The sequence below is a fragment of the Anabrus simplex genome, chromosome 14, assembly GCF_040414725.1.
Source record: "Anabrus simplex isolate iqAnaSimp1 chromosome 14, ASM4041472v1, whole genome shotgun sequence".
NCBI classification, from domain to species: domain Eukaryota; kingdom Metazoa; phylum Arthropoda; class Insecta; order Orthoptera; family Tettigoniidae; genus Anabrus; species Anabrus simplex.
The window spans coordinates 21,691,036-21,763,124 of record NC_090278.1 but is presented as its reverse complement, the minus strand read 5'-3'; the positions used below and the strand labels follow the sequence as shown (position 1 = coordinate 21,763,124).

Sequence of the window (72,089 nt, the reverse complement as noted above, 5' to 3'; positions counted from 1 at the left end):
TGTTTAACACTGTTGTAGGAATGGCATACTTCTCTGAACATTTTCTGTATGATAATCCTCTTTTAATATCCTCTAATGCAGCAGAAAGCGTTTCCGTTGGGTCTTTCCTGTGGATTTTGCCCCTCTGATCTGGTTTATATTGCCTTGGCATCTTTCTTCATCAACTGGAATACAGATAAAATAAGGGATAGAATTACCGAATAGTATTTATATGAAGACTGTATTCACATTTAATCTCATTTTACACATCATCTGTGTGTTCCCATTCACCCCATTTTTCAATGATTTTGTTCATTAATTGTGCATAGTGTTAACGTAGAAAAGTGTGCTTGTATGTCATGGTAAAATTATGTTTAATTGTATCAAAACATGGCATAGTTACTTATTCTAGACATTAAAAGCACTTACCTCCACGTGATTTTCTAATCCAGAAGAAGATTTTATGGTCTTTAATAGCTATAAAAAATTCAAGGTTTCCTTATTGAGCACTATTGTTGCTAAAAGTTATTTTTATCCTTTCAGAGCACATAGAAATGGCGGGAAATAAGGATAGGGAATATTTTAGGTGAAAAAATCCCACTGAACTGCTTTACATACGATGCAAACCTTCCATAAAATAAATTCCCTACTGTGTGTTCCCTTTCACCCCCATGTTCCTATTCACCCCATTTTACGGTATGGAGAAAATGACAGCACATCAGAGTTACACATAATTAATTTTGATAGAATATGAAGAAAGGGCATGAATAATGTGTCCATATGTGTATGTAACACTGTGTTTATCATAACTATTTAAAAAATGAATTTTTACAATTGGCTTTACATCGCACTGATATGAGGGATGGCAATGATGGAAGAGGAAAGGCCTAGGAGTGGGAAGGAAGCGACTGTGGCCTTAAATAAGGTACAGCCCCAGCATTTTCCTGGTGTGAAAATGGGAAACCATGGAAAACCATTTTTAAGGCTTCCGACAGTGGGGTTTGAACCCAATATCTCCCATATGCAAGCTGAAACCTGTGAGTCCCTAAACATATTTAGTTTTCCCATGTCCCCTATACAACAGAACATTTGCGGACTCCAAGTTTTCTGCATGTATATAAGTGCATATTTCAGCAATTCAGAGCACAGATTAAAGAGATTATTTAGGGATTTTTCATGCACATAGTTCTCAACACTAGTAATGACAGTTATGAAAGCAACAAAAAATCTATGAAGGAATGAAAATGAAGGTAATGCTGTATGCTAATGATATTGTAATCTAGGGAAAACGGTGAGGGTAAGGCATAAGAACAGATGACTAGGGGAAAGAGAAGAGGATGAGGAAGAATGCAAATTGGAGGCAGAGATCCAGACAATGTGGAACACTTTACGTACTTCAAAAGTGATCTAATGGGGAATGGTAAACTGGATATGGAAATCCGCAGGAGAATACGAAATGAGAAGTGTTCTCCACCACATCACAAGAAACCCACTGTGGAATAAAGATATACCAAAGAAGGCTAACAAAATAGTGTACTGGATATATAGTAGAGTCTTAATGAATAACAATGTTATTGGTTTTACATCTCACTAACTAATAATAGATGTAATAAGTCCATATTACAGGAAATCAACCCAGGCTGTTCACTGGAAGGTCAAAAACTCAGATAAAAACTAAAGTACTTTAGTCATGTTGTGATAAACCATAATAAATAATAATAATCGTATGGCCTCAGCTACCATGTGCAGACATTTCATTTTGACGCCATCTGGCTGTCTGCTCGTCAATTTCGACGTTCCGTTTTACTCTAGGCCCCCACTAGATGGCAGACCGAGTAAACCGAAACTCTCTTGGGCGTCTATGGCTGAGATTTAATGAATTTTGTCGGGTAAACACCATGTGTGTCACCAGAGATCTTTTACATGCCGACATCATACGACATGGAGTGTCGAATGGACTTTTTTCCGCCCTTCAAAAATCTGACTACCTCTGCCGGGTTTGAACCCGCTATCTTGGGATCCGGAGGCCGACACTCTACCGCTGATCCACAGATAAACCATGATTCATTGCAAAAGACCTTAATGCTGGGGAAGACTGATGGTAACAAGAGAAAAGGGCAACAACGAATGAGGTGGATTGATGGCATCAAGGAGGCCACGATTCTCAATTTAGAAAGTCTTCAGAAAATAGTACATGACAGAAAGGAATGGCACATTTTGGTCTATGGGGTCACGGAAAGTCGGAAGCGACCAAATTACCAACAACAACAAACTAATTTTACAGTTTTCGGAGAAGCCAAGGTGCCAGAGTTTTATCCCTCGGGAGTTCTTCTACATGCCTGTAAATCTACCTACATGAGGCTGGTATATTTGAGCACCTTACAATACAATCAGACTGAGCCAGGATCGAACCTGCCAAGTTACAGTCAGAAGGCCAGTGCTCTACCGTCTGAACTACTCAGCCCAAAAGAGTCTTGGTTGTTCAATTTAATATGGACCAAGACTACTTCAGACGAGCAGCAACTTTGGAATAATGGACTATTACTTATAAGCTGTGTTCTGATTAAAAATTGGACACGGTTTACTCATTGGACTAAAGAGAATGAACAAATCACGTTAATATGAACTCTCACATTGTCTTTTCCACCAAACTGACTGAGAGCAAAGATTGTACTTACATTACTGACAGTTCTAGCAGTAAAATAGCAACTGGCTGGTAGTCAGTGACAAGTGACTTGGGCTGCAAAACAACTGAGAAGTTGCCATTATCTGGCACCATTATTATATAATTACTTTTTCATCAAGCTCAGATAACATGGAACCTCGGAGACTTGGATAATCAAGACTTTATTGTACTCTATATCATCCTGATGACTTGGCAAATGACGAAGAAAAGATGAAAATTACATCCAAGCAACTGAAATTAATTTACTGACAAATATGGTCCAGAGGACAAAAAGGGACAGAGTTAAAACTGAAGAGACAGCAAAAGCAATCAAAACTCTGAGATTTGGTGATGGTATTCTAATATTATCTAAGTCGGTAGCAGAACCGGAACCGGGCGAGTTGGCCGTGCGCGTAGAGGCGCGCGGCTGTGAGCTTGCATCCGGGAGATAGTAGGTTCGAATCCCACTATCGGCAGCCCTGAAAATGGTTTTCCGTGGTTTCCCATTTTCACACGAGGCAAATGCTGGGGCTGTACCTTAATTAAGGCCACGGCCGCTTCCTTCCAACTCCTAGGCCTTTCCTATCCCATCGTCGCCATAAGACCTATCTGTGTCGGTGCGACGTAAAGCCCCTAGCAAAAAAAAAAAAAAAAAAAAAAAAAAAGAAGAACTGGAGATATTGCTGAATGATATGGACACAGTCTTGGAGAAGGAGTATAAGATGAAAATAAATAAATCTAAAACAAAAGGTATGGAGTGCAGATGAATACAGCCAGGTGGTACAGGAAATAATAGAATAAGAAATGAAGTATAAAAGGAGGTAGCTGAATATCATTACTTGGGTAGCAAAATAACTAACAATGGCAGATGTAAGGAGGACATAAAATGCAGACTAACACAAGAAAGGTAGGCCTTTCTTCACAAAATAAATTTACTCTCTTCAAACATATTTTGTTTTTAGAATTTGCATTACATCACACCAGCACAGATAGGTATTATGGCGATTATGGGATAGGAAAGGGCTAGGAGTGGGAAGAAAGCAGTCATGGCCTTAATTAAGGTACAGCCCCAGCATTTGCCTGTTGTAAAAATGAGAAACCGCAGAAAACCAGGGCTGCCGACAGTGGGGTTTGAACCCAACACCTCTTTAAACATTAACAAATAAATTAGATAAATAATTTGAAAGACTTCCATCTACAGTGTGACATTGTACGGATTTGAAATACAAATAATAACTAGTTCAGAAAGAAAGAGAATAGAAGCATTTGAAATGTGATTTTAGAAAAGGACACTGAAGGTGAGATGGACGGACCTAGTCATGAATGAAGAGAGAGTGAATTGAATTGGTGAGTGAAAAAAAAATTTGGTGTTAGTTGACCAGAAGAGATGAAATAATAGAACACAACTTAAGACAACCAGGAGTTGTTTAGTCAGTTTTTGAGGACGTGTGAGTGTAGGGCTAGACCAAAGCATGAACTAGAGAAGATGTAGGGTATAGTAGTTCTTTAGAAATGAAATGGTTAGTACAGCAAAAGGTATTAGCATGGGCTGCATCAAAGTAAATCAATTACAGTGGAGAAGTTGAATGATACAATTAAAAGGAACAGATGAGATGGTGTGGACACACCATATAAGCCCTGGAAGGTGACAGACAATTTTTGAAATGCAGCTGGAGGGAGGGGGTGGGGGGAAGGAGACAAAGAGCATGAAGGATGGATTTAGTGAAGAACTGTCTTTAAAAATGCAACGTGCACTGGACCTTCTTCTTCTTAAGATGCCGTCTCCGTATGGAGGTTGGTGATTCATATAGCCAGTTTTGATCTTGACAATGTAGCATGAAATGTTTCTTCTGATGTACATCTGTGCCATTTTCGAATGTCCTTGAATTTTATTATTATTTATAAATTTCATTTTCCGTATTGACAGATTCAAAGTATAGATAAGAAAAGTGTTTTTCCACCAATCAATACACAATTTATTTTAAATAGATTAAACTAGTACCGGTTTCGGCTCTTTAACAGCCATCATCAGCTAGTACATGATTTGTTTCCAGCCATTAGACAATTCACAAGTTGTTATTGTATTAGACATCCGGATGTCTAATGGGGATGGAAATGTATACAGTAGCATGTAATTAAAATATCAATAGTCAAGGTAAAAAGTTACAATAAGTTAGAACATGAGTATGTAGGACATATTAAAACATATGGGCCATAATATAAAACAGTTAAAAAGTTTTAACACATTAAAATTTGGTAAGTATAGGTAGACACTTGTTAAAAATTTTTAGTTCATGTTACATAGATTCTATTCTTCTATCTTCTGTGTAGTTCCTTTGCTTTTATGTTATGTTGATTTTAGCTGTGTGTGGTAATCTTTGAGAATGTTCTGAAGCTGGTATGCGTCATATTGATATGGACCTTTGTCATGAAGAAATTTTTTATATTGTGTTATATATTCCAACTTGTGATGTACTCTGGTAAGTTTTAATATAGTAAACAGCAGGTCTTGAGTTTGAATTTAGCAGTAGTTGGTGGCAACACCTCTCTCGTCTACATTTGTGGTTGTAGTGATAGTTGTTGTGGAAGTCTTGTGCCAATGTGTTTGAAGGCTTGTTGTGTCCTTGAAGTTTTCCATCTACCAAGGTCCGTTTCCCTTGTACCTTTCCTTCAATAATTAGCTGTAATAATTGATATTGCTCACCCCTTATAACAGGACCTAAGTACTGTGTTTTCCTCTGTCTTATAATAAGTAACAGTTCTTTTTGTTTTTCCGTTGGATGAAGGAGCGTGGCGCTTGAAATGTTTAATATCTGACGTAAGCGCACGAGGCGGCGATACAGATACATTTCAAAGGCGTCTATACATATTTAGTGCTTGGATTCAGGTTGCAGCTTTCACATCCATATAGGAGAACTAGCTGATGTACCCATGCTTCGCTACGGAATTCTATATTGTATACAGAATTCTAGGTTAGGTAGTGTACACGTTGGTAGTAAGATAGTATTAAATTGCATAGTTCTTAACTTAACCTACAAACACAATGGAGAAGCCACCAATCGTCTTTTCTCACATGAAGACTGGGTTAGGGGATTTTCATTGTAATGGTAGGTCCGATTGTCTACCATCAGTCACAATCAGGTTGGGCAGTTTTCATCATAATGGCAGACACTCTCCACCTGCCTTTGTATATCCTCAGAAAGACTGTCTTAGGCCCGGTTGTATAAAACTTTTGATCTGAGTTTAAAGAGGAAAAATGGCTGCCAGTCAAGTTGAACTTCGATTTTCCGTTGTATAAACGCTAATCTAAGATCATCTCGTCTTGATCTAAGTTCAGATTTGACTGCCGAATATTCGTCGGTTAATCTCCTTGAACTTAGATCATTATCATTCATATTAAACATTGAACTAGACCTGAAGACTTGAGAGTGTTTCCTTGTATCGTATCTGCGTAAGAATACCGTACCTTAATAATATCGAGGTGCGTTATAAATATATTGAATGCTAGTAGTTAAATAATATTGCTAAAGATCGCTCGATTTTTTTCAGAAGTGAGGTTATGTGAATATCATATAAACAATAGCCTACTGCTATACCAACATGTTGTTACTTAGTTTTCTATTATGTTTCAAGTTTACAAAACAAAGCATATATATTTTCTTTAGCAGGGATGTCAGATTATCCCGACTTTTCGTCTGATGAAGAGTTGATTTTACAACGAGCTCCTCGCGTCTTTCGGCACAGACGGAATCCGATTATTGAATTGTGTGAAATGTTCAAAATAAGATTTCGTTTATCGAAAGATGTTGTGGAACGACTGGAACTAAAGTTAAGGGACACACTACAAAAACCTAGTCAAATAAATGATCCCCTGTCACCCATGTATATGTTCCTAACAACTCTTAGGTTTTATGCTACAGTAAGTTTTCAAATGGTGGTTGGAGAGCTCTTTAACATTGACAAGTCAACGGCTTTCTCTTTCAACTTTGATGTCACCATATAGGTTATTTTATTTTCTATTATATGTTTGTACCATGACAGTACAATATCCACCAGATCGCCATTTTTTTCTGTGTGAAGTTCCTTCCATGTTTACTTCGCGAGATTACAATATTATCTTCTTCTCCTTCGACAGTCACGGCAATTTCGTACTTCATTTGTTGACAGTCACGGCCAGGTCAATCCCACTATTTAAGTATTATCCAACGGGCCGAGCTATTTCGTATTTCATTTGTTTTGCGGTGTTGCCACGTCCAATTTTTTGAACTCCGATTACATTTGAACTATACATGTGTAAATCGAGTTCAGTTTTATACAACGCGACGAGGTCGTAATCTCAGTTCATTTTCAGAACTAAGTTCTTAATTGATCTCCAGTCAGATGTCTTTATACAACCGGGCCTTAGTGGTTTTCCCAACTGAAATCAACATAGGTCATTACAATGATGTCAGTAGGAATCGTGCAATTAAAAGCAATGCTATCATATGAAATACTTGATCAAATGAAAAACCACACATTTTCTCACTTTTAAGGAACAATACTAAGCTACCGATCTAACAGTCCAAAGTTCAAGAGCTGGAATGACCAAGCCACAGACAGCCGTGATCCATGAACACTCTTCGTATTTTTCGGGGGGAATAGTGGAGAGTCCCAGGGCAAAAATGATGCCCTTTTACTAATCTGTTTCCTAGGAGTACCCGATGAATCGGAAAATCTCAGTTCACTACACTGGGGGGAGGAGGGTACAGGCGAGTTGACCGTGCAGTTAGGGGGGCGCAGCTGTGAGCTTGCATCCGGGAGATAGTGGGTTTGAACCCCACTGTCAGCAGCCCTGAAAATGGTTTTCCATGGTTTCCCATTTTCACACCAGGCAAATCCTGGGACAGTACCTTAATTAGGCCACAGCTGCTTCCTTCCCATTCCTAGGCCTTTCCTGTACCATTGTCGCCATAAGACCTATCTATGTCAGTGCGACGTAGAGCAAAAAAAAAAATTTTACACTGGGGGGTACTATCTGACGTGGAGACAAAGTTTTCCTCCAAGCCAGTGGAGAAACCCCTCTTCACAGCTAATTTGGAATAACATGAATGTAGAATTTAATAAAAATGAAGAGGAAGAAGCTTTTCTTAATAAATGGCTCTTTTCAGGGTTGAATTTTGAGTTATTTAGCAAATTGTGGTGCTATTATTTGGAATAGGCCGAACTTGTAATTCTGGACCAAGTTACCGAGGTCATACTACTACTACTAAATGAGCATCTGCCTTAAGTGTGCACACTGCTCATTCCAATCTGTGCGCCAGGGTAGGGATTGAATAGCTGGAATATTATGATGGACCAGTGTGTTACGTACAAGCAGTATCAGAAAATGTATGAACCAGAGGAATGGCATGCTAAAGAAGAATGTTATGCAATTCCCCAACTATTTCCCGCCAATACTTAGTCAGGCTGTTATACTTGCTATGTAGCAGTAATGCTATCTATTGGAGTTGAGCGGCAGCACATCACAACAAACAATGGTCAACATAATGTTAGTGTTGATCATTGTTATGCGCTTCCGATACTGTTGGCCTTCACATTTAGTTTTCTTCCGATTCTGAAATACCACTCTTATCATAGTTGATACGGTAAAACTGAATAAAACGTAAATGATTGGAAATTGCCTTCTCTATAACTTTTGTCATGTAGTACTTTTTGATAGGACCAATATCATAGGTATTTAAAAATTAAATTTTAGGCATCTTCCCCTAAACTACATATCATCCCGGGTGAATAAAATTGATTATAGCTTAGACTCTAGTTTCTTATTCCCCAGCTCTCTAAACCAGTTTCTTTAAATTCTGTTACCTTTTTTCTCATGGCTCGGCGTTGATATGGACTTAGCAACAAAAATACACATTCATGAATATCTGTGTTATCATACTCGGTACGGTAAAAATGTATAGAAATACAGCAAACTACCGAATACAGGGTGAACTTTAATAAAACCGACGAACTGCAGGGACTGATTCCTGACTGGAAATGGAGGAAAAAATGTCCTACAAACATGTACCTGAAAATGGACGGTTTGCGTGCAACGACAACAAATAGTCCCGGAACACAGTACATAGCTGAATCACATCCATGTCACAGCAGATGTTCATAGTGGCCTCCATGGGATGCAATGCACGCATTCAGACGTCGTATAATGGATTACCTCACTCTTTCGCAGGTTCCAACCTCTCGCCGAATATCGTCACAGGTGTCGTGAACACACTTTTGAAGGGTCTGCACATCAGGAACTGGTTCAGCATACACAATGCTTTTCAGATGTCCCTAGAGGTAAAAATCCAGGGGTTTAAGTCCAGTGATCTAGGAAGCCATGCATCAGGCCTTCGTGTCCTATCCAGCGCCTGGAGAAGATGTTGTTGAGGTGTTGGTGAACTTTAATGGAGAAGTGGGGTGGTGCTCCATCATGCAGAAACCACATAACCTGTCTTATTGCCAAAGGCACATTCTCAAGCAATCCAGGCAGAGTATTCCACAGAAATTCCAGGTACGTTCCTCCGTTGAGGCATTGTGGAATAATAACTGGTCCAAGTATGTGGTCACCAACAATCCCTGCCCAAACATTGATGCTGAACCGATGCTGGTGAGACGCTTCAACCATTCCCTGGGGATTTTCTGTAGCCCACACATGACAATTATGCAGATTGGCGATGTCATTTCTGGTAAAGATTGCTTCATCGGTAAAGACGGCTGACGACAAAAATCCAATAACTGTGATGGCCTGGTGCAAAACCATCGACAAAATCCTTCCCGTAGAGGGAAATCCGCTGCTGATAATCCTTACACTCGTTGGAGGTGATATGGATAATAGTGGTTGTCATGCAGAATACATATAATCGTAGTCTGGCTTACACCATGTTGGCAGGCCACTTGCCTGGAGCTTGTACTAGGGTTCATCTCAATGTCCTGTAGAACCTGTTCCTCCAAATCTGGTCTACGCACAGTCTGCCACCTCCCTGCATGTTCAGCTGTCTGAAAGGACCCATGATCACACAAACGCCTAAAAATGGCTTGAAATGTGTGTTGTGGTTGGTGTCTGTGAGGGTACTTGTTTTGGTATAGCCGTACTGCCTCTCGACTATTTCCACTGTCTTGGCTGTACACAAACACCATCTCGGCTTGTTCCCGACATGAATACCGGATCATTCTGCTTCCGACAGTACGCTGCTTCAGTCACACCATCTTCAACAGAAGAAACACATTGCAAATAGTCAGAGAAAATTTCATTCATCAGTGCCATCTATCATCACAACGATGCATTTCCAGACACATGTTCATAGGACACTTTTTCCTCCATTTCCAGTCAGGAATACGTCCCTGCAGTTTGTTGGTTTTATTAAAGTTCACCCTGTATATCAACAACTCTTTTGATGAAATAATTTTAAATCTTACATCTTCAAAGTAACCGAAAAATGCTCTAAAAGGAATGATTTAAGAATAAACATACATACATTCATTATCATTATAGACTGTTATGCCTTTCAGCGTTCAGTCTGCAAGCCTCTGTGAATTTACTATACGTCGCCACAATCCTCGATTTGCAACTAGTGTTGTGGCCTCATTTAGTTCTATACCTCTTATCTTTAAATTGTTAGAAACTGAGTCTAACCATCGTCGTCTTGGTCTCCCTCTACTTCTCTTAACCTCCAGAGCAGAGTCCATTATTCTCCTAGGTAACCTATCCTCCTCCATTCGCCTCACATGACCCCACCACCAAAGCCGGTTTATGCGTACGGCTTCATCCATCGAGTTCATTCCTGAATTAGCCTTTATCTCCTCATTCTGAGTACCCTCCTGCCATTGTTACCAGCTGTTTATACCAGCAATCATTCTTGCTACTTTCATGTCTGTTACTTCTAACTTATGAATAAGATATCCTGATTCCACCCAGCTTTCGCTCCCATAAAGCAAAGTTGGTTTGAAAACAGACCGACGTAAAGATAGTTTCGTCTGGGAGCTGACTTCCTTCTTACAGAATACTGCTGATCGCAACTGCGAGCTCACTGGATTGGCTTTACTACACCTTGATTCAATCTCACTTACTATATTACCATCCTGGGAGAACACACAACCTAAATACTTGAAATGATCGACCTGTTCTAGCTTTGTATCACCCATCTGACATTCAATTCTGTTGAATTTCTTACCTACTGACATCAATTTAGTCTTCGAGAGGCTAATTTTCATACCATACTCATTGCACCTATTTTCAAGTTCCAAGATATTAGACTGCAGGCTTTCGGCACGGTCTTTTAAGAATAAAAGCTGTGGAAATAAATGAGGCCACAGAACTAGTTTCAAATACAGGATGTGGATGCAGAGTCTTGCAAATTGAATTCTGTAAAGGGTATGCAACAACGTCTAATGAACATGTATGGATCAACAGCATAATCCTTCTGAGCAGGAGCATTTAAAAATCTAGCCTTCACTAGATGTGCGAGGAGCTTTCAGTGTATCAAACTGTTTTTTGATACCATATCCCTGTTAATTTCCATCCAATTTTGATTATATTGGAAATAGCTTTTTGGTCCATGATATATAATAATCTTTAGTCTCGTTGTTGTTGAAGTGAGGTAATTTACATATGGATTCAAGTTTGTCTAATGATATGAATCAAATAGGGGGCGTGACAATGGTACAATTTTTCGAGAAGTAAGACCTAAAATTTAGTTTCAGTACTATTCCCATCTACATGAAGAGGGCTAAGATAATATACTTCTCATTTTCATTGGCTGGAATCAACTTCTTTATCCTAGAACAAAATGGAAATAACATTCCTCGGGACTTCACGCACCGATAAGTGTAGAGATTTGTTTCCATTACACTTAGCTGGACGAGTTCAAGTGAAAAAGAAACATTTGGAAGATTTTACTGGTTGCATGACATTTAGAGTTAAACCTTGGGATGAAAAAACCTTACAAAATGTTTATTTCTCATGTAATTATCCATGTCATCCCAGTAAAATTTACATGCAGCACTACCAAATCTAGCACAAATAATGTCGGAAACAACATTCTCTTCTGTATCAATTCATCCTCATCACGGTCTAATTCTGCAATATCAACATCGCTGTCATCAGAATCATCGCTAAAATTATAACTACCGGTACTATCCTCATAATAACTAAGACATTCATTTAACATTTCTTGCATAGCATTGCTAGAAAAATGATTCTTATTTACCGATGCCATTGTGAGAAAAGTACGCGAGCGAATAGTTGATCAATTTTACACATCGATAACTTGGTGAAAAATATTTAAAATGGATCAATAGATATGTGAAACGAAAGAATGAAGCTTTATCTAGATGGCTGTGAATAGACCTCGGACATAGTTCGAAGCAAACTCACGAGATGGAACGATGACGCACATGCGGCAGAATGCATGTAAGACACGCCACTCCACTGCAGCAGACGGTATGCTACAAGTCGCTCCACGCTGTCGGGTTAAGGAAGTGTTAACATACAGGCCAAATTCTTCACTGTGCTGAACTAAGCGATTGACCATGCAATGAATGGTGGGCAAATCACCTGCAAACCTGATGTTGTTAATAACTTCCCCATTTATCTTGATCCCAACATATTCTGTCAACATTACCTTAAAACTTACCTGAGAATAAATGTTAAAAATAAAAGAGGTGACAATACACAACCCTGATGGACACCTTTTCTGGTAAAAGCTATTTCTGAAGTTCCTTGCTCGGTTTTGACATATGCGGTTTGATTCTAGTACAAGTTACTAATTTTGTGTAGATCATTATGGACTGAATGAGGACAAGGCAAAATCAGGGTGATAGGGCTTGCACTATAAATACAGCGAAGTACTGAATATATTGAAGACTTTTTTTTTTCTATTTGTTTTATATCGCACTGACACAGATGGGTCTTATGGTGACGATGGGACAGGAAAGACCTAGGAATGGGAAGGCAGCGGCCGTGGCCTTAATTAACGTACAGCCCCAGCATTTGCCTGGTGTGAAAATGGGAAACCACGGAAAACCATTTTCAGGGCTGCCTACAGTGGGCTTCGAACCCACTATCTTCCGGATGCGAGCTCACAGCCGCCCTCCTAATTCCATGGCCAACTCGCCCTGTGACGACTCTTTTGATGAAATAATTTGAAACCTGACATCAGCAAAATAACTGAGAAATGCTCCAAAAGGAATGAGTCAAGGATAAAAGCTGTGGAAATACATGAGGCCACGAGCTAGTTTCAAATACAGAATGTGGATGTATTTAGTTATTTACAGAGGCTTGCAAACTGAATGCTGTAAAGGACATGTAACAATGTCTCATGAAAATATAAGGAACAAGAACATAATCTAAAATATTCTCCTTACACTAATTCTTATAATTTCTGGACTGCGAATTATATTTTTAAAAGAGCTAAATTATTTGCCTAAAAGAAAGGAATAAAAATCATAAATAAAATATGCTTCTTTTTTTTCTCTTCTTCTTGGCTATTTTTCCAATATTTTAGGATCAGCATATGATGCGGATCTGTCCCCAGTCTTATGGCTGGGTGACCTTCCTGGGACCAAACCTATCTGGAGGGATGTATTCACCATTGCATGTGTCTGCAGTGGTTGGTAATGTTGTATGTTCTGTGCAGAGGAAGAGATGTAAACAAACACCCAGTCACCAAGCTGGAGGATTCAACCATACACAGTTAAAGTCTCCAATGTGGCCAGGATTAAAACCAAGGCCCTCAGAACTGAAGGCCACGGTGCTGGCCTGATGTCAGCTGTGTACACAAAATATCTTCAATAGTTCTTTAACCCTAGAACTGGCAATGTTAAATCTTGTGGTGGCAGCTTTTACTTATCTCAATAAAATATCCATGAGGTATGAAATAAATCTATGAAGTTTGTTGTATCTCCATAAGGCTAATACACTGAGGATTGTCATATTGACACAAAATTGCATAAATGTTTTGACTACAAAACTACAGTCTGTGTTCAACATGCGTAATTCCTAAATTCAAAATAATAATAATAATAATGATAATAATAATAATAATAATAATAATAATAATAATAATAATAATAATAATAATAATAATAATAATGATAATAAAATTCTGACTGTATGTATACAAAACAAAAATGTCACAAATAAACTGAGATATACAGATTCTCAATAATATACTTGTAATGCACTAGTAAAAGTTTCGTCACTCTGAGAGGTATATTATTAGACTTTAGACCACGTTGTTACGATAGGTTGCTGTATGACAGGCTCGTCACCACATTCACTTTTCGATATTTGATGCGAAGAAATAGCTGATACCCATTCCAAATTGGTTCATTCTCAATATCCTCAAAGTCGGATTCATCACTTTCATCCTCCAAGAAATTCTGCCATACTTCATCACCAATTTTCCAATAATGAAGATGCTCTATTTAGACACGCACTGTTATAAAAATGTATGCAATCAATAAAAGAAGAATATATACAGAAGTAAATAAACAATTCCAAACATAAAACTATGAATAAAATGAAACAGAAAAATAAAGCAGAGTCCGTGAAGGTTTATTTACAAACACTACAGCATTGGCGCTCAAACAGATGGTCAAAAAACTGCACTCATTTATTTCCGTGAAACTGAGGCAAAGAGTTTGTAGCTATGAATGAAACTGAACTCATGGCTGCTGCGGACATCTAGCGTAGACCATCGTGACATCTGTTGAAGAACTGACAAAATTATGTGATGAAATACGAACATGTCGAATATTCGACAGTGACACTACAGCAGGGACCAAAGTGTTGAATATTTGACAGTTGACAGTTACATTCATAGACAATTATAAAAATGTGTTTTGAAGTAGAGGTGAATCAATCTATTTTGATGAGAGTGAGTGTGAAAATGTGAAATTGTCTTTCTCTTATTTCTCTCCTCACACTGATCTGTGTTTGTCTTCCCATTTGTGTCCTTATCTTTCTACATATGACTTAATTTACACTCGTTTATATATTTTCTTCTAGATTTTTACTAGTGGTGTACTGTTGCAGTAACACATACAAGGTTTTTGATGATGAAATGATGGGGAAAGGATTAAAGTTGGGAAGCTAATTGCCTTAATTATGGTATTCTCCAGTACTGCCTGGTGTGAAAATGAGAAACCACAGAAAAAAATCTTTAGGGCTGTTAACAGTGGAATTCATACCCACCATTCTCAAACGCTAGCTTGCAGTTAATTGAGAGAAATGAATCAATGATTCCACCTAATTTATACTGTTTATTTGCCTTTGGCAAACAAAAAGCTATAGTACCGGTACATGGTTTGTCTGGTGGCTAGATATCATCAGTACTTCTTGTTTAGGTGTAATAATTACAAGAAATAATGAGATATTCATCTTGTCTTAAACTTAAAAAGACATTTGTGAACCTTAAAAATAAATTAACTTAGCTCAAAGTAAAGGAATGGCTATGTAGGGGGGGGGGGGGAGGGGGTGGAAGCGATGGGTGAGTACAACACCAGATAGAAGGCTGATGCAACAGCTAGAAGACCAGTCCCCAGAAATGTAAAAAAAAAAAAAAAAGAAAGAAAACACCGGGCGAGTTGGCCGTGCACATAGAGCTTGCATCTGGGAGATAGTAGGTTCAAATCCCACTGTTGGCAGCCCTGAAGATGGTTTTCCGTGGTTTCCCATTTTCACACCAGGCAAATGCTGGGGCTGTACCTTAATTAAGGCCACGGCCGATTACTTTCAACTCCTAGGCTTATCCTATCCCATCGTCGCCATAAGACCGATCTGTGTCGGTGCGACGTAAAGCCCCTAACAAAAAAATAATAATAATAATAACACACTGGATGCTGAGGGATCAAGTTGCAAACCACCAGCTGACTTATAAATGCATTCTAATGCCAACCAACCTTTAAGATTCTCCTATGGAATGCGAGCTCTAATGTGGTTAAAATTTTCACCAAAACATGCCTAATATAAGTAAAAATTTTAAAAAATTTTCTCAAACAACATCCAGTGTCATAAGAAGATAACAACTCATCACATTCCCAGAATATCTGAGACTCAAGCTATCATAAGGACTAGTTAACTTTTAAACTATATTGAATATTAGCTGATGTACCTGAGCTTTGCTATGAATTCTACATTGTATACAGAATTCTAGGTTAGGTAGTGTACACCTTGTGAGCAAGATTGTATTAAATTGCATAGCTCTTAGCGTTACCCTAGAAACGCGACTGGGAAGTCACCAAACGTCTTTTCTCATGTGAAGACTGGGTTAGGGAATTTTCATTGTAATGGCAGGCCAGCTTGCCTACCACCAGTCACAACCAGGCTGGGGAGTTTTTATTATAAAGGCAAACACCCACTCTCCACCTGCATTTTTACATCCACAGAAAGACTGTCTTAGTGGTTTTCCCAAGTGAAATGAACATAGGTCATTACAATGACATCAGTAGGAATGGCGCGATTAAAAGCAATATGAAATACTCGATCAAATGAAAAACCAAACATTTTCTCACTTTTAACAAACAGTACTACGTTGCTGATCTAACAGTAAAAAGTTCCAGAGCTGGAATGACCAAACCGCAGACAGCTGAGATCCGTGAACACTCTTCGTATTTTTTTCGGCGGGGAGAGGAGTCGAATAGCAGAGAGTCCCAGGGAAAATCTATGCTTTTACTAATCTGTTTCCTAGGAGTACTCCATGAGTCTGAAAATCTCATTTCACTACACTGGTGGCAGAAAAATCTATCTGACTTGGAGGCAACTTTTTCTTCCAAGCCAAAGAGGAGAAAAACCCTTTTCACTGCTAATTTGGAATAAAATGAATCTAGAATTTAATAAAAGTAAAGAGGAAGATGCTTTTATTAAGAAACAGCTCTTTTCTGGGTTGAATTTTGAATTATTTAGTGAATTGTAGTGCTATAATATGGAATAAGCATAAATTATAATTCTAGACCAGGTCATACTACTACTACTGAGCCTCTGCCTTAACTGGGCACACTGCACATTCAAAACAGCGCGTCAGAGTAGGGATCAAATAGGTGGAATACTATGATGAATCAATGTGTTACGTACCAGCAGTATCAGAAAATATATGAACCAGAAGAATGGCAGGCTAAAGAAAAAAGTTTTCTAACTCCCCAGCTATTTCATGCCAATATTCAGTCAGGCTGTTATACTCGGTATGCAACAGTAATCCCATCTATAGGAGTTGAGGGCACCATAAGAGGCAAAGAACATCACAACAAACAACGGTCAATGTAATGTTATACCGAGCTCGATAGCTGCAGTCGCTTAAGTGCAGTCAGTATCCAGTATTCGGGAGATAGTAGGTTCGAACCCCACTGTCGGCAGCCCTGAAAATGGTTTTCCGTGGTTTCCCATTTTCACACCAGGCAAATGCTGGGGCTGTACCTTAATTAAGGCCACGGCCGCCTCCTTCCCAGTCCTAGCTCTTCCCTGTCCCATCGTCGCCATAAGACCTATCTGTGTCGGTGCGACGTAAAGCAAGTAGCAAAAAAAAAAAAAAAAAAAAAAAAATGTAATGTTATTGTTGATCAATGTTATGAGCTTTTGATATTGTAGGTCTTCACATTTACTTTTCTTCCGACTCTGAAAGACTACTATTTTCATAGTAGGTATGGTAAAACTGAACAAAACATAGATGATCGGAAATTGTATTCTCTGTAACTTTTGTTATGTAGTACTTTTCTATAGGACCAATAACATAGGTACCATATTTAAAAATTAAATTTTAAGCACCTACCCCTAAACTACCATTTCATCCAGGGTCAGTGAAATTGATTATAGCTTAGACTATAGTTTCTTCTTCCCCGACTCTATATACCAATTTTCATTAAATTCTCTTCACCCGTTTTCTCGTGGCTCGGCGTTGATGTGGACTTAGCAACTAAAAAAAAATTCATGAATATCTGTGTTATCATAGCTGGTCTGGTAAAAATGTATAAGACATAAATGATCGAAGTTTAATTCTATGTAACTTTAGTTATGTAGTATTTATCAATAGGACCACTAATAATATAAATGTTTTGAGAATTGAATTTTGGGCCTTCCCTTAAACTACCATATCACTCAAAGTGAATAAAATAATTTATAGCCTAGATTGTAATGGCTCATCCCCCGACTTTACATACCGATTTTCATGAAATTCTCTTTAGCCGTTTTCTCGTGATGTGTGTACATACAGACAGACAGACAGACAGACAGACATGACGGAAAAGTAAAAAGTGCATTTCCTGGTTACTGTGGACATGACCGATACAGAAATACCATTCTTTTCAAATTCTGAGCAATGTACAGACAAAACTCTTATTTTATATATATAGATGACTTTTTTTAGCTATAAGCCATTTTCACCGTTGAAACTTTTATTTAACCATAATTGGATAGTTTCGCACATGCGACTGTGAGCTTACATACGGGAGATTGTGGGTTCGATTCCCACTGTCGGCAGCCCTGAAGATGGTTTTCCATGGTTTCCCATTTTGACACCAGGCAAAGGCTTTGGCTGTATCTTAATTAAGGACACAGCTGCTTCATTCGAACTCTAGGCCTTTCCTATCCCATCATCACCACAAGACCTATCTGTGTCGGTGTGACGTAAAACAACTAGCAAAAATAAAAATATTAGTTTCACATATCCCCCCTCTGCACCCCTTTCCATAACACATTTCTTTAGTTTGAACTAAGTTAACTATTTTCAAAGTTTTCAAATATCTTTTTAGGATTAAGAAGAAATGAATATGTTCTTACTTCTTGGAATTATTACACCTAATCAAGACGTAACTGATGATGGCTAGTAACTAGATTAAACATGTTCTACAATTTTTAGTCTGCCAAAGGCAAATAAATAGTATTGATTAGGTGGAGTCATTGATTTATTTCTCTCAACTGAATGTCACATTGATACGAATCATGAAGATGATAGTTTTCAAGCTCACAGCTATGTGAACCTAACCATGTGGACAAGTTGCTCAGTCTTTCCATCACTTATTTTGAAGTATTTGAGGTATTCGGAAAGTATTTTATGGAAAAAAAATACACGTTTACCTAAAAATGTGTACCTCACCTTGAATAAAACATTTATTCAAAGCAAATTAAATAAATCTTATTACTTGTCCAACATTAACAAATTCTTCTGTATCAGTTAACCATTCTGGTGCACATTTTACAAAGTGCAGGTCATTCATAATTTACGAGATACATCTGCATGGAATAAAATATTAATATTTACATTCACTGTAGAATAAGTCAGTATGTGATGTGAACACTCTAGTTTCTAAAACCTGCCAAATTCATCTGCTTATCATTGTTTGACATCCTGGCATCATTCACTGATTTTCTAAATTTCCAGTCAAACAGTCCCAACAATGCACCCAGTATACGATAACGAATGAATGAACAGAATACTTTTCTCACCCAATCACCAATGGGAACCAGCTGGACACAGAGTATTCATTTATTGTATCATAATACATGTAGTTAATTTTTATAATACAGAGTACAAAAAAATTAGGGGAACACGATTTCGAACATATGCCATGCTCCACAAAACAATACTTCACACTCAAGTATATTACCAACTAAACCTTTATTCTTTACCGTCGAAGTATACTAAAGAACATTGATGGATTCATGTTCATTTTCAGAACACAAACAGAAATGTTCAAATAGGGGTGAAGAAAAAGTGATAACAGTCCTCCAGGGTGGATGTTTATCACAGTTGGAGAGCTTCAGTATGGTGTATGTCTTCGATGAGCATTTATCACAGCTTGGCACGTACCTGGCATGCTCCGTATAAGTTGACGGAGGTCACGTTGTGGTATCAGGTCCCATTCTTCAATAAGAGCCTATTTGAGGTCTTGGAGAGTCTGTGGTAGAACAGGATGCCCATGAATACTTCTGTCAAGCCTATCCCACACATGCTCAATGGGACTGAGGTCAGACTCACTGCTGGCCATTCCATCTCTTGAATGTCCAGTTCCCGCAATACAGCTCAGGTGATGTGCGCTACATGAGCCCTGGCGTTGTCGTGCATGAGTACGAATTCAGGGCCAACACCATATGCAGCAACCAACACCTGCTGTAGCAGCATCTGCTCGATGTACACCTCAGCAGTAAGATTACCACGGATGACAACAAGATCCGTATGGCCATCAATACTGATGCCACCCAACACCAACATAGAACCTTGTCCGAATCGGTCACCTTCCTGGACAACATTTGGCATGTACTGCTTATCATGGCATCTCCATACACGTTGAAGTCCATCACGCTGTGACAGGGGAAATCTGGACTCGTCTGTGAACAACACAGGTCTCCATTGGCGAAGTTGCCAGTTGACATGGGTATGGGCAAATAGAAGGTGAGCTGCGCGATGTTGCTGCGTTAAACCCAGTGGCGGCTGGTGGTTTAAAAGTTCAGTGGTGCACAATTTTTACCAATGATATACTGTAATATGACTACAGGCTAATTTTCAAATCTAGATACATCAAAAATACTTTTTTATTATTAAAAAGTAAAACAAACATTTCACACTTCTATTTTCAGGAATATTACTACAACCCATTAACATTTTTTCATTTAAAAACTCTTTAACCATATTGAAATGAAACACTTTGAGGTAGCCTAATTCCGATTTTGAAAAAAATATCCTTTTGTAATGTAACTGGTTTTGAAATTAAACGTCGCGTGGGCCTACCCATTCATTTCACCTCAGATTTTTCTTCGGCAGTCCGTTGCGGAAACGGCCTAGACATCAAAGACTGCACTGAATTCATAACTGATAAAAACGCACTATAATAAGACACACACCTGCTGACAATGTTTACACAATTAAATCAATAAGCTGCTTAGCTTGTACGCACATAACAAAGCTCACAACTATACTGAAAGAAATGGCGGGTTTTATTTTCAAATTTAGACCCATTAGTTATATATCCGTTATATATCCAGACACGGCCGACTTGATGCGTCGCTCTAGCTAGCTCCTTACGGAGCGCAGCGTGGGATCCAACCGGCCGTGATCCAGCAGATGAACTTCCACCCAGTGTCGCTAGATGACATTCCTGTTCTATAACAGAATCTCACACTGAACACCAACGGTCGAGCGACTTTGTAGTAGCCTAGTTGGTTACGTAGGAGCACGGCTGACTGGAACCCTCGCTGCCCTCAGCCAGAGCGACGCATCAAGTCGGCCGTGATAGGAGGAGCCAGGTTGATAAACCTCCATTTAAGCAATGTATAAGAAGCCACGCCTATCTTTTCCTCTCCCTGCGCACCCCTCTAGCAGTCCTGGTTTCATCCTACCTCAGGTTGACTTCCCGCTGCAAACTTTTCGGCTCCTGCAGTGAACATCTGAGGGTACCGGCTTGTAAAGTACCTTGTAGTCAATATTTGCTCTTCAAGCTCTTGAAAGGATTGTCTTGTTGAATGAAAATACAGTAGTTGAGTAATCCAAATTATAAAACTTTACCTAAAATAAACATAAAAATTTAATGGGGGTAGCGCAAACCTGCAACCTTATGGAGAAACCGCCCCTGGTTAAACCTGTTCCTTACTGTCAGGTCAGACACAGTGACTCCAGTGACCCTCCTGAGGTCTTGTTGCAGTTCTCTGGCAGTTGCTGAATGACGCCACAACGCACAGATGGTCAGATGTCGGTCATTCTGTGGGGTTGTCATGCGTCCATGACCTTGTTCAACCCTCTTTGTGAACTGGCCTGTCTCACTGTAGCAATTCTGCAAGCAGTGAATAACTGGTGAAGAGACATTGAGATCCACAGCAACACGATGAAAAGTGCATCCTTTCTGGAATAAAACAACGGCTCTCGAGACTTTAACCTCGTTAAGATGTCTCATGGATGTGGTGGTTTATATATAATATGCTCAAATGACCGCAGAAGTATGCGTACTTCACAACATCACAGAGATGCACCTCTAGTCACTTTTGTTTTGAGGGGTCACCTGACATTTTAATGCATGGCTACGCCTACAGATGGAGTATAACCTCGATTTGACATACCCTGAAGAGTTAAGGTCTCAAGGTATGCTGTAATGTTCACATGCCAGACGTTACAAAACATGTTCCCATAATATTTTAAAACTGTGTACGGTATATTAAAAAATATTACAACTAACAAAATGTTACTAAAAGGAATTGAAATATAGTTTCTTGAATTACTATAATTATATTTCATAAATACTTCTTAGACATGTCTTTAATGGTTAGACAAACTTGTTCTTTCAGGTTTTTCAGAGACTTTCACAAAGTCTACCCTACCTTCTCATGCATATCCTCATTATTAGTTACCTGCATCTTCTCTGTTTATATTTCTGCTTCCAAAGAATTTCATAATTTTCTAGACATTTCCAGTGAGTGTCCTTCATGATCACAATTGCACTGAACCTGGTAATGCATGACTTAAATATGATCTGATATTTGGACTGCCAGAACAATAACCCAACTGGTCTCATCATATTATTAGATATAATGATCTACAAACAAGAGTTTATAGCAAGCTCAAGGGAGATATGCACAACAAGCTGATGGGAAGGATAGGCTGTATTACTCCTGCTCTCAAAGAACAAGGAACTACCTGGCATGGTTCAAAAACTTCTCTCTCCCATCCTCTGCTCTGTAAGGCTCGGTCATTAGTAGTGCTCTGTACTTGTGTTAGCGAATATGAAATTTACTGGATGCACTCAGTAATTGTGATTATCACATGCACAGTAGAAAATATCCATCGTGATTAAGAATACTACTGAACAGCAAGTGTTTAATGTCAAAACTTTTAAACACAAAATGATATGGTAGGTGTATGTCAAAGTATTACAAATGATTCTCGGAAAGTTCTGCATCATCAAAACCATATATACATGGGGAGATTTGCAACAGAAAGTCCATCCGAACAATGGGTAGGTAGATAGATAGATAGATGTATAGCTGATGCCCTAGGAGAGAAAATTAGGAGAGTAATAAGTGAAATAACAAAAGACAAATTATGATGTTTATCATGGAACTTTCTTTGACAATCCCAGATCTGCATAAACAAAAATAGAAATTTTTTTCAGCAGCTTGTATTACATTAGGGTAAGAAAAGGAAAGTTGCTTGCTGTTCATTACTTTCCTGTTTTTAAACATTTAAAAAAAAAAATGAGGCAGTTTCTTAATTCCTTCTTGTTGAAGAGAAGTTGTTTCCATCAGGAAGGATCAGTAAGTTTCTGGGGGTGTATCAAGTGGCCATGTGCCCTTCACTTGAGTTTGCCGTAAACTCTTGCTTGGTAGCCACCGTGTAATATTGTGTCGATCTACACTGACAATGACAGTCTTTACTGTTTTGTAGTTTTGTAAGTTACATTTCGTGTTCGCTGTTGACCACTCTTTACTCAAAGTAACATTCTAACATACTTTGTACTATACTACACTAGTGTCCAAAAGTTACGAGTAAGCAGGGCAACAGGAAATAGACCGCAAATCACACGACACATGCACCTACCAACATTACGGGTTCACTCTGTATAGGAAAGGAGTGTACCCTGCTTTAACTAGCGGTGTAACCGCAAAGTAAACACAGCCAGTGCCTGCGCCCTGTGACATCATAATGGCACGACGACGCCATTTGGGCCCCGTTTCGCAGGGTAGAATACTCGGCCACCTGGAAGCAGGCAAGACACAGACCCAAATAGCCGTATCCTTGAATGTGCCACAAAGTGTCATTTCCAGGCTTTGGAGACCATTTAGAGACACAGGAGAAGTTAGTCCTAGGCCAGTACCAGGTCAACCAAGGGTAACCACCCTAGAGCAGGACCGATATCTGGCCTTAACCACCCGATGAAATCGGAGTGCACCTGCAAGACAATTGTCGGCGGAGCTTGCAGCCGTCCCAGGGGTTGCCATTTCCCAGCAAACTGTGTATCAGAGGATCTGGACAGCAGGGCTGTTTGCCCGACGTCCAACAGTGTGCGTCCTGCTCACTCCAGCGCAGAGAAGGGCCCATTTACTGTGGAGCTGTCAACATCGAAACTGGACTATGAATGGAGACGTGCTCTTCACATATGAATCCCGCTTCAGTTTGCAGAACGATTTCCATCGCACATTAATCTGGAGAGAACCAGGTAGCTGATACAACCACGGAAACATCATGGAAGGGGACCGGTATTGTGGCAGTGGCATCATGTTGAATGGCTGTATGCATATCCCTATGGGTGGTCTGAGGAACACTGTTAATGCTCGGAGATACAGGGATGAGGTACTGAGACCACATGTTCGACTCTTCAGAAGTGCAGTTGGTCCAGACTTCCTCTGAATGGACGATAATGCATGACTGCACCGCGCTGCTCTCGTGGATGAATTTCTGGCTGGGGAAGACATTCATCGCATGGACTGGCCAGGGAGGTCTGCGGATCTGAATCCTATACAACATGCCTGGGATACATTCGGGAGGTGAATTGCATCCCATCAGCCTCTACCACGGACCCTCCAAGACCTTCGCATTGCCCTTTCGGAGGAATGGGATCGACTGTCACAAGAGCTCTTGGACCATCTCATAGAGAGCATGCCACGCCTCTGCAAAGCATGTGCGGCCGTTAGGGTAACCATACGCCCAATTAACAGCATATTTTGTTGTGGTAGGCATTGCCAAGTTTTGTTAGTTGTTGTCAAATGTGTACCTTAGCTATCAGAACATTTCTGACACCGTTTTTTTAGGTTATGTTGTGTGGCATATGGTATGTGAGTCAGCTGCTGTTTGTTCAGCAATCCATCTGACATTCCTATCAGGTGGTATGCACTCGTTTAGTGATTATGCTTAACTTTGGGATACTAGTGTATAAGTGTACTGTGATCGTCTAGCAGGAACTCACGTGAATGTGGGATACGAGCTGCAAGCGGCAAGCATGACTGCCGAACATGCGCCCAACTCAAGTCTCAATGCCTGATAAGAAATATCTGTTCCTTCCTCGCTGACTCTTGTAAACTTAAGTGCTGTTGTGAACCTTCAAAGTGGTAGTGCAATTGTGCCTTCATTACACATTTACTGTACATACTGCATTATGAACAGTTTAATAAGTAATATGCTTTGATTCAGACAGCTTACAATGTCTCACACGACTGATGTTTGTAGCTAAGGATGTAGTATGTGTTGCTCCTGCCGAACCTACAAGCTGCCGTGACTTATTGTCAGACACAGATAGTAAACTGTCACCAGATACTTTCCAACTGCAAGGTACTTTTACAAAAAGAGCAATAACAATAATAGACATTCCTCATTAAAGAAACTGAAAAACACCTATTCACAAATGAAATTCGTGGGGGAAAACTCTAGATCGTTTGAGATTAAGACAGTTTTCGTCAAGGAAATGGACCCTCATCCTGTATTTTCAACTGTGCTCTTGTAAAGGTCATTTACAAGTGGAGAAACAGACCACCTAATAATGGAATTAGGCTGGGCAATGAATCCAAAGTAGTGAACATTGACTGACTCTAATTTGTAATAATAGTAGTAATGTTATTCATTTTTATGTCCCACAAACTACTTTTATGGTTTTTGAAGACTCTGATGTGCCAGAATTTTGCTCCACGAGTCCATTGACATGCCGGTAAATCTACAACATGAGACTGACGTACTTTCAAATACCACCTGACTGAGCTAGGATCGAACCTGAGAATTTGGGTTCAGAAGGCCAGCCGTCTAACTTAGAAAACTGAAGTAATGTTGTCTGACCTTCATAATAAACAGCATATTTCTACACCAAATATAGGGAAACCAAATGTTACATTAATTTTAAGTATCTTCGGAGAAACATGTTCTGAAATATTATGCTAAACACACCAGACTCACAGTATTAGTCCAATGGATCTCATGGCAGGCCAAATACTGCCAATACACCACAGCAGTATGTCCTGAATCCTTATATGCTACTAAATGCCTGGACTTCACTCACCAGAGTGAGATAAAGAGGAAATTTTTAAAGAAGATCCTCAGAAGATCCTCAGCCCATGTCAAAATTCTGAGGGCGAATATTGCCTGAGGTCTAATCCAGAACTGTAGTTTAAATTTGAAAATCTCCCACTATATTTGATGGACATCTGCCTCAAATGCCTACATCAGTATATCCTGAAGAATTCTTGATCTTTTCACGACCTGAAAATGTATCACTCCATGGACCTGGGTACACAGTTTAAAAGATCATCTAGAATGAATGAAAAGATGAAATGATGCAAAGTGCTGCGAAGAACTACATTTTCTATCAAGATAAGGAGAAGCAGAAATCCAGAAAAGTTGCCAAGTGTTAACCGTGGTCCTAAGAGGCTAGTATTTAAAAAAAGAAATTCTAGTAAGCTAACCGCAAAACACCAGTGCATACTGCACAGAAGGTATATTAAAAAAGAAACAAGCTGAAGGCTATAAAATGAAAACCTGAAGTTATATTTTAAAAGTACTGCCCAGCACTGTTGAGGCTCTTATCCCTCTGTGACACGAGGTGGTGAGAGTCTCATGAAATTCATGGGGCTGTGTTGTGAACCAGTTCCAAACCTACTGCTTGTTGTCGGGGTCCAATTACAAGTAATGAAAATCATTTTATTTTCCGTATTGAAAGAATCTCAATAATAATATAAAAGAATTTATTGGACTTCAACCTATTCAATACATTACAGGATGTTAAAATTTTAATGATGTTTAGCTAAAAATGTTAACATCCTGTAATGTATTGAATAGGTTGGAGTCCAATAAATTCTCATATATTATTGTCGGGGTCCAAGGTAAATCATTTGCCTCTCAGAGCCTCCTTTAGCTCACAATGGATCTTTTGGATCACGGCGACCCTGCATGCTTCCATTGGAAACTTTGTCAGTTTGACTCGGGTTCAAAGCAATGACACTATGTCTTGTCTCCAGTGACCACTCGTGACAGGAACTCCTTGGCATAGCGCAGGGCATGTTCAACAAAGAGGTCCATTCCATGGTTGAATACTGTGAGGCACCAAATGGGTGCACTTTTAGCAAAATTTATTCTGTTCTTAATGATGGCATTAACACTTCTGACGCTCTCTTCGACCTCTGCAGAAATGGCTGCTACCATAACTTTTCCTGTCTTACATAATGAGGGCTTCCACCTGCTGGACAATGGCATCGGTAATGCGGTGTGGTGTTACAGACTGCACCATCGGCCAACAAAATGCCTCCCTCCCTGAAACTTTTATGCCACGCCTTGACACATACAATGGATATGCAGTATTCTCCGTGCACTATTAGGACTGCACCTTCTTCCACAGGCAATCGCACTGTGATCCTTTCAGCAATTTTCATTTTATAGCCACCAGGTCATTTCTTTTTAAAAGGCCCTCATACATAATGTCATCCAACCGTCTTTTATTCATAAACAAGATTCTGTTCACTAAAATGACAATGACATCTACGCAGTGTTAACATGACCTGGAAAAACTGGAAATGAAATGTTACCAAATCCACTCCTTTTCACTTTAGTGAGTTGTAATTTTAACAACACTCAAGTCATATAATCTTCCCTTTCAATCTCTCCTCATTCCACTGTTCTCTACCCGCCATGCTAATGGCATGGCCTCACATGGTTAACCATGTAACAAATGTAAGATGCCATAACCATGGTGTCGATGAATATAACTGAGTCACAATGCATCCAGGGCACCATGGGATACCTAATGACACCTGATAATTACTGTTAGTGATTGGTTTGCTGCAAAGCACTGTGATAGACATAGGCAGATTATAGTTCAGTTAGGCAAGGTAAAGTCTTTTGTGCTTATTACTGCCCATGTCAAAAGTACTAATAAGATGGTTAGGTTATTGTGTGAAAAAATTACTGACTAAGAGGGTTAGGTTACTGTTTGTAAATAAATTACTTACAGTGATAGGCTAGGTCCCGTTAGCCTGTGGTTAAAACCACAAATTCCATCAATCATGTCCACCCTCACAGTATTGATCAAATTATCTTTTCTTGCCTTCTTTGGCACAAAGAGGTTCCTGCTAGGAATCTCACTGGAGGGGATGGTGATGGCTAATATTAACTTGTGTGTTGATTATTGATTTTGTCTTCTTGCCTCTTCACTGACTAAATTTTGTGGCACCGACAGTTAATTCTGACACCTGCTTGTTCCAAAAGTACAGGATGTGAATTTTGTTATAAAAAAAGTTTTTGTAAATGTTTCTTGCACTTTGGTGCAGCTTTAAGGGAAGGGATACAGTCACTTAAACTTTTGTGCAACCTGATGTTTCTGAAATGTATAAAATTATTTCCTTAACCCTCGAGTGTTCGCTATATGAGACTTTCTCTCACATTATTTTTTATAGTGATATTACTTCACAGTGATGAAAGGGAGGTGACTGTTCCCTCTTCTAGCTGAGTTTATAACTGTCGTGAGTAGAGCGATTCACATTTGAAGGGTAAGCATCCCCTCTCCTAGTCAGAACAAAGGTTCCTATGTGCCCGTGCACGCTACGTGAGAGTTTCTCTCATCGCACGACTAATGACGTTGGTGTTATTTTAAAGTGGAGCGGGAAACTTACTCCTGTTGTACGCGTTAGTATTTGTATTATGAGCACTTCTTGTTTTTGAAAATGTTATTGTGTTCAGAAACCTTGCTTTGTACGAAAATATTACTGCATATAATGCGTGTGTGAGATTTTATTTTTTACAACTTCAGGACGGAGGTTATTTTTATGTACATTGCATATGTTATTTTAAGTAGTAATTTGTGTCTTTAATAAACAGCTAATCATGTCCGGCTCCATGGCTAAATGATTAACGTGCTGGCCTTTGGTCACAGAAGTCCCGGGTTTGATTCCCAGCAGGGTCGGGAATTTGAACCTTAATTGGTTAATTTCGCTGACATGGGGGCTGGGTGTATGCGTCTTCTTCATCAACATTTCATCCTCATCACGACGTGCAGGTCGCCTAAGGGCGTCAAATCAAAAGACCTGAATCTGGGGAGCCGAACTTGTCCTCAGACACTCCCGGCGCTAAAAGCCATACGCCATCTCTCTCTCTTGCACAGCTAATCATTTAAATTTTATCTAAAATATATAAGGTAGAACTTACATTTCATTTCAGTAGTAAATTTCAGCCTGATGCCCCAAAACACTGTGAAAAATGTGATATTTATTTTAAGGTGAGAGAAAGTCTCACGTGCAACCACTCTCATTACATTTCGGCTAGCGACCACTCGCGGGTTAATGGCTGAAGATGTTTCTTAAAAAGACAAAAGATGTACTGAAAATGTTACCCTGGTAAGGAATAGATGAATTTGGTATTGTAAAGATGGAATTTCCTAAAAAAGAAACCATAACATTTTAATTATTATTATTATTATTTATTATTATTATTATTATTATTATTATCACTGTTATGATTATTAGTAATCACAAATGGTCGTCTCATCACACTATTTTAATCCATAACCGGTTTTTGGATTCTAAGGTCCTTCATCAGTGTTAAAATTATTTATGGTTATGGACTAAAATAGTGTACTGATACAACTGTTTGCGATTAATAATAATAATAATAATAATAATAATAATAATAGACATGATACTGTATAGGCTTTTGGGCTTATGCTGTGTCAAGAAAATAAGGTGAAATTCTTTACGTTTCACAGAGAACTGTGCTCTGTGTCCTCAGAAGAAAGAGTATTGTTTAAGAAGCCTTTCTCTGTGAAACGTAAATAATTTCACCTTATTTTTCTAGACACAGCATAAGCCCAAAAGCCTATACAGTATCATGTCTATTAGTACGGGCCGTGAGGGCATAAATGGCAATAATAATAATAATAATAATAATAATAATAATAATAATAATGAATACTATCGTCAGCACTGTGACTAACATACCTCTGATATTTTATACTGATTATAACACTTGTTAATACAGAAAATGTTCACAATTTGCATGTTAACACAGTTTAGGTGTTAATTCTTCTGTAGGAGTAAGAATACTTTTAGGGGCTGTTTGCAGGATCTCTGAATAGCATTAAAGACCTCTCCTCACTGCTCTTACTTCACATCAGTTTTTTTTGCTAGTTGCTTTATGTCGCACCGACACAGATAGGTCTTATGGCGACAATGGGATAGGAAAGGGCTAGGAGTGGGAAGGAAGCAGCCGTGGCCCATTGTGAAAATGGGAAATCACGGAAAACTACCTTCAGGTCTGCCAACAATGGGGTTGAACCCACTGTTATCTTTCGGATGCAAGCTCACAGCTGCACGCCCCTAACCGCACGTCCAACTCACCCGGAACACGTCAATTTTATGCACTATTTTTTTCTTTTTGCTTCCTAAACACGGGTAACACACTGAATCTCCTTTTACAGCTAGTGGCTTAATATTGCACACAGGTGGTAAATAGGACTGAGATGTTCGCAGCGATGGTACAGTCCCAGCAACTGCCTGGTGTGAAAATGAGAAACCACGGGAAACCATTTTCAGGTCTACTGACAGTGGAGTTCGAACCCATTATCTCCCAAATGCAAGCTCGCAGCTGTGCGCCCCGAACAGCACGGCCAACTTCCTCAATCATCACCACAGTACACGATCTTCTCTACAACGACTCTTTCACAATCTTTGCTGCCAGATCATCCAGTTCCTCTCAGCCAACATAATGAATGACACTCTTAAAAAATTTAAGGTAAACTGCCGAAATTTCTTACTTGATTCATCAAATCGACTTGTGTGATGGCCGAAGTTTGAACGTTGAAATATTAACGTAACTTACTTATATTATATTTATTGTATATACTACGGTGAATTTCAGAATTACTGTTTTTCTGACTTCATTCATATAATTATTAGTTGTGGTTCTAAGAATGTTATTGATTTAACGTCCCACTAACTACATTTACAGTTTTCGGAGATACCGAGGTGCCGGAATTTTGTCCTGCAGTCCTTTTGCGTGCCGTGAAATCTTCCGACAAGAGGCCAAAAGAGGCTGACGTATTTGAGCACGTTCAAACGCTACCAAACTGAGACAGGATCGAACCCGGCAAAATGGGTTCAGAAGCCTAGCTCTCTACCATCTGAGCTACTCAGCCTGGCAGTTAAAAGTTCTTTTACGTCAAAATAACATAATATTCATATAGTGAGAGAGAAAAGAACAACCCACCAATCTAATCTTAGGTAAGAGGAGATCTCAGAGGGATTGGTTTCATGGATTCACTCACTGGTGCGTCCTAGAAAATCTATATTCAATTTCGGGTTCAAGTCTTCTTCGATGCTCAACAAGGATGAAAGAAAGGAAGTATTTCGCCTAACACGCAGCAAAAGCATAGTTACAAGACAATCTGTTCGAAAGAGAACTCTCGCTCATGTTAGATGTATACGGTCTAAATATGTTTAACATACATGATAATAATGTAATGACGTTATCACCTTACTTGTATTTGTCTTTTTTGTATTCTCAAAACTGAACTAAATGTACCGGTACTTGAAAATCATATCTTCATAATCTCAGTCTGTATGCGTGTAGTATTCGTTACGAAACTGCTATCACGTAACGTGTTACAAAAGTCTTGGCCTTCTCTGCTCTCAACAACAGAAAATGTACCTCATTTTTGGCTAAACAGTGGTCGTACGGTACCGAAGTATTTTACACCATTGAAATCTATGGTATATTGGTACAGAGTTTATCTCTGTAAGTCGCTCCAAAGAAAGTGAAACGTCACCCTGCGACGAAGTGGGTCGGTGAGTGGTAGGCCTAAAGCATGACAGCTAAATGTCAGTGGTGTTCCACACTATAACATTGAGTAAAATAACTTGTATTTCAAAATGGCAATTTCATGCTGTGCATACGGCTGCTCCAACAGGATGAAGAAAAAAAGTGATGAAAGCGGTAGTACGACAGTTCACTTCCACAGGTTAGTAATGTAGTATTTCATTCTTCATTCATGTTGTATGCGTTCCGATTAGAGAGTATTTTAGATCGAGTTTGAATTTACTTTACTTATTGTTCTCGTGATATTTTTTTCGTTTTACAGTTCTGTTAAGGGTAAAAAAAAAAAAAAGAATTCAAGTGTAGCCAGCCCTAGTGTTCCACGGTACATGATCATGCACTACGGTATCTTATATCGTGGAACACAGCGAATATGGATGGGAAACGGGTTTAAGTACGTACTTGAAATTAATTTTAAACGCACTTTTCATCATTAAACATTATGAGAAATCTTTTCGAACATATATAAAAATATAGTTGGATATTTTGCTATAGGCCTAATAATAAAAACATCCAGGGAGAACTGCTTCACAATTACACATGCAGCTTTTTCATACCTTGGCATGGGCAGTTCCATAACAACCTTTTTTCATTGTCTATTGTGTCATTTTTGCAGTAGTTTTTATATAGGCTTATTTAAACCACTGAGTGAGTTGCCTATGCGGTTAGGGGTGCGCAGCTGTGAGTTTGAATTCAGGAGATAGTAGCTTCGAACCCCATGTCGGCAGCCCTCAAGATATTTTCTGTGGTTTCCCATTTTTTACACCAGGGAAATTCTGGGGCTGTACCTTAATTAAGGTCATGGTCTCTTTCCCATCCCATCGTTGCCATAAGATATATCGGTGTCAGCTCGACGCAAAAGACAATTGTAAAAGAAAAAAATAAATAAATAAAGGTATTTGAACCATCTTTTTTTTTTTTTTTTTTTTTTTTTTTTTAAATCTAACATTGGGTTATAGCAAAAAGTTAAAGTTGCAGATATTCAAAATTTAGTTAAATATCTTCACAGAGTAACTTCGCATTGTCAGTTTGCAAGTTTCTCTGAAATAAATTTTAGTTTCTGGAAGACCTATAACTGGTTCAGTGGCTTTCTTTGAACCAAGAGAGTGGCTGCACAGTTTGGACCACGTAGCCATCAGCTTTCATTCAGGAGATAGTGAGTCTGAACCCCAGTGTTGGTGGCCCTGAAGATGGTTTACCGTGGTTTTCCTTTTTCACACCAGGCAAATGCTGTGCCTTTACCTTAATTAAGGCCACAGCCACTTCCTTCCCACTGCTAGCCCTTTCTTTGAGGCATCCAGATAAACCAAACTCTGTTGACGCATGAATTACTTCACGACATGATCTAAAAATACAAGTGAAGAAACAAGCGATGTTCCATAGTACATGATATTTTGTTTTCCACTGTATCAGAAGGATGCACGTTTCAACAAATATATTGCTCCCTAAGTCAGAGGTGTAATAAGTCACTGAAGTCGGCATAACTGATTTATTTATTAATCAGAAACATTGCAACCAAAACAATTTCTTTCATTTCATTGTTACAAAAATGAGCAAAATATTTATTTTTGATTCTTAGCACTTTGTATTGACTACAGCATCTGTGCTTGTTAACAATTCAGTTCTAACATTTTTATGGAGTTTGAGTTTGATAGATAGCAATGCATATCAGAACAAAAATGTTCCAAGGGACCAGTAAAACAGTCACTCACTACATTTTTGTGGTAATTTTGTTAGAGTGTTAGGTAAATATGTTTCAGGTTTCCTTTCAAACGCCCAGAGATTTTAAAGAAGTGGACGGCAGCTGTGAGAAGAAAGAATTGGGAACCAACTCGGTACAGTTATTTATGCAGTGAGCATTTTTCTGAAGAATGCTATAAGCCTGGGAAAAGCAAGGATAAACCTCTCCTTAAAGATGATGCTGTTCCTAATATCCCTCAACATTTCCTCCGGCCATCGAAGAGGAAAAAGCTTGGAAGCCCGATCTGTGATGATTCTCCACCAAAGGTAAATAAATAATGTTCATAATCTGATTTGTTCCATGATCAATTATTGGATTGCTTTGACACTGCTGTTATGACAGCCTAGCCTGTGCCAACTTTTACACCTCTGTGTATATTTGTTGCACTGTGTATATATTCTAATTTGTGTGTCATATTCTTGTCTTGGCCTCGCTGTACCATTCTCACCTTTCCCAGTTCCCTCCCTCCTTCTGATACGTGCCTCCTAAAATTAACTGCACAAATCCTTGGCATGTCTGATGAACTTGATTCAGTGCAGTATCTCTCCAGTGGGCCTATGCATGACAACAACCTTTCAAATTCTTCTGTATTACCTCATTTTAGGGACATTTTCTGATTTTTTAATGCATTTAATTAATTAATGAATTATTAGATACACCCTATGGAGGGCAATTTTATAATAACAAAATAACAAATTTAAATAAGTGTAATAAGATATCAATTGGTATATACTACAATATTTAAGTATCAACAGTAAATAAATAACAATGTAACAACAGTGGCAGCGATAACTGACAAGGGTCGCTTAGAGAGTTAGCAAGAAGAATGGTCTTTGATTGGAAGGGTGGAAAAAATGGAAACCTGGAGAGGACATCAAAGGAATATTTTAATTTTGTGTTTGAACAGTGCGAAGGGTATGAATATGTCAATATTGTGTAGTGAGGTACCAAGAGTTGAGCGGGAGGGTGGGTGAACATTTATAGGGAAACATATTGGAAGAGGATTTCATTTGGTATAGCCATTGCTTATTTTATGAAGGTAACAGATCGTAGAGCTGTAAATGGCTGTTATGAGTAGGCACCTTGGCATCACACTTCCCTCTCTCTGACAGACCGAGTGGCTCACGAGGGGAACCCGCCAAGTGTAACAGAAACTTCGCTCAGTGAAGGAGGGGTCGAAATAAGCGAACACATGTTTCAGATTATCCGGAGACACTCGACTGTACTGAAGGGAATGACGGTTGAAATCTCTGACATGCTTTACGCGCCCCGAATGCGTAAGAATTTTAATTGTGCCGGTGGCAGTGTTGCCAACTCCTAAGTTCAAATTCACCGCAGATCACTTCTAAAATCCCTCTAAATGAGACAGTAACCCCCTAATAATAATAATAATAATAATAATAATAATAATAATAATAGTTACCAAGTTTTCGTGGATTGCAGAGGTCAAAGAAGGTGCAGCCTGGAATGGGTCTATCTACGATAGTCAAAGATGAATTTAAAACTTTAAAATAATGGTTATATTTCTTTTCAGATCTTAAATTTTAACAAAACCCTTCGCATGGTGAAAGAACAAGATTTCAGGTAAGAAGCTATTTTGGTACAAAACAGAAAAACCAAGAATTGGTAATTTACAATTTTGAGCTTAAAGCTCATAATTTACAAAGTTCCCAACATCACTAATGTTGCATTTAGGTAGATAGACAAGGAGGGATATCTCCCAAAACACAATTTTCAAAAGTACTTTGCTCCAACGGTTACAAGTTATGGCCTTTCAAAGGCACCACTCAATATTACATTACTAGAAACAACTTACATGCTGTACAAATTCTACCAAGGAGGCTGCGCTCCCAAACACTTACGGCCTACTCAAGGGAACTTTTAACTTTTAGCTATGCATAATACAGTTTCTGGCCTCTCTAGGCACAACCTACATTTGACAAGACTGTAGCAGTTGGATTTGAGAAACAATACAGAGGTACCGAGTACCCATACTACTGGGCCTTCGTGGATAATAACAGGTTCAATTACTGGCCCAAAAATAAAAATGTATGGAGGTGATCACTTGCTCTCCTTGTAATTAGAAATTAAAACCCTACTTGGGTTTGTGGCCCAGTTAATTTACAGTTTACAAGAGAAAAGCAGTTACAAAATCATAGTCACCTCAAGATAAATTGAAGGGGAATTCGAGAGGGTAACACACTCTCTAACCCCGATTTACATTTTAAGTCCTTAGGACTTAAATGAAATGTTACTTGAGAAGGAAGAAAGTTTACATTTTAGGAAATTGACTGTTAAATAGTTAATGATTGGAACCTTCCCCTCGATTCAGCTTGCGGAAATAACTACAGAGATAGAAAACTGGTCGCCATTACCTGGGCTGGTGTTCTGCCTGCCGAAGAATGAGGACCCTCGCCTCATCTCTTAATACACACACTCAGTAATACGACGATGGATAAGACAAGTTAGGTCGAAAACGCGTCGGCTTTTATACCTGAGAGGAAGGTTCGAGAAGGGTCTGGACTAAATCCGGATACACCCTCTCATTTTATTGGAGAGTCAAAAGTTACAATAAGCGTATGATTGGCTGAAAATTAAATACACAAAATTTCTGATTGGCCAGACTCCCAAGCTGGCGGGATGAGTAAGAAGTGTTGCAAACCTTAAAGTATCAAAAATAAGGAATAGATTCTGTTCAGAAAACCTGTAAACACAAAATTTCTTTAAGTTTCTAGTTATTCCACTTTTCACCAGAGAGTATGACATTGGTTTTTTAATAGAGGCATTTATGGAGAAAAGTCCAAATTTCTTGAAATAGTTGTTGCAACCAGTGATACACCAAAACAAAAGAAATCGAGTCATTTTAGGAAACTTTAAAATAACATATGACTCTATCATGTTAGTAGTGACGTCTTTTGATCAACGTCCGAACTTCTTGTACTAGATGTTTCAATTTTTATATGAGAGATAGCGTTCTTGAAGGCGCTTCATTTAAATGTACGGGGAAGAGGTGTACCTCCTGGTACAGACCTCCCTCCCCCAAAAGTTCTTCCCTGGTTGTGGCACACAGTAGAACTTTACAAGAAAAAGTTGTTGGAAAATCACCGATGGAAAATTATTTGCTGAAAGTTCATTTTAGAGAAAAATATTTTGAAACCCCATGTTGAAGTCTTCCCACAGTAGTTTAAGTCTGTGGTGCCTAGTTCAAGTATGACGGCAAAATCAGCCGTCTCTGCCGATACCAGGGTGATGTCCTTCGGACCCCCTAGTACCCTCAGATACACCTCTCCCGTAACTACGAGAGGAGTAGTCATGGTGATGGTCGCCGCCTCCCAGATGTAGAAGTACTGTTCCAAGATGGGCTGGCGGTTGAGTTACCGCACCTCAGCCCTTGCCGGAAAAGAGGATCTCCGGTGCGCCTTTCAGAAGGAGACTGAACTGGAGTGAAGAGGGTCCTTACCCCATGCCGGCATCGCTTGCCAGATGTTGAAACACGCCCGCCGACAGCTGATAGGGCACTGAAACAATAATTAACTTGGCGACAGTGGTTGTTTGATGGTGTTGAGAGCACAATTTTTTTAAATTGTAGATTGTAACGAGGCAGGTGGCGTTGAGGATGACTGTGTATCTGTAGGCCGGGATTTTGAGACGGAGGTTAGGTAATGGCCACCAGGCCATGGCAAACAGGCACATTTTTAATAGAGAGGAAGGTTGTACAAGACAATTCCCTTATGGTCGGGTCAGAAGGCCTCCATATTACAATATTAAGTTACCTAATAAATTTTAAAATTCCAAACAGGTATGAAAGAAAAATAACCTTCTCTTACTGCCAAGATTTAGTGACCTAGGTGGAATTTATACTGGTTTCACCTGAGAAAGGTGAACGCTAAGTATCTTCTCAGTGGCTGGGTTGCTGACCAATAAAGTGACAGGGGTTAGGAAATTTAAAATAATACATGGCCCATGAAATTTGTGGGCAAGCTCGCCCGCAGGTACAAATTTTTTTACCATAACCTGATCTCCAACTTTTAAATTGGTGGGCCTCCTTCCATAATCATATCTTTCCCTATCCTTTTCATGAGAAGCTTTAAGGTTACTTATAGCCTTTTTCCATACATCTCTAATATTATCGGGATCTATTGTCTCTGGCAATATGTCACTAAGTGACCAAAGATTAGAGAGCGGCGTGGTGGGAACAAACTTGAACATGACAGTTGCCGGAGTGAACTTGCGAGACTCATGAAGTGCTGAATTTAAGGGAAAAGATAACCAATGCAACGAAGTATTCCACCTGGAATGATCTTCATGATAAAAAGGGACCAACGCAGATCGAAGATTACGATAGACTCGCTCAGCCAAAGGTGATTGAGGGTAATAAGCAGAAGTTGTTACATGTGAAATGGACAGGTCAAAACATAAGTTAGATGTGAAAGCCTTAGCATTATCAGAAACAATATATTGACAGGGGTCAAAAGAAGCAATGATATTAAGACAGGAAATCATAGACTGAGCTGTTGCCAGCTTAGTTGGAAACAGCCATGAATATCTAGTGAAGCCATCTACACACACCAGAATGAATTTATTTCCTTTACCCTTTGATTGGGGGAAAGGTCCGATGTAGTCTATATATAGACGTTCCATGGGGCGAGACGCTTGATGCGAATACAATAGTCCTAGCTTAGTAGACAAGGTGAGCTTTCTAAGCAAGCAAGATTTACAATTTTTACCATTTCTCTTAATTTCACCACAATACCCTTCCAAATAAACATTTCCCTGATCTTTTCTCAAGTTTTGAAAATGTTTAAATGCCCCCCTGATGGGGTCTCATGATAGTATTTGAAGATCATGGGCACAAGCACAGCTGGAACCACTAATTGGATCTTCTGATCGTACCTTGAAGGGCAACACAAAACCTCGTTCCTCAATACATAAGGGACAACATGTTCCCCAGAAGAGAGGGTTTTCATAAAGGGAGCCAGCTCTGGATCTTCACATTGATATATCTCAATATCACAAAATAACATAGGGGCATCAGTCAGAATAGCATTGTTACACGAAGGTATGGGTGTGGGAAGAGAAGAATTATCTTCGTGTTAGTCCATCAGCAACTACATTTTTTGATCCTCTAATGTGTCTTACATCAAACTGGAATGCAGAAGTCCTGGTAGCCCAACGGGCAATACGTCCAGTATGATGAAGCCTAGCTAATACCCAGCTTAAGGCTTGGTTGTCAGTCTCTTGTTCAAATTTGACATGTTTCAAATGAAGGCAGAATTCTCTAGGGCAAACAATACTGCCAAGCCCTCATATTCATAGATTGAATATTTGGCTTCTTGAGCCGATAAGGTCCTAGAAGCATAGGCGATGGGCCACCTTCCGATTTTGGTTTCCTGAAGAAGGACCGCGGCAACAGCCGATGAAAAGGCATCTGTTTGGACTATAAATTTCTTAGAAAAATCTGGCATGGCTAATACAGGGGCATTACAAAGAGCTAATTTCAGGTCTTCATAAGCGGCTTGCTGCGACAGCCCCCATTCAAATTTGACTCCTTTCCTACGCAATACGTTGAGGGGCGCCGCCCTGTTAGCGAAGTTAGGAATAAATTTCCTGAAGAAATTCACCATGCCTATGAACCTGGCAATACCTTTGATGTCCTTAGTAGGCTTGAAGTCACGAATAGGGTGTGTTATAGAATGGTCAATGGAAACAGCATTGGGTGACACGATATGCCCTAAGAACGACATAGAAGGCTTAGCAAGAGCTACCTTAGATAATTTAACAGTCAACCCAGCTTTTGGAAAGTGATTGACTACTTCCTTTAGATGATCTAAGTGTTCTTCAAAGGTCTCAGAAGACACGACGATATCATCGAGGTAATGATACAGATATTCAAATTTGTTGTCTGAGAAGACCCCATCTAGCAGAGTGGTAAGAACAGCTGCACCCGTGGAGAGCCTGAAGGCATGCGGTTATATTCATACAAGTTCCAATCCATGGTGAAAGCCGTTAGATGTTTCGATTCTTCTGTTAGAGGTAACTGGTTATATACCTGATTAAGATCAAGGATGGTAAGGAAATTGGCCTTTCATAACCATGAAAAACAAGACTGAAGATCAGGAAGGGGCATGGATTGTAACACCACCTTACGGTTCAAAGCCCTGTAATCAATCACAGGCCTGAAGCCACCTTGCGGTTTCGGCACAAGAAAAATGGGCGATGAATACACAGACTTTGAAGGTCTAATAATACCATCCCTTAACATCTAGTCGATGATTTTCTTAAGACCTTCATTTTAGATAGGGACAGCCTATAAGGCAGAAACCTAACTGGAATAGAATCGGTCAACTCAATCTTATATTCAATAAGGTCAGTAAGGCCAAGTGTATCTGAAAATACATCAGGAAAGGACTGACACAACCTTCTAATACTTTCAGCCTGATCCTCCAGTAGATGCCTAAGATCTAGCAACATTTTACTCTGGATAGGCGAAATAGATGAACATGATACAGAATTACATTTCAAAAGGGGAATATTATAGTTACTAGCAAACTTGAAGGTTAATGACTTGCTCTGAATGTCGAGCACATGACCAGTGTTAGACATGAAATCGGCCCCCAATATTATAGGGCAAGGCAATTGTTTAGTGACAAACAACTTCACTTTCCAGGTAAATTTTGAAATACAAACTTTAGCAAAAATGAAACCTAAAATTTCTTATGGAGATGAGTTAGCCGAGACACATTTAACAGAAGATGGACAATTTACAACAGGTTTTTAATTTAGAATACTATTCTTCAGAAATAATGGTGCTCACACTTGCATAGTCTAATAGATCCATGATGGGTTCGTTATTTTTCTTTAATTTGAGAAATGCCACGAATCCAGTTGTCTTTGCCACAATTTTGACGCATCCTCTGGGGCCTTCAAATGATATATTAGAAGAAATTTCACCCGTAACAGAACTTTTACTTGATTCAATGGGGACTGAGCCTCGGGAAGATGAACATACTGACTCAGCCGATTTTCTATTATCAGGTTTAGCAGACATAGCACCCAAAGTTGGGCACGATAGTGTGTTGTTAAGGTTAGTGTAATTCTTGGGCAAGATGAATAAATGAGCCACATTTAAAGCAACCTTGAGATGGACATGCTCTGTTCCTAGTCCCACTAGATTTTATCAAGGGGCATTTGGTTCAAAGATGTTCAGTTGATCCGCATACATAACCTTTGCGAGTGAGAATTGTTCGGCGACGTGTTGGCCGAGAAGTGTTAGAAGACGGAGGGGTCTCCTTGGTGACTCGTAATGTGTCGGCATACCTTACTCCTTCAGCCGACACAGCCATGGCCTCTAATTCAGAGAAGGTTTGGGGTCGAGATGCAAAACATAGATACGACCTATAGGGTTGAGAAATGCCTTCAACTATCGTCTACACAATTTGGTCTTCGCGGAAATGAAGAGCGAATACCCTGGTGTAAAACTTAATATCCTGAATAAATTCAGCAAGGTTTTCGTCCAACCGCTGTACTCTAAAGTAGTACTTTTGGATTAACGATGACTTGGCTCTATCCAGAATGAAGTTAGCCAGTAGATGGGCGTGGAATTCTTCTGTAGATGATCGATCAGCTATTACTTTAACTATTTTGTCCAAAAGGACACCTACAGTATAAAGATAAATAATTTGAAGTATATGGGAATGAGAGAAAACAACACTAAAGCATGTTCTTGAAACTCCACTACAAATCTTAAGGAAGAAATGACCTCATTAGTCAAATTTACTGAAAACTTGGAAATGCCCTTAAGCAATATAGCCAATGGGTGAGGCAACCTACTGAAACCGGGTGACATAATAGGTGACGGCATAGGAGGTCGAGAAGGCTCAAACACTGCATTAGTCAAAAAGAAAGGTGGAAGTTGTCTTGGATGACCAGACTCGGTTTCCGATGTTGCAGATGTTTGTTGAGTGGCGACGGATTTCCTACTCTCAATAGATTTACTAGGATCCTCTTCCGTAGATAGGTTTACCGTAGGAACTTGGTTGGCCTTAGGAGTAGCGGCCACGGTCATCAATTGACTAACTCTATTAGACATATCGGACAGATGTTCAACCAAATTGCTAGCCTCCTTAGCATGATCATCCTTTAATTTTAGAGACATTAGATCCCTAGCCCTATTGTAGAAATGAGACAGCCTAGCCTGTGCTCTTTTAGGTTGGTTGGCAGATGGATCACTCACTTCCAAAAACTAACTATGGACACTAGTTCGGTGGTATTGTCAGTGATAGTGGATAGAGCTTCATCAATTTCTTTCTCCCCAAATACTGGGATGCAAATAGGAAGTTCTAACGACTCTTTAAGTTCGGCATTATCTGCCACAACCATGCCTCCAGATTGACCTTTCTAATTAAAAGCTCGTGAATCAATTCCTCCTTGCGCATGTACCCAGGAGTGAGGACTTTGCGAGGACCAGACATGTTGGCAGAAAAATTTAATAATTTGGAAAATTTCCAGCAACCGAGAACATTCTTGGAGTTCAGAGCAATTTCTATGTTTAGATGTCAAAAGGGGCTTTATCTAGACCCATTCTACCACACTCCGCTACCACTTGTTACCGAGTTTTCGTGGAACGCAGAGGTGAAAGAAGGTGCGGGCTGGAATTGGTCTGTATACGATAGTGAAAGATGAATTTAAAAATTCAAAATAATGGTTATATTTCTTTTCAGATCTTAAATTTTAACAATACTCTTCACATGGTGAAAGAACAAGACTTCAGGTACGAAGCTATTTTGGTACAAAACAGAAAAACCAAGAATTGGTAATTTACAATTTTGAGCTTCAAGCTCCTAATTAAAAAAGTTCCCAACATCACTAATTTTGTGTTTAGTTAGATAGACAAGGAGGGATATCTCCCGAAACACAATTTTCAAGAGTACTTTGCTCCAACAGTTACAAGTTATGGCCTTTCAAAGGCACCACTCAATATTACATTACTAGAAACAACTTACATGCTGTACAAATTCTACCAAGGAGACTGCGCTCCCAAACACTTACAGCCTACTCAAGGCAACTTTTAACTTTTAGCTTTGCATAATACAGTTTCTGGCCTCACTAGACACAACCTGCATTTGACAAGACTGTAGCAGTTGGATTTGAGAAACAATATAGGGGTATCGAGTACCCATACAACCGGGCCTTCGTAGATAATAACAGGTTCAATTATTGGCCCAAAAATCAAGATGTATGGAGGCGAACACTTGCTCTCCTCGAAATCGAGCTAACTTGTCTTATTGATCATCGCATTACTGAGTGTGTGTAGTAAGAGAGGAGGCTGGGGTCCTAATTCTTCGGCACACAGAACACCAGCCTGGGTAATGGCCACCAGTTGGCTTGTGGCCTGATGATGCAGAGGCTAACCCCAAACTACTGAGGTGACTAGATTGACAAGTTAATTTACAATTTACAAGAGAAAAGCAGTTACAAAGTCATCATCACCACAAGATAAATTGAAGGAGAATTCGAGAGGCTAATGCACTCTCTATCCCTGATTTACAGTTTAAGTCCTTAGGACTTACATGAAATTTTACATGAGAAGGAAGGAAGTTTACATTTTAGAAAATTGACTGTTACATAGGTAAAGATTTGAACCTTCCCCTCAAGTTCAGCTTGCAGAAATAACTACAGAGATAGAAATCTGGTGGACATTACCTGGGCTGGTGTTCTGCCTGCCAAAGAATGAGGACCCCCGCATCCTCTCCTAATACACACACTCAGTAATGCGATGATCAATAAGACAAGTTAGCTCGAAAAGGCGTCAGCTTTTATACCTGAGAGGAAGGTTTGAGAAGGCTCTGGACTAAATCCAGACACACCCTCTCATTTTATTGGACATAAAAAAGGTACAAGAAGTGTATGATTGGCTGAAAATTAAATACACAAAATTTCTGAATGGGCAGACTCCCAAGCTTACGGAATGAGTAAGAAGTGTTGCAAACCTTGAAGTATCAAAAATAAGGAATAAATACTGTTCAGGAAACCTATAAAGACAAAATTTCTTTAAATTTCTAGTTATTCCACTTTGCACCAGAGTGCATGACATTGGTTCTTTAATAGAGGAAAGTCCAGATTTCTTGAAATAGTTGTTGCAACCAGTGATACACCAAAACCAAAGAAATCCAGTCATTTTAGAAAACTTCAAAATAACATATTACTCTATCATTTTAGTCCTAAATGCAGATCAGTAGTAATTGATTGATTGATTGTTATGGTAGTTATTTTGGATGATGATGATTCTTGTTGTTTAAAGGGGCCTAGCATCAAAGGTATCGGCCCCGGTAGCTATTTCTGGAAGATTGTGGGTTTCCCCTCATGTTCTAATAATAACTATCCTTTACTGCCACTCACAACAATCAACAAGACTTGTAGAAGCGAGTTCTGAAAACCCAGTAGTCAGCGAAGATGCAATAACAAAGACATCCTCCTTAACTATACTCTTAATACTGATGTTTTGAGCCTGTTTATAACTCTCGGCAGTCAGTTTAGCCAAGTAGGCCTGCGATGGACAGTTGAGTTGTATTCTTAATATTGTGAAGGTCATTGTATTTTGGTAGCTATAATTTTAATATGCATTTCTTTTGTGTGCGTGTGTGTGTGTTCAAATCATATAAGTGTATTATTCTTATTCCTTTGGATTGGAAAACTAAATTATGTAATTATTATCATTGTAGTCGTCGTTAATTTTAATAATGTACAAACTCGTAACTTTCCTTATCGGGAAAACGAGGGGCCCTTTTTCAGTTATTGTTGGGGATCTGAGATTCTTCTCTTTTTTTTTTTTGCTAGTGGCTTTACATCCCACTGACACAGATAGATCTTATGGCGACGATAGGATAGGAAAGGCTAGGAGTGGGAAGGAAGCGGCCATGGTATTAATTAAGGTACAGCCCCAGCATTTGCCTGGTGAGAAAATGTGAAACCACGGGAAACCATCTTCATGGCTGTCGACAGTGGGATTCGAACCCACTATCTCTCGGATGCAAGCTCATAGCTGCGCGCGCCTAACCGCCTGGCCAACTTGCCCAGTCGAGGCTCTTGGTGCCACTACTGGCAAATAGGCTCATAAAACACATCGGAAACTTCGCCCGTCATTTACTCAGAAACGGTTGAGTATCTATGGATAACAGTTAAATTGAAATAATAAATATGGTAGTTCAACCTATTCAATACAAGTAAATAAGAGATGTAGAGATTACATTCTTATTTAATTAAAAGTGGAAATGGTACCGGTTTTGACCCCAGTCTGGGTCATTATCAGCCGATTATAACTCTAAAAACAATGCATAAGTAAGAAAGAAGTTAACAATCAAGTTCACACAAACATTGCGTGTGCCGTGCTGATGCTCGGAAGAGTACGCATTACTTCTTTTATGTGACTTACATTCCACTTCATCTGAATTTTACAGTGCCTACCCCCGTCATATCGCCTCTTCAACTGATATTGTGTGAACTTGACCGTTAACTTCTTTCTTACTTATGCATTGTTTTTCGAGTTATAATCGGCTGATGATGACCCAGACTGGGGTCGAAACCCGTACCATTTCCACTTTTAATTAAATAAGAATATAATCTCTACATCTCTTATTTACTTGTATTGAATAGGTTGAACTACCATATTTATTATTTCAATTTAACTGTGATACTTTTCAATACGGAACAATGAAATTTTTATCTTTAAATATCTATGGATAAGCTGAAACATGTGATCACTTATTTCGATCGCTCTTTCACTGAGCCAAGTTTCTGGGAAATCAGGTTATTAACACTTGGCGGTTTCCCCTCGGCAGGCGGTTGAGGCGCTGGCCTTCTATCGCAGGTTCGATCCTGGCTCAGTCTGGTGTTATTTGAGAAGATGCTCAAATACGTCAGTCTCATGCCAGGAGATTGATGTGCACATTAAAGAAATGCTACGGGACAAAATTTCGGAACCTCAGCGTCCCCCGAAAGTGTGAAAGTAGTTAGTGAGATGTAAGAGCATTATCATCATCATCATCATCATCATCATCATCATCTTTGCACTGTCAAAGATGCGAAACTGCCTTCCCGCTGCATTCTGCTCTAATAAAAGGCCAAAGCAAAACACTACAGAAATTAATAACTATATCTTGAGTGTGAATAATTGAATCATGTTGAAACCCAATGAAAAATAATAAAAATAAACAATGCATATATCTTACAAAGAAAATGTTTAAAATCTTCGTTAGAAATACATTTGTTAACTAGAATATTTATAGAGAACCAATTTAAAATGGCAGGTTCTCGTAAGTTACATCCATTTGTTTTTAAATTTGACTAATGCTTGATTTTGTAATAGTTGCAGTTGAATTTTCAAAAACCGGCATGTGCTGTTTAAATTAGTCAAACCCCACTGTCGGCATCCTTAAAGACTGTTTTCTGTGGTTTCCCGTTTTCGCACTAGACGAATGCTGGGGCTGTACCTTAATTAAAGCCACGGCCACATCCTTTCTACTCCTAGGCCTTTCCTATCCGATTGTCGCTATAAGACCTATCTGTATGCATGCGACGTTCTGCAAATTTAAAAAAAAGTAAAAGAATAACCATTTTATGTTTTTATTTTTGGGGGGGAGTGACAGGAGAGGCAAAATCGTCTTCTTGGTATGGCCTTGTGTCTAAAGTGTATAATAGATAAATGAATAGTATAATCACCTAAACCAGTCTTGATGTAGATGTAATTGACCGAGAAAAATTCTTTGAATATATTCTGGACCCCACCATTAGATGTGAGGTTGACTCAAGTCAGCCAGCAAAGGTAAACGCGGAGCAGCGAGTGATGTATGAACCAGCCATCAGCTACTTCAAAGAATCATACATCATCTCCTGTATAAGGGTTGTAGGACATTTCATCGGAGCAAGAGGAACCATATCAAAATTCTTAGTTGAGTTCTTCAAAAGTGTGGGCATTCCCAAGAATCTGTACTATGATTTAGCCATCTTGGCCATTAATCACTCCACCCAAATTGTTAGAAATCACCTCTATAGCACTGCACACGAGAAGGATTAACTCGAGAAAACTCTTCAATATTCAAATTTTATGGTATACTGTGTCATATTTAGGCAGCCTATCATTGTAGGAAGTACAGATAATAATAATAATAATAATAATAATAATAATAATAATAATAATAATAATAATAATAATAATAATAATAATAATAATGAGAGCCTCCGTGGCTCAGATGGCAGCGCGTCGGCCTCTCACCACTAGATACCACGGTTCAAATCCCACTCACTCCATGTGTGATTTGTGCTGGACAAAGCGGAGGCAGAACAGGTTTCTCCTTGGTTACTCTGGTATTCCCTGTCATCTTCCATTCCAGCAACACACTCCATTATCATTTCATAACATTTATCAGTCATTCATAAATCACTTGGGAGTGGCAACCCCATTTTAATAATAGCCTATATATGGTTCATTCATTACATCCCAGACCCGGTCAAAGACTGGAAACTGGTTGTAGGTTTTCATTTTCAATAATAATAATAATAATAATAATAATAATAATAATAATAATAATAATAATAATTGCACGATACTTCTCAAAACTTCTTAACTACACTGAACCCACTGAAAGATTTCATGAAGAAGCATCCCGTTTCACTCACACAGAATCACCTCCACCAAACCAGGAAGAAACTCAGAGCCACATTAAATGACTAAAGAACAAGAGAACCTCAGGAAGAGACAGGATTGTTGCAGAATTCCTTAAGAATCTTGGTCCAAGTTCACTCAAAGAACTGACAGAAATCATACAGAAAATCTGGAAAAACGAAAAACTTCCCAAAGACTGGAAATGTGCCTTGATTCACCCACTTCACAAAAAAGGAGACAAAACTGATGTCAACAACTAAAAGAGAATCTCCTTCCTTGAAGTCGGCTACATAATTTTCTCTGCATGCCTGTTGAAAAGAATACAAGAACAACTCAAACTTAAGATTGGTGAATATCAAGCTGGGTTCCGCCCTCACAGATCGTGCACTGAACAGATCCTCAACCTCTAAACCGCTTTAGAATTCAGGGCCCTCATAAACTTTCCAATCATCTGTACCTTCGTAGATTTCAAAAGGCTTATAATTAAATTGATCGTCAATCTCTGTTTATCATCCCGAAAGAACAGGGACTAGACTCTAAAACGCTAAACTTGAGCAAACAGACCCTCAGTGGCACGAAGTAAAGAGTGAAATTCATGGGAGAAATCTCAGACGAATTCCTGATAAAAACTGGTGTCCTGCAAGGGGATGGATTGTCACCCCTCCTCTTCAACCTCGTCCTAGATAAGGTGATGAGGGTATGGGAAAAAGAACTGAAAGTGCAAAATAGCTGGAACCCAGTAAACATTGGGACACAAAAAAATCTTGAAATTCCATGCTTAGCCTTCGCGGATGATCTGGCCCTCTTGTCCATTGATGAAGTTGCAGCGATAAAGCAAGTTAAAATTCTCCAAGAATGTGCCAGAAGGTTTGGACTTCATATACCCTTCCGGAAAACTGAATTTTTCTGTTCAAAACTAGACATCCATAGTCTCAATACAAAATATAGACAAATCAACTGAGTCCCTTACTTCAAATACCTGGGTGAAATCCTCAAACCAACCGGACAAGAAAAAATAGCCCAAAACAACCGTGACCAAAAACTCAGAAGAACATATGGGAGAACAAGAGAAATCTACAACAAAAAATGTATGTCTCTCCACGTTAAAATTAAACATTGCAATACTGTAATCAAACCTGGGGCTTTATATGCAGGGGAAATTAATGCTTCATAAAAAGGGCGACCTGAAAAATATCCTAAAAGAAGAGCGAAAAATCATGAGGAAAATTTTAGGACCAAGACACACGGACTCCAATCCCGAAAATCCACAGAAAAATTATATAATATTGTGGCTGACCTTAGAAAAAGAACGCTAAAATTTTATGGGCATGTTAAGAGGTTTCCAGAAACCAGACTAACCCACCAAGTTCCTGAAAGAGTTGATAAACTGAAGAATTACCCTTTGATACAACAAACAAAAGCGGACATGAAGAACGCACAAATTTAACCTGAAGAAAGTTTGACTTGAAATATATATAGAAAGAAAATTGACAAGTGGGAAGTTACTCCAAAGAATGAAGTACCAAAAAGAGCAGGTACCAAGTGGACGGAAGAAAGGAAGAGGATCTTTATTCAACAGATGAAAGTATTCTGGATCCTCCGCAAATGAAATCATAAATAAAGCTTTGTGTGTTCCGAAAGTTACCATTCACGCATAATAATAATAATAATAATAATAATAATAATAATAATAATAATAATAATAATAATAATAATAATCATCATCATTCTGTTGTCTCTGATACCATGGTGAACATCTTTTGATTATATGCCATCTATGCTTTTTGCATGTCAGTTTCTAAGTTCCATTACACTCCACCAGAGGGCGATATAGGCATGAAACATTACTTAATGGAGTGCCACATGGACTTTCTTCCAACCTTCCAAAATCTGACTACTTCTGTCGGTTTTGAACCTGCAATCTTGACAATGTGAAGCTTGATGCTCTGCCACTGATCCACAGCTTGTTGTAATGTGCAAACTTTCAGTTGAAATGAATAGAACCCTGCTGCGATGAATTAACATAGCCTATTGTTGGGATGCGAAAACATGTAAAAATAAACTCGCTTTATATTTTTAGGCCTACTTAGCTTCCCAACTGTACATATCCAACACCAATCCTGGAAAATTTTTCCGATTTTGCTTGTTGAAGTCTAAATTTGTCTGTCGTAAGCAAGATGCAACTAGCAAAAGGAACAAGGCTCAGTCGATGTACCGGTATTATATCAAACCATGCGGAGATCAAAGAAAAGCACAGGCCACATTCCTATGTAGAGCTAATGCATTGCTCAAGTGGACCAACTTGCATGATACATCTCGTTCATGTGGCTCTCTAATGGTCATTTTTACATGTATTTTTATAGTCTTCGAAGTGTTCTAATCGGGTCCAACGGACTGTTAAAGTCGAAGGTTCTTTAACTGAACTGACTCTGAAAAAGAATTGCTGCATTCTTTATAATGTTATTTGCTCTACATCCGACTAACTATCTACTTTTACGGTTTTTGGAGATGCCGAGGTGCCCGAATTTTGTCCTGCAGAAGTTTTCACGTGCCAATGAATCTACTGACATGAGGCTGATGTATTTGAGCACCATTAGATACCACCGGACTGAGCCAGGATCTAACTTGCCAAGTTGGGGTCAGAAGGCCAGCGCCTCAACCGTCTGAGCCACTCAGCCCGGTGCTTCATTCTTAACATATCTGTCCATAGTTGAATTTCGAAGTATACACTACTGAAAGAGAATGACACGATCAGACCAACACTATTCTATCTGGAGAAGAAATTATCAACCACTGTCACTTCTTAGGAGGCTTCAGTTGATATGTTTCTTGGAATTCGCACTACTGTTGATTAAAAAATGTGGTTGTGGAGGGGCGGGGGAGGGGGGTAAACTTAATTTTCGTGGGAAAGTTTTGTGAACATTTAGTCATCTAAATATTAAGTGTTATAAGATTAATGAGCAGCTAAGAATGAGCAGAAAATCTCTGAATTAGTTCTTCATTCGAGTTACTGGATGCAGAACTTACTTGAATTTAATATTCTGTAATCAAGATAATCTCTCGGGATTTATGCTGCATGAAATTAGAGAAATTGATTGAAGTTTAGCAAAAACTTTGTCATTTTGTAAAAAGAAATCCATAAGACTGGAATTAATTCCATGAAAAGCTATCTCTACTTCATTTACATGTTTTGGCGTTATTCGGACAGAATGGGGTGATCTCGAGGAAGTGAAACATCAAGCTCTCCAGCCCAAAGACATACCATAGAATGGAAGAGTGACATTACGGTATTTGCTGATTATAGTTCACTTCGGTTATGACGGTATCATATAATTTATTAGTAGGCCTTTCGGTTATGACAGTATCATATAATTTATTACTAGGCCTTTCGGTTATGACGGTATCATAAACTGGTCTCTTCAGTTTGTCCATCTTAATGTCATGGCGCCGTAGCTGTAATTTCCTTTCGCGAGTGTTGTGACGAATAGACCTAAAGAAATCGAGGGGCATTGAGGAACCATCACTGATGTCTGATTGCAATTTTGTGAGTTTTCTTCTCGAAGTGCTTGCAATGTAATCACTATTTGGAGTGAAGGAAGTCGCAGTTAAAAATGTTTGCACATAATGTTGAAATTCTCTTCTTGTGAGGGATATAGGTTATTTTTATAAGTTAAGCAAGACGGAGATATTAGTTTTGTTTAGGCTCTGTTATGTTATAAAGCATGACACTTTGCATTTTGTTGCATTCGTGTTTCATTATAAGATGATCTCAGGGCAATGACAAATGGCAGTCAAGTTTGGTGCATGTGAATTCAGATAGTTACGGATTGTTGGCACCTGACATTTACAGGAAGATGTTTCTGAGGAGCTTGCCGCGTATTTCAAACGTAAAGTCTGGGATGTGATATCTGAAATTATAATGTTCGTTTCGCACTGAAACTGTGCTAGGGAAGAATTTAAACAAGAAACTCTTCTATTATTTTTTTTTATTTTCATGCATTCATGACCAAATTAGCCATCCTGGTAGCCATGATCGTTAAAGTGTCAGGTCTGTGTGGTCTGACACCGTGGCTTGCCGATTTGTGTCCCGTTGGTTGAAAACATGTTCACCATCAGAATGTGTGTTGGCAGGGCAGGAGAGGTGGTAGTATACAATTTCTAATCACTAGATTGTGTGCCAGAAGCCTGGATTAAGTTCCAAACCTCCCTGCAGTGTTCATATGGAATGAGGTCATATAACTCTGTCCATGCGGATTCCTCCGCCGAATAGGGATGTTAAGCCTTCAGCCAACTGCTTGATGTTATTTGGCAGAAGCAGGCTGTGTGTTGGCACTGGGTTACACCCCCTCCCTGCCCCATAATCATCCCACATCTAGAAACGTAGGTTGCCCAGTGGCAAGCCAGGTGAGTCAAATAAGCCTCACACACTCCCGGCCCTAATAGTCATGTAATAAGTAAGTACCTATGACCAAAGTGTATCCAGTCACTTTACATCGTGTAAAGTAAAACTTGTGGTAATATTGTAATGACTGCCTTTAATTCTTGTTCACTATTTTTTTTATTATCTGCTCTTATAATTGAAACAAATATTTTAATTTTAATATGCATTGTAAATCTGGCATTATTATTGTTTATTGAAGATATTTCCTGGACAGAGTGTTTTCCAAAGTTGCAGATTTTGCACGACACTGTTTTTCTCTAAATAATGTTTGGCCATGAAATGTAGTTAGAGACACTGAGGTTAGACCTGTGATCAAACAATCATAATTTCTGTCAGAGGTTTGGCAATTCATTATCTCCAGTAGGGTAAAAAGGAGTCTTGCTACTTAGCTGAATGGTCAGAAGTTCAGAGGGTCCTAGGTTTGTTTCCCAGCCAGATCAGGAATTTAAGTTCATATTGTTAGTTCCTCAGCACATTTCTCCATCTACAACACAACACGCTATGATGACTCGGCAGTGAATATATCTCTCCCTCTATGTAGGGTCGGTGTCTAGAAGGGCATGAGCCAGATACTCATGAAGTGCTGACCGTAACAAAGAAAACAAGAAATTGTCTCCAAAAAGTAAGGAAAGCACAAAGACATGAAAATGAAAGACTCTCTGAGCCTTACTATCTAATACCATTGAGGTACGAAAAGTGCAAGGGTTGACAAAGAGAAATAGGATATAAAGTACAGGAACCTAGCAGATGTAGTGCCTCACTGAACGGGAAATTACGTCAAAGACCCTGTAGATTCCCTGCTTCAGTCACAATTTTTTGACAGGCCATGGTTTTATTCCATTCCTCCATCCACAGGATGGCAGCACATCAACAACTCACCATGCCCAGACATGGCACAGCTGATCCACTCACCACTGACAACAAAACCACAAGGTCTACAGAATGAAACTATCATTTATATTCTGTCTGGGCTAATTCTATCATAGAGGGTCAAAAGGAATAAGAATTTATGAGCTGGTTCCATCATATACATGTAAGGTACTGAGTAATTTACCGTGTGTGAAAGTGGTTCATTCCTTTCGACCAGTCCCAGGCCGTGCTACAGGCAGCACAGACCTATAGTTTCCTAAGAGATAAATTATGGGTTACTTTGATGTTAGATAAGTTAGTCTTGTAAGTGCCAGGATGACTGGTTCAGATGGAACAGCACTGGCCTTCTGAATCCCTCAGGGTGTGTTTGATCTCAGCTCATTCCAGTGGTATTTGAAGAAGCTCAGGTGGGACAGATCTTTATTGCATATTTAAAAGGAAAAAAAAAAAAAAAAGAAAATCTTTAAATATAAAGGAGGCAATACATGTACACATTGCAAAAAAGGCAAGCAGTAACTTCAACGATCACACATACACATAAGAGATTCCCCACCATTTCCACTAGGAAAGTAAATCACATATCAGTAAAGAGCAAATGTTCACACTCCATTATTTTATATAATTAATTCACTAATGTTATTTAAACATCCCCTAAATCATATCCAAAGCAATTTTCACTGTAGTAATAATAATATTAATTAAATGTGTGATTTGATACAATCTGATGATGTTCTGTTGAGAATGAAATGTGTCATTGTGGTTTTAATGAATGGTACCTCTTTCAGGTATTACTAATGTTATTGTTAGTTTTCAACAGACTGAAAAGTCTCATAGTTACATAACAAAGTAAAATTGAAGAAAACTGGCTTGCATTATAACATACAGTATTTGAGGATTAGAAATAAAAATAATTTTGAAATTAAATTACAATGATGTAATGGAACCTTGAACCTATGCATTTATCATTAAAGAACACTGCAATATCAAAATTTTTCTCCTAGTGCTGCATTCTGTTGCAGCTTATGACTAGGCTTTGTAAACTGAAATTCCAAGATCTTGAAAATTGAAGCCCATCTAAAAAAAAGTCCCAATAGATATTGATTTTGTTCTTGTGTCGATTAACCTTATGGAAGCTCGGTAAGAGTTCTTTCTACCACACTGTAAACTCTCCCTTTTAGCCAAGCTGGTGATACTTAGCTTCCACTTATGATGATAGTGAGGATCTCACCAAGTGTGAGAAATTTCTGAAAATCAGTCTAGCAAATCTCTCTATGTCATTGTCTAGTTTCCTAACACTTGCATGTTCATTATAGTGCGAAGGGAATAGAATTTACACTTGCAGGTAGTTTGTCTCCAATATAGCTACCATGAAGTTTACCAGGAGATTCAGCTTTATCAACAATAATAAGTATCATATAGCCACAGTTACTCCATGCAAGAATTTTGTTTTGACACCATTTAGGCTGAAATGAATGTTAACATTCAATCAGTCAAGGAGTACTATTTATTACATACTAATTCACATTTTTCATGTATCTCTCGGCACAGGACAGAGCGTAATGTAGCTTCCACTGAAGTTTGAGTCTCATGTATGGTGGTTTTAGTAAGGAAAAGGATGTTGCTGAGAACTGACACCTGAGCATGGCTAGTGTGTTGTGATATCTATTTTGTCAGAATGCACCTGTTTGAATGCTGCATTGATATTTGTGTGATTGGCTGTGTCATTGAATAGTATTGTCTCTTCCTAATGTACGTAAAAATAATCCTTTTCTCGAGATCCACATTCCTAATGTGGACAGGTCCAACATCATTCATGTAATCATTTAGAGTAATGAAACAATATGTTTATGTCACCTGAATTGCAGGGGCATCGCCATTAGGTCCGATGTCTTGATATCCGTTTTCACTTATATCAATGTTATCACCAAAATTATCTTTGTTTATATGTTCTTCACTCACTAAAAATTCACTTCCACCACTACTCAGAAGTTCTATATCACTTTCTTCACCTACATGCAGCTAAGTTTCAATATCCGCAGTACTAATTCCTACCATGTTTACAGATGAAACAGCTGACCTCTACTTGCTGAAGTTCAAGATGATTATTGCTCTTCCTTTATTTCCTAAGATTTTACTGTGTGTTCATAAGTTCCTTATAAACATTTCATCATCATCATCATCATCTGTTTACCCTGTAGGTTCGGCTTTTCCCTCGGACTCAGCGAGGGATCCCACCTCTACCGCCTCAAGGGCAGTGTCCTAGAGCTTCAGACTCTTGGTCGGGGATACAGCTGGGGAGAATGACCAGTACCTCGCTCAGGCGGCCTCACCTGCTATGCTGAACAGGGGCCTTGTGGAGGGATGGGAAGATTGGAAGGTATGGGCAAGGAAGAGGGAAGGAAGCGGCCGTGGCCTTAAGTTAGGTACCATCCCGGCATTCGCCTGGAGGAGAAGTGGGAAACCACGGAAAACCCCTTCCAGGATGGCTGAGGTGGGAATCGAACCCACCTCTACTCAGTTGACCTCCCGAGGCTGAGTGGACCCCGTTCCAGCCCTCGTACCACTTTTCAAATTTCGTGGCAGAGCCGGGAATCCAACCCGGACCTCCGGGGGTGGCAGCTAATCACACTAACCACTACACCACAGAGGCGGACTTATAAACATTTCACTGCTGAAAAAACATGAAACTATCACATGGATCATGGAAGTGTGCAGCTAATGTGGCTGGGCACGAAGGACCAGATGCAAAGTGAACAGATGGGCACTAAAGTGGAGAAAGAGTTAATAAACACATTCATACATATGTGTTTTGAGGGCTTCAACCAAATAGCACCAGATATAGGAGTGCTGCATGGTCAGTGTGACAATATGCATCATCATACCAAATAACCATAGCCCTCAAGAAAAATATGCTCATCAACTTCTCAACTGTAAACAAACTGGGTCAAATTCTACCACTCTCAGTCAGTATACAGATAAATTGGCTTAGCTGAGTGGCTCATATGGTTCAGGTCCTGGCCTTCTGGCCTCACCCTGGCAGGTTCGATCCTGGCTCAGTCCGGTGGTAACTGAAGGTGCTCAAATACGCCAACCTCATGTCAGGAGCTTTACTGGCACATAAAAGAACTCCTGCGGGACAAAATTCCAGCGCCTCTGCGTCTCCGAAAACCATAAAAAAGTAGTTAGTGGGACGTAAAGCCAATAACATTATTATTTATTACAGATAAATTGAAAGAGACTCATGTATTTAAAGTTTACTGTAAATGCTGGAAAATAAGAATTGAAAAAGGATCAAAGGGGACTCACATTTCTTTCCATATTAGAAAAATGTATACCCATTTTACATTTTCAATTTTCAGTTAGAGAAATTGCCAATAACATTGTTTCTCTTTCCATTCAACAGCTTTATTGCTTGTTTCAAGTAATAGGCCCAAGTTGTAACTAGCTGCCTTTTTGAAAAGTTTGAAGCTTTTTTGTAATCATTTCTGTGCTTATATGTTCCTGTTTTCTTCTTCTTCTCCTTCTAGGACTCTGAAATCATGGGGGAGCCACCTTTCATCAAACGTGAGCCTGATTCGTCAGATGTGGAAGAACCTCAGACTGTAGTAAGTAGGGCTTTAAGAGGTGGCATTTCACATCAAAAAGTGGAAAATACTATTTTTGTAATTTTTGCAAAGTTATCATGGTTTCTTGTTGATATATCTATTAGCTTTTTTGTTTTGCACTTTTGAATTTGATGTGCAAGTTGGAGGTGGCATACAACTCTGTTTTTAGTTTTATCTTAGCCTGCATTTCCCAATGTTTGCAGTTTTTTGTGCCAAACATGCATTTTCTCAGGAGGTATCTTCCTTCAAGACACATTTCTCAGCATGAGTTCTTTCATAGTTATGCATCAGTCTGAACTGGAAATATTTTGGTAAATGTATAACATTTCCATAAGCCAAGACTTGTAGAGCCATGCTACCTTCTTCACCAAGCCAGATGGCCATGCAGTTAGCGTTGCATGGCTGTGAGCTTGCGTTTGGGAGATGGTGGGTTTGAATCCTATCCCCATTTCTACACCAGGCAAGTACTGGGGCTGTACCTTAATTAAGGACATGGCTGTTAGCTTTCTAATTCTATTTTTTTTCCTATCCTTGCATCACCAAAAACCTTCAGTGTATTAGTGCAATGTTAAACCATTAGCAAAAGAAAGTTCCATTCTTTCTAGTAACATTATTTCCTTACACAGTAACAAGCTGTTGACTAAACACTCCAAGGTGCAAGTATTATTATTGTTCAGTACACATCCTGGACAGTGACAAAACCCATTGTTTGTGTAACATAGAGCCTCTCTAAGAGCATGTGTCCAATACATTAGGAATGTTTGTTTCTAGTCAGACCATTGGTTTGCAGTGAAGGGAGTTTTATAGTTTAACATTTGGTAGTGAATTCTCATCTGTGTTGAATTCTGAGGAAGATGCAGTATTTAATAAATATCGGTTGGTGGGAATGGTTCGACACATGAGATGTGTAGAAAATATTGCACATGTTTGATATTTTACTATAAAAATAATGCTATTTCTAGATGGGTTGGTGAGTGGACTTGTTTGTATGTTTTTCATTTTATACAAGGTAAGATTTTCAAGATTCACATTCCTGAACTGTGTACTTCATGCTGAGAGCAAATTCTATATGTTTACCAAAGGTAGTAATGTAATAAAACAATTCTACAAAAAAAGGTAAGGAAATTCAGCTTAAAATGTATTTTTGTCAAAAAATTAATTTATCAAGGAAATAATAATTTTGTTAGATTAGATTACTCTCAACACTCTGAAGATATATCAGTAAGAAATTGAGATAAGTTGCATGAGTGGCTTCACAGATAATGAATGATAATTAATTTTTGCAACCCTGAAGAAAAATATTGTTAAAGAAAGAAATTATCAATATCTAACTTTACAAATTAAGTTAAAAATTGAATCTCACGATTTCCAAACTTGCCATATCAATTTTTCAGTTGTTTTTCAACCAATTGGGGAAATTGTTTCATTTTTGCATTTCTACAAATTGACCAATCATTTCTATGCCAACTGTTAGTTTTACACCAACTTCAGTTATAAAGTAACTAACTGTCTTCTTAATAAAGAAGAATTCTGGTTTTAAATGCACGACCAGGTAAGTTTTGATCTGTTAAAGTGGAAATTATAATTTTTGCAACATGGATTTTTTGTTTGAAATTAATTCTTTTCCTGTTTAGAACAGTTTATTTAATATTCAAAGAGTAATTTTGATATTACAACTAACTAATAAATGGAGTATTTAAACAAAGAAATGCACATTAATGCACTTTTAGGTAGGTAGTATGTCTGTCATCTTAATACAGAATTTATTACCTGGTTCTTGCCAACAGGCATGATGAATGTCGCAAAGGTGAGGTCCTCCATTGGTTGTACATTGATGAGGCGAGTTTTGCTGTGTAGGTCGTTTAGGATCAACTTGCAACAATGAATATGTCCCTTTGCTTGGAGTTGTCATCAGGAAGGGCATTCGGCTATAAAACTGTACCAAACCTGCATTCCTTGCCAAAGTAAAGACATTTGGAATTAGGACATAAAGAGTGTTATATTTGATTCATTGAGTGAGTATTAACGTTTATCCCTCGTCAGTTGGGTGAGGCCCGACTTTACTATATTCGCTTTCTGGTCACTTGTTGGGTGAGGCCCAATATGACATTCTATTGCCTATCTCTCTTCTACCATCTCTTAGCTGACAGAATACACGATGATGAACTGTACTGCCATCTTCTGGTTCAGCATGGCACTTTGTAAAATCCAGATACATGACAAAAAAGATAAAGACACCTCCGTACAGGCAATGAAGGCCCTTGGAGGAGTGGAAGGTAAAGGCTTCCACCATTGTTAACCGCGGCACGTGATGGGGTAGAGTGGTTAGCTCTACGCCCGACCACCTTTGCCCCCAGGAATTAACCTGCTACTCATTTTTGGTGTAGGCTGAGTAAACCTCAGGGCCATATGCACCTCTGGAAGTGGAAATCTCGTTTCTTAAATTTTACGACTTCCTGACGGGGATTCGAACCCACGTCCTTCTGGGCGAACCGAGCACGCCTTTACCGCCTCGGCCAGGCAGGCCCTAGATACTATATGACAGTCAGTCAAATATCTATTATTTAGTTCGCAGTGTAGTCGCAGCCGTGTCCAGTCCACTCATGCACATGGAGGCTTGAACGATTATAAACAAACATGGTTGCCATGCGCTCTCTTAGTCATACACAATGTACTGTTCAATGTTGCATATGTATTTTTGCACCTCTACTCCATCCTTGTACCCTAATGAATATATCTAATAGCATTTGACGGTGTCTACAAGTTAACTGGCGATGGTTGGCTTGTGTACCATAACCCAACACGTAGCCGATGCTGATGGCTGGCGCAATTATAAATCAACAGATCCTGATTTCAAGAAATCACGGTTTGCAGCAGTTTGAGGCTACAAACCACTGCAACGTATGAAACCAGAGACTGAATTAGAGTTTTACAAAGGGGCCAATGACCACAATGTTACGCCGCTTTAAACAACAAGCATCATCATCATCATCATCATCAGAGTTTTATAATTGTTCTTTACCGATTCTTTTGTTTTGTGAAATTCATAACAGAACCAGTCGGTGTGCTATAAGGATAGTAATAATAAAAAAGGAAAATAATTTGCTTTAGATTGTACATATTGCTTTTATTTGCTCCAGTGTAGCTTGCTATGAACATTTATAGGCCTATATATATATATATATATCATTTAAGAGCAAGTTTTATCTCTATAAGAATGAAAGACGAATGCAGATCATGTGAGATAGAAATTCACATTTAAAATACGAGTATTAGAGGCAACACAGAGAATTTTAATTTGAGGGGTAGGGTCTAATAAACATATTTAAACCCATCTGAAATTGAGGAACAAAATTCATCCATAAATTAATTCATCTGCAATTGTACGCTGCTGGTGATTGTTATTTTTGATGTAATTGGATGTCTGCCTGTTGATTTTCAGGAGGCATTCAGTGAGAATTTTATAGAGATGAAGATTGAACCAGCAGATATCATTGATAATCCAAGTGGAGAAGAGGAAATCAAGGATGGAGTCAAAGAAGAACTTCACATTCAGGTAACTGCCTATTTTTTTAACCCCCATTTCTGATGTTTATTCTCCCAGGAGGTAGTATACTAAGAGAAATTGAACATAGGAACAGCAAAGTTAATAGTATGCTCAAGGGCAAGTTGGCCATACGGTTAGGGGCGCGCAGCTGTGAGCTTGCATCCGGGAGATAGTGGGTTCGATCCCTACTGTCGTCAGCTCAGAAGATAGTTTTCCATGGTTTCACATTTTCACATCAGGTAAATGCTGGGGCTGTACTTTAATTAAGGCCATGGCCGCTTCCTTCACATTCCTAGCTATTTCATAGTTGCCATAAGATCTATCTGTGCCAGTGTGACGTAAAGCAAATAGCAACAAACACTGTCAGTGGTGTTCTGTATGATTCGTCTTGGAGCTAACTTCTATCTTTTTCAACAGTCCGTTTTCAGACTGACTTTGTTGTACAGGAGAGAAAGCTGAGTGGACTGAGGATATCCTGTTCATAAGTTGGAAGTCACAGACATGATGGTTGAGAGAATGGTTGTTGGTACGAACAGGTGGGAACAATGACAGCAAGATACTGAGAATATTCTAATAAAGGCTAGGAATTAACTCACTAGATGAAATTGAACCACCTCAACTGCTATGTTATGTGATGATCAATTAACCTTCCTACTCAATTTTTTTCAAAACCGCATATTTCATGAGTGGGTCGGAAAGACCCATCAAAATTTTATGTGGTAATAATGGACAAACAAGCATGTCATTGATTATTTATTATTTAAATTAATTGAAATCTTGATCTTAACATATATGCAATTAATTATGTTACTCCGATTTGCTGGGTGACATAATTTATAAACAATAAATGACGTAATGAGACATACAAGAATGGCTGGTCTCCATCATCTGAGTCAATGCAAGATGTGCTATGCATATTGACATGCTCCTGATACAAGAAAGCTTTACAAACAGCACATTTCATTTTTTTGCAGTCCTTCCATGGTCAACATACAGTGCAACAACCACGCTTTTTGTTGGTTAAATCTTGAGAACTGGTATGCGCAACTTCAAGGAGTTTTACCTTCACTGCTTGTGAAACATCTCTCTGGATTCATTCTCTGTGTTGTTGTTTCGTCATTGATTTTTCTACTTCTTTCAGGAACAAATGTCTTTTATAAAGTTTCATTGCATTGTAAGTAGGATTCACATGTATGTAGAGCACAGAAGCATTCCCCTCTTGCAAGTCCGCAAATCCTGTCCGCACCACCTTTCATGGCGTTCTAATCCAATATGATTTTTGGCTTATGTGGGGTGAATTAAAGATACTGTTTTTGTGGTGCTTGGTGGACAGAAGTATCACAGTCTTATTCTTTTTAGGCACATAACGACACTATGGTAATGTCTCACCAGAATCTAAAAGTTGATGACAGCGGATCCCGAGATCGTGATACCATAAATTCAGAAGAAATATCAGACTTGTCCTGTGGACTGTACCAACCAGTGTTAGTTTCTTTTTCAGAAGCTCACTTGCCAGGGTAAAGTCAGTGAAGAAATAGTCTGTAGTGACATTTCTCCCTGTTCCCTCAGTATCCTTGACAAGTCTCAGTACCACATTTCTTCCCTGGTTCACTCCTCTCTGTCCTATTACTCCTTTACCGGTGTAGCGGCACACACATAAGCCTTGTCCATGTCCGAGAGGAGCCATAGTTTTATTCCCTTTTTCCTCTTGGTTTGGTTGGTAAATACTGCTTAAAGGGGCAGTTTCCCCTAAAGGCAACCTTCTGTTCATCCATAGTAGTATTTTCGTATGGAACAAATACTTGAGGTAGTTGTGAAATGAAGAAGTCGAAGACATCCCTTATTGCTGCTAACTTGTCATTACGTCTGCGGCTGAACTGACTTCTTTATTATCGAAACTCAAAACTGGGTTATCGTTTGGCCGTTGGAGAGATATTATAACTCGAAGGATAGGGTGACCATCTGCTTTATTCCATAATTCTTGAAGTGATTCGCCCACTGATTTGTAGACTCCGGCCAGCAAAATCAAGCCTGTAAATACAGATAGCTGCATGTCATTGTTGGTTGTGATTATTAACGGTCAGCAGTAAAGACAGAAACTGCTACTGTTACTAAGATATGTAAATTGTACATACCTAAGACTGCTTCAACCTGTATCGAAGAAATTGTACGTACCCTCTCCATTTCACGATTTGTTTCCCATAAAATGGTTTCCAGCATTTTATCAGTGACGAATAATTTCATTGCTGACATCTGAGAATCATCTGTCCTCGGAAGAGCATATCTCGTGTGTCCAGGTGCAGTTCTCATTATGTTACCCAATCCTAAATACGCATTATTGAAATTTACGTCTCTCTGAGGTATTATCAATATAACCTACTAAAATATTGATGAGCTTATAGGCCTATAGATATAGGTTATACATAATTAAATGAAGCAATAACATAGTTCATATTATATGTTGAATGTACCTTACACGTGATTGTCAGTAGGGTTGTTTTCTCCATTCTGTCCCATTTCAGGACATGTACACTTCTTGATGAACAGAGTCAATCTAATCTTGTAGTTCATTATCAGATACTTGGAGCTCATCATTTTCTTCTCCCTCGAGAGGAACGTGATCTTCACCTTCAATTTTTTTTGGGAGACACAAAATCAGGACCAGCCAATGCTTCATCAGCTTCCTTTTAATGTTCTCTCTCACTAATTTCATACAATATATTTCGTATAGATTTCTCACATAACTGTTGATCACCAGCTGTATTTCATCACAGAAACAATGAACATATTACTATTTTCCTTACTGCAGCACTCTCTAGTGGAGGTAGTCGAATATTGTTTCAGTAGTGACCGGCAGGTGATACAGCATTGAAATTAATGGATGGGTTGATTTGACCCATTCATCATATATGTAATTTATTGAACAGATAGAGTAGTCAGCAACCGAAAAATATTTTTAAACACGTCAAAAACTACTAAAGAAGATGAATAAATACACACAGTTTTGTGGATATACAGTCCATATTTTATCAGTTACAAGGAATTGAAAATTAAATCTGGGTGGATTTGACCCATTCAGAGTAGAAGGGTTAAAATAATATCAAAAAATTAGGGTAGAGAGTCTGAGGAAGAATTGCCTTAAGTTTGGAATGCTATACGTGTTACATTGCTATGTTCACAGTTTCTCTTCCTTATAAGAAGTTCCTGGACCTACCTATTGAACCCGAGTGACATAGGTCTATAGTCAGTCATGATTTGATTGATAAAATAATATATGGTACATTTATTGAAATACAGAAAACTTATTCCGTACAAGCTTTGTTGAAATAATAGGTTGAGTACGCGACAAACTGGAGCCGTGAGGCTTAGCTCGACACAACAACATTTAGCTACTTCACAGCAGGGGATCTCATTAGTTGGCGAACAGGGAAAATACAAGTCCACAAATAAGTCTTGGTCAGAAAGAGAAGGGGGTAGTGGACACAAAGGAAGCTCGCAACATGAGTAATGCGTTGGGATATTTTTGGCGGACGGAGATTTCAGTGACGTCATGGAAAGGTACAGCGGTTGCGAGGACATTCGCTAGCCTAGGTTCGGGCAGGTGGAAATTTTAATCACGTGACCACTTGCCGGCCAATCGCTAAAAATTGATGGAAGACTCAGGGATACCATCTTAAGAGATGATGGATGAGATATTCTCGTAACTTCAAAAGTAATCAGTAATAAATTATTGTGAGTACACGGAGCAATGTAATGAATTTATTAGATGTCACGCATGGAAAAATAATCAATAATTATTGGCAAATTAAATAAATTGAAGGCTGGATTTCTTGGAAACCAGACAGCTTGAATGTCATTGGCTGGATGAAAACCACGTTGTAAGGGACGCTTCCAAAGGCGCGAAATGTGAGGAGCTAAATCCACCCGTATCTCCTAAATCTGTGATCGCCAGGAGTTCATATTTAATCCAGCGAATAAGCTAGAGGAGTGGATTAATTTGATATAAATTTTAATGTCAAATTCGGAGTGCAAGTGCCGATATTAAAAATCCACCCCCTCCCTCAAGGGGATGACGTCAATGAATCCGCGAGGGAAAGCTTCATCCATATATACGAGCGCAAGGGATACTCGCCACCACACTTGAAAGGAATCTCTGGAGCTGAACCGTCATTCGCAGCCGACTTCAAATCCGTCGGGCGTATAGTAACTCAACATTTAATGGCGCGAGCATCCGCCAGTACTTATAAAATGTGATCGCGCTCAAGCCACATGAACTGGAAGTAGTTAACTTAGGACAGTGTTTGTCAGTTATAAATATCATAGTGAAGTCAGTTAATTGCATTGTAAGAGTAAGTAATATAAATTGCACCGCAATAAGTACGTAAATAACATACTGTGTGACGAACAGTACTTTGAGGGAATAATAGCCTGTACTTTGGAATATAACCGATATCATGAACACTTCAAGAGGGCCGTATGAAACAGACGTATCACGTCGGACGACATAAATCGCGACGGGCGTAGAATTCGACACACCGCCGTACGTGTCCATGTCCATTGTGCGGTAATTGGACGAAGTTTAAAACAGTAAAATATTAAAAATTTGGGTCTAGGGTATTAATTTGTTTTATAAAAGTAAAATGTTCAGTGTTAACCTTGTCAATGGTAAATCTATTGTGATAATTAAGGTATTAGTGTAAAATGGTAATGTGCCAGGAAATCATTTGTGGAACTACGCCATCAAGAATGGAGGAGTAAGAACGGCGGATAGGGGCCGAAAGGAGCCTCTCATCTGCCAAGCTGCAATGGATTACCGATAACTAAGATGATTACTAAACTGTAAATAATATTTGGGAAATGTTAGCGTGATTGGAAGAATGGGAATAATTTGATTAGATTTGGTTACCTTCTGTAACAAGATGAGTCGCTTAACGACCCCATCCTAAATTTGTAGCACGGACAGTATCAAATAATAACAATGTAAATAATCGGGTCCTTTTATGTATTCAGTTTGTTGTAGATGTAAATTTTGTAGATATAGGGTAGTACGTTAAGTCATGCATGTATTCTTATTTTCTTTGTATTCAAGAATAATTTTCTTTACATTTGATTTTGTTATCAGAGTCAAATAGACCCGATCTGTGCTTTTCTGTTAGTCATTTTGACGAGTTATGTAATGACATTGAAGGGAAGTCCAGCCTTGTCATACCAAAGTGAAGTTGTTAAATTTGTGAGAAGCGATATAATAATAATAATAATAATCATAATTCATGAGATATTGGAATTTTAAGTGATCAGTGCGTAATAATAAAATTTAAGTGATCAGTGCATAATAATAAAATTTAAGTGATCAGGTGTTGAGTTGGTCGGAAATCATTTAATGACGGGATGTCGTTTTTAATTCGGAATTACAGTGTGTGGTAATTTAACTTGATAAATTAATAATATTGAAATTTAAGATCGGTGCTAATAATCCGTACATGTTAATGAACGTGTGGTTTAAATTACGGTCCAATATTTTTCTTTAAGAATAAATGTCGTGTCTTAAATTTGCAATTCAGTACCCGGAACACGTAGGACTAATATAACGAAACCATGATTGTCAAATTTTGGTAAATATAATTTCAAAATCTTACGATTATTTGTGGAGAACGAACTAAGGCGTAGATCAAAATGAGATAGAAAAATGTTAAAGAATCTGCAGTCAGATAATAAAAGGTCGTACGATGTCAGACGTGAATAAATAAGTCAGTTGATAATTCTGTGAGAAATATATGAATCAAGGAATATTGAGATAGAAAGGGATATAAATTCCGTACGAGAGACACTTAGGATATAAATGAGTGTAAAATGTACGGGCAGTGTCACAGAGAAATACTGAGTTACGTAGCGGGGAGAATTCGAACCCGTGACAGCATGTACGAAATAAATAGACTGCACCGCTATTCGTTGAGATACTACGGATTTAAGGATAATGAGAGTTCAGATTCCACATAAATGATCGGATATTGTAACCATTGTAATGACGAGTGATGACAATCATGATGTCGTGATAATAATAATAATAAATATTGCAGATAAAGGATTGGACCGCCTTAATTAATTGAGCGTTGATAAAGATGTTAAATGGGAATCTAAAGGATAATATGCAACCGATAATCATAATAACAATGTTAGGACGATGTCAAATCGTCGCGGTCAGATTAATAATAAATTGTCATAATAATAACAGTAATGATGTCGTTGGTTGATCAGTGAAATAATTGTAATTGCGACCGATATCCTAATGCATTTTTTGGCGGAAGTGACCGATTCATTAATAATAATAATAATAATAATATCTGGAGTCACCTATTCATTAATAATAATAATAACAACCACAAGAAGGATATACTAATAATAATAACATTAATAACCATCTGTGTTTGCGTCCCGCATAATAATGACGATATTAATCAAACGTGACAGTGCCAGGAACCGTTGAGTATAATAATAATAATAATAATAATAATAATAATAATAATAATAATAATAATAATAATAATAATAATAATTTTCAAGGATGATAATTTCATGGATAAATGAATATTCTGACGATAGTGAATTAATTAATTAATTGGTGACAACATCCCTCGATTCGTATGTTTGAATAATAAGAATGATAAATATTATAGTCGTTTGTTACCTTGTTATCATACGGTTTCCGCACGGGACGAGTTACAGTAATACTTGGTGTGTTTGTTTACTTCGCCCGCGATGCGAGGGGAGGTCATCAGCACGGTATTTCCCACCGCTTCTTGTTATATCATCTGTGGCAGTAGTCTACTGAGGCTACTTTGTAATATCTCAGATCATGTGTAAATAAAATGTAAATGCTAATTCAGTGGTATGGCATCAGCTGGACATCGTAAGATAGGATCTGTCCGTGTAATCCATTTTTCGTAATTCATGAGAAACATTACCCAGTCCGAGTACCGGTCTCGGAAAAATGTATATAGCCGGGGTACATCATCTTAGTTAAATCGGGAAGCCGACCGTAACATGGGTTATGCTCGGGCTCCCGATAGAAGGAAGCTATATCCTTGAACAACGGTTCGATTCAAATGGAATCGACCCATAACTTATACTCCAATTGTAATTTCTTTCAGAAGCAACCCAGCAAGATATTGATACCACTTGCGGTATAACAAGTGATTTGTTTATGTAACATGTGTGGAAATTTAAATATCATTGCCAAATGTATCAAAGTTTCGTACGCCGGGTGGAGTAATAAACTGCTCCTTCTGGCAATTATTTCAAAGGAAACCATTCTCATAATCTTTTTATTGTAGTTAGATGAGACCCTTTTTAAAGTTAACAGTCACTTCCTAGTCCTATCATGGAGTCCTTAAATTCAAGTTTACACTCGAGCTTTCCCCATTTTAATTTTAAATTGCTCTGTTCATTCCCGTGTTCTATTATGCCTCTATATTTATATATTCATGGACTTAAAATAATGAACCGACACCCCTGAGATAAATGCTAGTCTGGGACTCGGGAGGTGGACGGGTGCACTATTGAGAATGGTACTCTTTCAGCAATAATCAGTTCTCACCCCACTAATCCATTGTCATGTTGCATAGTTGCTGTAGATAGTATTTGTAGTGTTGTGCATTGTTTGCATGTTGTCTTATAGTAGTGGGTCAGTACAGTATGAAAAGTCCCTCATTTTGAATATTATATGTGCTGTTGGTCACAGTTTCTTAGACTAGGCAGTGAAATAGTAGTACACTGGAAAGGACCACAGATGGTCATTCAATTCTCAAGTGTACTCTCCTAATGAGATACCTCACCATCATTATCAGTCATGTCCGGCTCCATGGCTGAATGGTTAGTGTGCTGGCCTTTGGTCACAGGGGTCCCGGGTTCAATTCCCAGCAGGGTCGGGAATTTTAACCATCATTGGTTAATTTCCCTGGCACGGGGGCTGGGCGTATATGTTGTCTTCATCATCGTTTCATCCTCATCGCGACGCGGAGGTTACGGGTGCCAAATCAAAGGACCTGCACCTGGCGAGCCGAGTCCATCCTGGGATCTCCCGGCACTAAAAGCCATACGCCATTTCATCACCAGTCATGGTCTGTTAGAGGGGGGTCTATCACCCAACATCAAAGTCTCCATTGAAGTAAACACCTGTGTAGCACAGGCATGTGAATTCTTTTTCATTCCTTCCTGCAAGCTTTCGTTAAACCATCCAGGGAGCATGGACGGCGATGTTGGAGATATCTTTTCAACAGTGTGTCTTTGGGTTCTTCACATGAATGCTTTTAAATGGAATTACACAAAATTTTAATTCCCCTTTCATTTCCTGATAAAAAATGTAGAGATCCTCTGGGGGTATGAGTTGGGGTGTTGCTAATATAGATTGTGTCTGCTCCAATGCTTTTCCGATAGATTTCTATCATAATGGATTCCTAGAATTATCTTATATATATTTATATATATTTTTTTTCTTCAAACTTGCATATCATCAGTGTATTTATATATCTCTGACATATTTAGTATTAAAAAGTATTTAGTATTACTAAGCATTGTAATATCTCTGACAACCATAGAACCACATAGGAAGCTTTCCTGGCAATGCCATATAAGATTGCTTTGCCCCTTCTCATTGTAATTGCTCCAATGTGTCCATTACCAGTGAGATGGACGTCCTTGTCACTATGTGTGGGTGTACAAAAAGCAAGCATGGAAAAGGGCAGCGATGGTTGAGTTTTTATGGCATTTCACGACACTTGGACTCTTGTATGTGAACCGTGTCAGATGTAACACATCTCATGACAACAGACCTATGATGGTTGCTCACTTGGTGTTGGTATTGTTATAGATTTGGTTGGATAAAACCAAACAACCTTCGGAAGCTGAGGAAAATTATCTCCACACTGCACTATCAAGCTCATCTGATTCTGAAATGTGTACTTCATCAACCTTTTTTATTTATTTGCCCACATATTTTGGCTACCGTACTTTGACCGAATCAGCCAGCACGTGTTATGTGAAGCGATGGTGGCACTGATCTGCAAGTGAAATATTTGACTGATAATTTCCTTCTTTGAGACTTCTAATGGATGCATGGTTAAGTTCAGATCTTAGGATGCTCACAGCTAGCATGGGCCTCGTGGACAACTTTCCAGGCTGTGAGGAGGAAGGAGAATAGACACCAAAGCAATGAACTTGCCAATGCCTGATAATGAGTGGCTTTGTGGTGGGACACTATACACACTTGTGCTTGGAAATGAGTTTATGTTACTTGATGAAGTCAGTCCTAGCTAATCTTGCCAATCACTATTTGCCCTGGGTATACCAAGGTTACTAGACCCCATTGAAGCACGATAGGTCTAGGAAGCAATGAGAATCTGGGAAAACCAAGGTCAAATGGCCACAGCAGAGGAGTGGATCTTACACAGTAGAAGGAATAGAACAATTACCTTAAATAACAACATATGCCATAGTTGTAGAGACCAAAATTTAATGTAAATAAATCTAGAATATAAATTAATTAAATAAAGTTTTAGCAATAAAATAAATGGTATCTAGTGTTATTTTTTTAAAAAAGGAAACATATTGGATATCATACTTCTTAAAATGCCATGTCTGCACACATAATTTAGATAACTATCAGGATAGGAGAAAATTAAGATGGGTTGTAAACCACAGGAATGACAATTAATACATCATTACAGTGTAGAAATGAAGGCACTTCCATGTGGGGCTTGCCCTTTCTGCATCTACCTCCTCTAAATTGTACATGTATAATTTAAGGAAAATAAATAATAATAATAGTAATATTTTTAGTACCTTCTAAGCTCTGTATTGAAAATTTTAGAATTATGCATGCGCTTCATATTTACAGTAGTTAAATACATATTTTGTGCACAATATACTGTACCACTCATATTTACAATTTATGGGTACAGCAGTCCCTATATTTTTTCCTGTTGATTTATCTTGTTTTAGTTAGTAATTTAGTTAGAACAAACTTATCAAATAGTTGGTTTTTACCAGAAAGAGACCTTAGTGAATACAGAAGGGTATCTGCAAGAGTCAATAAAAATATAAAACACATACAAAGGGAAGAACCAAGAACCGAGATTAAATAAATAAAATACAAATAGATAAATTAAAGATAAGCAATGTCAAAATAAGAATTGACACCAAGAAATATAAAAGAACAGGAGGAAACTAAATTTTAACCCAAGAGCAGAGGAAATACTTAAAATCCAGAAAAATTAAGTAAAATGCATAACTGTGACCATATTCAAAACATTAAAACATACCGACACAAGCATATAATGGACAATACAATGCAGATCAAGACATTCAATAAGCACCACGACCATGGCGATTGCAAGAATATGAAAGTAAGAGGGCATTATCTAATCATAAGGCATCAAGGCAAAATCTCACAATAATGGAAATGGAGGTGTCACGCCAGGAAAAGAATGAAAAGAAACCAGAGTATAAATCACCCAAAAGTAATAAAATAAATAAATAAATTTAAAATAAACTGGAAGGTGAATTACGAAATGAATATTCAAAACTAAGCTCACTTCGGTATTCATTTAGGAACAGAATCACAAGTATCCAAGTATTGCTATTACATATTCGCGAACACTAGCAGAAGATAGATTACTGAATACATTGTATATACCGCTAAGGTGGTCAGCCTCAAGACTCGGCCACTTAATTATACATGACATAATTTAAATTTCACATGCTGAAGGGATTAAATGAACAGTAACAATAATATGAAGTTAATTTTTAACCTGTCACAGAAGGCAACAACCCAATCATATATCTGTTATAATGATATGTCATCGAGCTAATAAGTAACTGAGTCCCAATTTAAAGTATAGCAATATTAAATTTGGTATGATTCTTAGTGAAAGCATTGAATTTCACTCTCATAAACTATTTCCAGCACCAAACCATTAAATTTTGAATGTTTGAGAAATATGAATGTGGATGACACGTCCATTCAAATCTCAGCAATAACTTAACACAGCCAGTGTGACATTTTGTTCAGTAGTGAAAGGAAGCTCCTGCATCATATGTAGTTTGAGATGAACAGTTGTATAAAGGTTTTTGCAGGCTCAACTTACCAGGAGCGATGACGAAGATGCGTAAGATGTATCCATATAAGACTTACCGACAGTAATCCAGTTGATGCTTTGGCAGCAGGCTTGCACAGGAGACATAGATCAAGAGTAGTGACATCGTATTACAGAATGAGATTTAGAATTTAGGAATTAATCAATAGAATTTACCATAAAGATTTTGAAATAAATTATAAGTCATTATATGCCGATATATCACACTAGGGTTGTGTGAAAGTACAATTGGAATCGGTACAGCCCATGTTAGGCAGAGATTTTGCACCACACATCTTGTCAATCAGAGGTTCATGGCGCATCTGCCTGCGTCTTACACCTGATGCTAGAGTGCACCACACAAAACAGTTGAAGTTCGAGCAGCAGATTTAACCAATTGCATGTTCGTAGACAACAATGTACTTTAAAGTACCCAATGGTGGATGGCCCATAGTTACATTGAATTTTAGTCTAATCACTAATTACGAGTTTCAGACAACAATAATGTACCGAATTTAAATGTGTTTGAGCAGAGACTTAACAGACATATGGATAATAATAATAATAATAATAATAATAATAATAATAATAATAATAATAATAATAATAATAATAATAATAATAATCTTGCTATAGCATGGCAACATCATATGGACATACAGAACATCAAGGTATTACAAGGAACCAACATAGACTCTGATCTCTACCTTTCAATTGTCAAGATTAATATGCAACACTTTAGGAAAACACCAAATCTCCAAAGTAGTCATAAGATACCCAGGTTCAACACTCTGCGACTGCACAATGAGGATTGTGATTTTCAGAATACCCTCAGGAAGAATACAGAGAAAGAAGGATGGCCTGGCTTACAAAAGGCCTTGCTGGATGCCGCTCAGGAAACTATGCCTGCCTCATCAACCAAGTTTATAGAAGAAAGGCGTAAAGCCTGGACTAGGTGGAACCAACATAAAATTGAAGCCATTTATGAAGCCTTCCTCATGCAAAGAAAAGCTACAGCTAACACCATCTGCAGAGCCAAGAAAAATTACCTCAGGAGCCTAAAGCAACAGACTGAAAATGAGTTTCAGAGAAACTCAAGAGACCTGTACAAAGGACTTAAAAAGCAAACGACCCAGTACACCCTCGTCCTCCATGGGCCAGATCGAAAACTTCATCTGAACAATAAAGACTGCACAAAAACTCTTGCAAATTATTTCCAGAAGCTACTAAATGCAGAGGAACCTAAAGAAAAGCTTATTTTCCATGAGTCTTCACACAGGAACCCTGATTCTTAACCACCTATGAGAGAAGAAATAATGGACATCATCAGTGATCTCAAGAACAACAAGGCTTCGGGTGGAGACGGCATAGTTGCCAAGATGTGGAAACATGAAGATGACCAGCCTTTGCAGAGTATCTGTCAAATCATAAAGGACATATGGACAACAGAGTCCCTATCCGAAGGATGGACATCTGCTGTGATTCATCCCCTCCACAAGAAGTGAAGTAAGACAGACCTCAACAATTATAGAGGTATTTTCTTGTTACAAATTACCTACAAGGTCCTCTCTGTAGCCCTGCTCAATAGAGCCACCACACAGCTGGACTCACAATTAGGTGAGTACCAACCTGGTTTCCGTAAGACTAGATGTTGTCCAGAACAGATACACATTCTTA

General features: G+C 38.6%; 1 protein-coding gene across 1 annotated transcript; it reads left to right on the top strand.

Moving 5' to 3' along the window:
- Positions 1 to 31,089: 31,089 nt before the first annotated feature.
- On the top strand, positions 31,090 to 60,804 carry LOC137502978 (THAP domain-containing protein 1-like). The gene is made up of 5 exons (XM_068230266.1): positions 31,090 to 31,564; positions 33,180 to 33,426; positions 55,659 to 55,736; positions 59,179 to 59,292; positions 60,643 to 60,804. The coding sequence occupies exons 1-5, from the start codon at positions 31,476 to 31,478 to the stop codon at positions 60,802 to 60,804; spliced, it is 690 nt and encodes a 229-aa protein (XP_068086367.1). The 5' UTR covers positions 31,090 to 31,475.
- Positions 60,805 to 72,089: the final 11,285 nt, after the last annotated feature.

Excerpts from the sequence above, each read along its gene's own strand:
- LOC137502978 (XM_068230266.1), top strand. The coding sequence starts at position 31,476 with ATGGCAATTTCATGCTGTGCATACGGCTGCTCCAACAGGATGAAGAAA. Across the intron at positions 33,427-55,658 it reads GTGATGATTCTCCACCAAAG|GACTCTGAAATCATGGGGGA; the intron begins GTAAATAAATAA and ends TTCTCCTTCTAG. Across the intron at positions 59,293-60,642 it reads AAGAAGAACTTCACATTCAG|GCACATAACGACACTATGGT; the intron begins GTAACTGCCTAT and ends TATTCTTTTTAG.